Raw genomic sequence first — 69,018 nt, 5'->3', positions numbered from 1 at the left:
TCAACTGGGAAGCTCCCAGGCAGCCCTGGGCTGTCTTTGGCATTCTCTGGATTAGTGAGGTAATGAGAGGGATAGGAGCCAGTGCGTCAGGAATGGTCAAAAAGGATGTGGCAGGCTGGTTTCTTGTGGACCATACACCAAGTCTTTGTCAAGGTCTGCTGCCTGAAAATGAGCCTGCCTTGGCTGATGCCTGTCTTCTGGTTGTCTTCCAGTATGACTGGTAAGGAGGTGCACCTAAGTGACAACGAAGAGAGCAGCGAAGACCAAGTGAGTTGCAGACAGTTTTTACACTGTTCCGACAGATCTGCCTTGAAACACCTTGTTCTGTTGTGCTGGCATCCTTCAGCTAACCATTTGCTCCCTTCCTCCTCTTTGTTTTTGTAGCCAAAGGAGGATGTTGAAAAGCCACCAACACTGCTTGCTGCCCCAACCACAGGTTTATTCCCAAACTTCTGTTTAGACCAAATCAGGAGGAAGGTCAAAGTGTTTCCTATATGTGGGGAGGGGCAGTAAGGGCTGCTAGTGTCTCTGGAGTTGCTTTATTTTCTTTTAGTTGGATGGGGAAGCATAGAAAGTTCCAGTTAGAAAAGAATGAGGTTCAGGTGAGCTGCTGATTTGCACAGTTTGGGCTGCGAGATCTATGGAGTGCGATTGAAGTTGTCGTTTATTACCACTCTGCCTTCCTGGTGCCTGTTCCTCTGGCAGACAGGGGCTGTGATTTGAGGTGACTGTGTAAATGTCACCTGTATGAAATTGTGGTTAGAAAACCAAAACCTCATCTCCTCTGGGGGACCTGGGTGATCTAACTCTGTTATGAGTGCAATTTTTTCCTTCCCCTAACTTCAGGTGGTTTTAGCAACAAGAAGTTTAGCAGTTCCATCCCCACCAGTACAAAAGGATTCATCTCTCAAAGCATAAGGAGATAAAATGTCATGGTAGGATGCTGGTCAGTGAGCTGGACATCTGCACACACTGATCCCCAAATTTCCACCTTGTTGGTTCCACTCTGTTGTCTTTAACCAGAAGCTATCAAATACAGCTGTGCAGATCAACACTTCATGTGAGCTTTCAAAACCAGAGGAGTTTTTTCTTTTACCTTTTTATTCTTCATGCTAGAGGGAAAAGGAGGGGGAGGCTGCTAGGAAGAAACTCAAGTCAGAAAAAGAAGCCATATCGGTGGTGTGTGCAGCTACCAACCTCTCCAGTGAACGGAAGTGAGTACAGAGCAGTGGGATGGCAGAAAGGCTATTGAACTGAGTAACTGGCAGTCCATCAGTTTTCACCTGTTGATCGTTGCTGTTTCCTTAATTGAGCAGAACCTGATGAAAGGAAAAGCTCAGGAGATCATGCTGATGCTGTCTGTTCCCTCAGCTGCTGCAGCATTTAGCATTTCCTACAAGAAGGAGGAGAGAATGGTTTGGGTTGGAAGGCACCCTGGAGAGCCAGTTAGAAAAGAATGAGGCTGGGATGCTGGATTTTGCCTGTGAATCAGAGGTGTACTTCTCCAACTCTTCTTTCCTCCTCTCACTCTACAGTGGCTCTCCGTTGCCTGCAGAAGGCAATCAGCAGGAGATAGGAGAGGCCAAGAAACAGCCCAGTGCACAGAGGCAGCTCTTCAAGGGAACACCAAAAGAATCTTCTGTCAAGCCTATTGAAATGAGGAAGGTGAGAGGTGGAGCTGGGTTTGTAGCAGGACCAAGGTGTTGTTTCAAATGCCCCTTTGGAGAGCTCATTGTTGCTTCCCCGGTTGGAGGGGACTCAGGATGCTCTTCCTTTAAAGGCCTCATCAAACATTGAATGGGAATATGTGTCCAAAGCGTCCACTGATGCTTAATGTTGGTCACAGGGCACCTGCCCAGCAGATGGAAAGCCCTGTCAGCTGTCTAAAAAATGCCTTGGTGTTTTTCAGCATTTTATACTGTCTTGTCTTGAAACCATGGTGTCCCATAGAACAAAAGTCCTGGAATGTTTTGGCCACCAGCAGGTGTGCTGTCAGTAGCACGCACTGAGAAGTGCTGTTTCTTGCACAGTTTCTTTTACAGTTTCCTTTCCAGTGTCTTGGCTTGTAGCAAATGATTGGGAAGCTTTCTGATCAGGTGAGCTGGTGATTTGCACACTTTGTGCTGCCAGATCTGTGGAGTGCAATTGAAGTTGTCGTTTATTACCACTCTGCCTTCCTGGTGCCTGTTCCTCTGGCAGACAAGGGCTGTGATTTGAGGTGACTGTGTAAAATGTCACCTGTATCAAATTGTGGTTGAGAAAACCAAAACCTCTTGTCCTCTGGGGAACCTGGGTGATGTAACTCTGCTGTGAGTGCAATTTTTTCCTTCCCCTAACTTCAGGTGGTTTTAGCAAGAAGCAGTTTAGCAGTTCCATCCCCACCAGTACAAAAGAATTCATCTCTCCAAGCAAAAGGAGATAAAATGTCATGGTAGGATGGTGGTCAGTGAGCCGGACATCTGCACCCACTGTGCTCTGAGTTTCCACTTTGTTGGTTCCACTCTCTTGTCTTTAAGCAGAAGCCATCAAATACAGCTGTGCACATCAGCATTCATGTGAGCTTTCAAACCTGAGCAGTTATTTCCTTTTCCTTTTTACTCTACATTCTAGTGGGAAAAGGAGGAGGAGGCTGCTGGGAAGAAAGTGAGGTCAGAAAAAGAAGCCATATCGGTGGTGTGTGCAGCTACCAACATCTCCAGTGAACGGAAGTGAGTACAGAGCAGTGGGATGGCAGAAAGGCTATTGAACTGAGTAACTGGCAGTCCATCAATTTTCATCTGGTGATCATTGCTGTTTCCTTAATTGAGCAGAACCTGATGAAAGGAAAAGCTCAGGAGGTCATGCTGATGCTGTCTGTTCCCTCAGCTGCTGCAGCATTTAGCATTTCCCACAAGAAGGAGGAGAGAATGGTTTGGGTTGGAAGGCACGCTGGAGAGCCAGATAGAAAAGAATGAGGCTGGGATGCTGGATTTTGCCTGTGAATCAGAGGTGTACTTCTGCAAGTCTTCCCTTCTTTTCCCCTCTCACTCTACAGTGGCTCTCCGTTGCCTGCAGAAGGCAATCAGCAGGAGATAGGAGAGGCCAAGAAACAGCCCAGTGCACAGAGGCAGCTCTTCAAGGGAACACCAAAAGACTCTTCTGTCAAGCCTTTTGAAATGAGGAAGGTGAGAGGTGGAGCTGGGTTTGTAGCAGGACCAAGGTGTTGTTTCAAATGCCCCTTTGGAGAGCTCATTGTTGCTTCCCCGGTTGGAGGGGACTCAGGATGCTCTTCCTTTAAAGGCCTCATCAAACATTGAATGGGAATATGTGTCCAAAGTGTCCACTGATGCTTAATGTCGGTCACAGGGCACCTGCCCAGCAGATGGAAAGTCCTGTCAGCTGTCTAAGAAATGCTTTGGTGTTTTTCAGCGGTTTATGCTGTCTTGTCTTGAAACCATGGTTTTCCATAGAACAGAAAGTCCTGGAATGTTTTGGCCACCAGCAGGTGTGCTGTCAGTAGCACGCACTGAGAAGTGCTGTTTCTTGCACAGTCTCTTTTACAGTTTCCTTTCCATTGTCGCAAATGATTGTGAAGCTTTCTGTTCCAAATCCATCAGTCTGTCCTCACAGGAGTAGTGCTCCAGCCCTCTAATCATCCTTTTGGGCCCAATTAAATATCTTGTCTTGAAATTTTGGATATGTTGGAAAGCCAGAATTTGCAATGGTTTCAAGGCTGATCCCTCTAATCAGCTTTATTTCTGCTCTGTGATTTTTCAGGGATCCCCAGGATATGTCACAAAGCCCTACCCGGAGCCTCAATGTAGCTCCAGGCTGTCAAGACCTCACCTCAAGGCTGCAAAGTAAGTTTTTGTTTCTCACTCCTCATCTGCAGTTTATCAACATGCCAGGCAAGGCTGGCCCTGCAGCCCTTCTTCATCCCTTTTCTATTTTACTTCTCGGTCTCCAATTCAGGAAGCAGCAAGTAAAATACTACCAAGGAGAGATCAAGAGGCTGAAGGACAAAGGTGATGCCATAGTAAGTCTTGGTCCTGTGCTGGAAATGTTAACCAGCTCTTGCATTAGGACCCACTCCATGCGTGCATGTGAAGAAGAGCACCTGGGTGAGGTCACTGCCATACATGGAGTACGTTCAGCTCCCGTGTCAGAAGCCTGGCTTCATTTGCCAACTGTTCAGACATTTCCCTTTTTGACAAACACATCTAGAGAACATGGCAAGGCAAGGGCACTCAGAATGGATGCTGTCCGTGGTTAGCAGGCCTGTTGTCTTTGCAGAGCTGTCTCAAAGTCCTTGTCAGAGAGACGGGGCAGTCAGTTTTAAGACAGTTCCCTCTGAAATGTCAGGGCCCTGAGGCTAATGATGTTGCCGATGAACAAGACTTGGAAGTGGCCTTTGCAGGTGGAAATGACTTTCTCCACCCCATGCAGCTGAACAGCATGTATGAATGAACATACATTTTTGATTTGCCAAGTCAGATAATGGAGATTTGCTGCTTGCCACTTATCTGTGAATTGAAGTGAGGGAATACTGCAGTGGGAAAGCTCCATCTGCCATTCACAAGGCAGGTTTCCAGGACCAGAGAGAAACATCCTAAAGGAAAAGACTGAGCAAGAGGAAGAGATATTCTCCTCCCTTGCACCAGCTGCTAGGAGGAGAGGAAATGGCCCACCTGCTCAGGTTGCCCCAGGAGAAGTTTAGGCTGGGTATTAGAAGAAACTTCTCAACTGAAAGGATTCTCCAGCAGTGGCAGAAGTTCTCCCGGGAGGTGGTGGAATCCCCGCTAGCAGAGCTGTTTAAAAGACACAGAGATTTGGGACATGGTTGGGCACTTGGCTTGCTGGAGTTAGATAATGGTTGGACTTCTGGGCCTGACTTTCCTCAACGTTCTTCAACTCCTGCCTAGCAAGGGAGGCAAAAGATCTTCAAGCACAAGTAAGAGAAGCAGTTGTTATGGGAGTCAAAATATGCTCATTTTATTCCCAACAGCCCCACTTCATTGGCAAGGGCATTCAGTACCTGGATGCTGCCCTTTGCTTTGCTGAATACGGGATGGGCTTGGAATGGGATGCACCACCACCCAGATCAGCTTCCCACATCTTCAGAGATACTATAGAGCTCATCAGGTAAGTAGTTTTCAAAGCCTGGTGGTTAGGCAGCATGCTGAGAGGGGAAGGGTCAGTCACATTGCTAGTTTTGCAACTGGGTGGTTCCAGATTCCCACCATGGAGTAGAGTTCAGGTTGCTATACAAGCATGAGACAGACAGACTCTCAAGAGGAACCAGAAGCAGTGAGAGAATCCCAGTATGGTGGGGCTCAGAAGGGGCCTCTGGAGATCACCAAAGCAGGATCATTCAGAACAGGTTGTGCAGCATCACCATGTCCAGGAGGGCTTTGGAGTCTCTGCAGAGAAGGAGACTCTGCAGCCTCTCTGGGTAGCCTGCTCCAGGGCTCTGGCACCCTCACAGCAAAGAAGATTTTCCTTGGGTTTAGGTGGAACTTCCTGTGTTCTAGTTTGTGCCCCTTGCTCCTTGTCCTGTCACTGGGCACCACTGAAAAGAGTCTCTCATGGGGTTATTGTCAGCCTAGTGCAGGACCTGGCACTTGGCCTTGTTCAGTCTCATACAACTGTCCTCAGTCCATTGATTCATGCTGTCCAGGTCCCTCTGCAGAGCTTCCTCCCCTCAAGCAGAACAACACTCATGCTCCGATGAGATGTGGCAGTGTCGTCTGCAAACTTCTTGAGGGTGCACTCAATCTCCTCATCCAGATCCTTGATAGAGATATCAAAGAGAGCTGGACCCAGTGCTGAGCCCTGGGGCACAGCACTTGTGCCTAGCCACCAACTGCATTGAATTCCATTGCCACCACTCTCGGGGCCCAGTCATCCAGCCAGTGTTGCATCCAGCAGAGTGCATGCCCGTCCAGGCCATGAGCAGCCAGTTTGTGCAGCAGAATGCCTTGGGACTGTGTCAAAAGCTTTACTGAAGTGCAGGCAGACACATGCATGGCCTTCCCCTCATCCCCTAAGAAGGTCACCTTGTGATGGAAGGAGACCAGGTTAGTCAAGCAGGACCTGCCTGTCCTAAACCCATGCTGACTGGGCCTGAGGAGAGTGAGTCACGCAGGGGCCCCATCTGTCCCCACTGCATGGAAAAGATGGCATTGAGAGACAAAGTCCTCTGCTCAAGATGACAGAGAGCACTCGGTGCCAGGACTCAGGGCAGGTCTCCTGGCTTGTGAGATATGGACATCTCATGGACAGTGAGACTTGAGAGCACTGGTGGCTGACAAGATTCTGTTTGTTTTCTTTCTTTAGATTAATCACAACGATGAAATCCTTTGTGGACTCCTCACCAACTCCACATGAAGAAATCCTTCTGCTGTTGTGGTGCGTACCTGGGGGCTCACTCAGCCTGGGGCACCTCTAAGAGGCTGGGCACCTCTTTATGTGAAAGAGCAGGCATGGCCCTTCCTCCTTTGGTTTCGGTTTTGCTTTTTCCTCCCTTGGGATTTATTTCCCAGAGCCTTTTTCTGCGATGAGGAGCAGCAGGAGGGGAAACCTGAGCTTTCTGGGCTGTGCAGCCCAGCTGATGTGCGCCTGCCTCTGTCCCACGAGGCTGAGTAGTGCTGAGCCTGAAGGCTGAGGCTTGGCTGTGTTTCTGTCCACAGCATGCGCTGCCAGTCTCTCCTGCACATGGCCATGCTGCAGCACAAAAGGGACACAGCAATGAAGTATTGCGGGATCCTGAGTCACCACTTCGAGGTAGGGCAGGGCTGTTCCTGAGCTGCCAGCTGGATGGCTGCAGGAGGAACTGATGGTGGCAGAAGTGCCCAGAGCTAACAAGAGTTCTGTTCCTTGCTGCAGAGTTCTTCCAGAGCAACACGAGCACCTTCTGCCAGTGCTGCAAGGTAAGGTTTCAAACTACAGACCTTGTAAAGTGCCCGTGTGGGTGTGAGTGAAAAGAGGAGCTGTGGGAGTTGCAGGCCGCATCCGGGAGTGCTTCCCCGCTCGCTCTTTTCTTGCCACTGACATCACAGTGTTATGGGACATGAGGATGCTTCTGCTCTCTCTTTCCTGTATTTCCTTGTTGGAAAAGATTGTTGGGCGTTTTTTGTCACTAGGTCCAGGATGTATCTATCAAGCAGAGCAGTTCTCCACCACAAACACAGGAGGAGCGGAGTGAAGATGACACGGTGCCTGTGCTGTGTCAGGGCCCCTGCTGTTGTCATCTGTATTCTGTTAAAGATCCCCTGACGCTTCCTGGGGTACCATCCCCATCTCCAAGGCCTCTGTCCCCTTACATGGTGCAGTCCATTTCATAGTCTCCCAGGAGCCTTGGTAGAAGCCCTCTCTTGCCAGTGACTACAATGAGGCTGCCTGCAGTGGTGTGGTGGATGGGTGGCCCATTCTGATCCCCAGTCTCACCTTTTCTTTTGTCAGCTCCAGTGCCACCAGGAATGAATCAGCAGTCTCAGTTCCCACTCATGTACCCCTCATCACCTCTTGCTATGTTGAGGTCACTTCCCTTATCTTCCCAGCCTGTGATACATGGGAAGAGGCTGAAGTCCTGGCCAGGAAGAACAAGGGTAAGTAAGCCTTGGTCCTCCAGCCTTTCTCTCCTGCATGCTGTGTGTGTCTCAATGGAAAGGCTGTCCTGGCATCCTCATGTCTGCGAGCTAAGGGATGAGGGTATCAAGTGCAGGAAACAAGTCACCTGGCTTCATGGTAACACAGGAAGAAGCCTGAGGGGGGTTGGTGTTTGTTTTTCCCTTTGGGGCACTTCCCTCTTTGGAGTTGGTGCCCCTTCTGGGAAGATCAGCCTTCTGCACTGCACCCTGTGGGTTTAGTTTGTTTGTCAGACATCCAGGTGCTTTTGTCTTGCAAAGAGTGAAGCTGGCTTCTCTCTCTTTAATGGAGGAGCTGAGCAGCACTTGAACTGGGCTCCTTGCTGGCCAAGTGACAGCATGCTGCTGTTGTCCTTCCTTGTCCTCCCCTTGTCTCTCAGATGTGCCTGTTGTGTGAAACCCACCAACTCTTTTCTCTCTGCCTGCCCCTTTTGCAGAGCTTTTTGCTGAACTCAGCGCAGCGGCAGGCAGTCTGGCTCTGAACAGCAGCGTGAGGGAGCTGGTCCACTACGCTAGACAGGCTTTACAGTGGCTGAGACGGGAGACAAATACACCCTGACTGGCCCGGGTGGTGGAAGAAACATCCTCCAAAGCCGGACCTGGGGAGGCACTGGACGTGCTTTTATAAGGAGCTGTTTTTAGAAGTTTTATAAGCAAACTATTTTTAGTGCTTTTGTAAGGAACTATTTCAGTACATTTCTAGGAAAGCACTTTAAGTGCTTTTATATGTATATATTCTAAGTATTTCTATAAGTAACTGTTCTTAGTACTTTTATAGGGAAATAAAAGTAGTAGTTTTAAAAGAAACTCGTTTTAGTACTCCTATAAGGAACAATTTTTAGTACATTTGTATGGAACAATTTTTGGTACATTTATAAGAACTATTCTTAGTAATTTTGTATGAAACTCTTCTTGGTACTTTCATAGGGAACTATTGTGATTAGTTTTGGCTAGGCCTTTGCTGGAGTCAGTGCTTCCAAGAGCACCTCCTCATGTGACATCAAGTGGGCAGTGCTCCCAGAGAGGAGGCTCATGTGTCAGTCATAGGCTACTGCACTCTGTTCTTGCTTGTGGCTTGGGGGGAGTTAGTGGCTTGAAGTGGTCTGGATCATTGATGTTCCTTGAACAGACAATATGAGCAAACTGGTTTTGTGCAGAGAGCTTTGCTGTACTCTTGGCTACTCGCAGCTGAGAGGCAGGGACTGACATGGAGCTGTGTGAAGGGGTCTTTCAGGTGTGGTAATAATGGAAGAGCTTGAATTGTGGAGTTGTTTCCTCCCTCTTTGTCATTGAAGCTGAGCCCCCCCGCCTTTTTGCCCTGTTGTGGCTTTGGGAGTGGGAAGGATAAGGATGTATTAGGGAGGATTCCTTTGCTCTGAATCAGGGCAGGGTTTGTGATGTTTGCATATTAAGCATGCCTCTTGGGGCCCTCTTCCTTCTAGAGTCTTGGCCCACAATTCAAGCCAACTTTTATTCTTTAAACAGGAGCTGTTTTCAAATTAGTTGCTTTTGGCATGTTTTGGTTCAGTCAGGCAATGAGAGGGGTTAGCAGCCAGAGTGTGACAAATGGTCAAAATACTACAAACGCTGGTAAAATACTACACAGGAGAGATCAAGAATCTGATGGAGAAAGCTGATGCCATGGTAAGTCTTGGCCCTGTGCTGAAAGTGTTAACCAGCTCTTGCAGTTGGATCAGCTCCATGTGTGCATGTGAAGAAGGGCCCTGAGGCTAATGGTGTTGCTGGTGAACAAGACTTGGAAGTGGCTTTGCAGGTGGAAGTGAATTTCCCTACCATATGCAGCTGAACAGCATGTATGAAGGAAGACCCCTTTTTTTTGCCTAGTCAGATAATGGACATTTGCTGCTTGCCACTTATCTGTGAATTGAAGTGAGGGAATACTGCAGTGGGAAAGCTCCATCTGCCATTCACGAGAGACCTGACTGAGATATTAAAAAGTGCAAAGATCAGCAATTACTCAAGGCAAAGACTGAGCAAGAGGAAGGGATGTTCTCCTCCCTTGCAACAGCTACTAGGAGGTGAGGAAATGGCCCACCTCCTCCGTTTGCCTCAAGAGAAGTTCTGTTTGGATATTAGAAGAAAATTCTCCACTGGAAGGGTTCTCCAACAGCGGCAGAGGTTCCCCAGGGAGGTGGTGGAATCCCCACTACCAGAGCTATTTAAAAGACACAGAGATTTGGGACATGGTTGGGCACTTGGCTTACTAGAGTTAGATAATGGTTGGATTTTTCCAGCCAGCACCATTCTCTGACTCCATACTACCATCCAGAGAGCACAGATCTGATGTCTGGGAGCACATGAGGGATTCTGATTAGAACCTCAGAGATATCAGCCGGAGGCATGACTTTCTTCAACTCCTGCCTAACAAGGAAGGCAAAAGATCTGCAAGCACAAGTGAGAGAAGCAGTTCTTATGGGAGTCAAAAAATGCTCATTTTGTTCCCAACAGCCCCACTTCATTGGCAAGGGCATTCAGTACCTGGAAGCTGCCCTTTGCTTCGCTGAATATGGGATGGGCTTGGAATAGGATGCACCAGCACCCAGATCAGCTTCCCACATCTTCAGAGAAACTATAGAGCTCATCAGGTAAGTAGTTTTCAAAGCCTGGTGGTTAGGCAGCATGCTCAGAGGGGAAGGGTCAGTCACATTGCTTGTATTGCAGCTAGGTGGTTCCAGATTCCCACTGTGGAGTAGAGTTCTGGTTGCTGTACAAGCATGAGACAGACAGACTCTCAAGAGGTACCAGAGGAAGTGAGAGAATCCCAGTATGGTGTGGCTCAGAAGGGAGCTCTGGAAATCACCAAAGCAGGATCATTCAGAACAGGTTGTGTGGCATCACCATGTCCAGGAACTGTTCTTAGTACTTCTAGGAGGAACTGTTCTTAGTACTTTTATAGGGAATTATTATGAGTTTTAAATGAAACTGGTTTTAGTACTCTTACAAAGAACAATTTTTAATATGTTTATAATGAACAACTTTATGTGCCTTTATAAGTAACTATTCTTAGTACTTCTAGAAGTAGCTATTCTTTGCACTTTTACAGGGAACTATTTTCAGCAGTTTTATAAGGAAGTAGTTTTTAGTACATTTACAGGCAACTAACAGTAGTACATTTAAAAGGCGGTAGTTTTTGTTATGTTAGAAGAAACTATGATTAGTCCTTTCTGAAGGAACTATTTTGAGTACTTTTAGAAGGAACTACTTTTTAGTATTATCTACAGGAACGATTTTTAGTACCTTTAGAAGGAATTCTTTTTAGTACCTTTAGAAGGAACAGTTTTTATTAATTTTATAGGGAACTATTTTTGGTACTTTCAGAAGGAACCATTTTTAGTAATTTTAGAGAGAACTATTTTTACTGCCTCTGCAAGCAACTATTCATATTTCTTTTAGAAGGAACCCTTTTCTCAGCCCTTGTAGAAGGAACCATTAATAGTATCATAGTATCAGTCAGGGTTGGAAGGGACCACAAGGATCAATCATCTAGTTCCAACCCCCCTGCCATGGGCAGGGACAGGGACATTAATAGTGGTTGTATTAGGTACTGGTTGTTGTATTTTATAAGAAACTATTACAAGTACTTTTAGAAGGATCTAGTTTTACCAAAGCATTTTTAGAACTCTTCCAGGTAACTCAGTGCTTTCATAGGGAAATATTGCTAAGTAGTTTTCTAAGTATTTTTAGAATATTTGTAAGGACCTTCTCTTAGTAATCTTTTAAAGAACTGTATTTGTTACTTTTACAAGTAACTATTTTTAGTGCTGTCAAAAGTAACTACTCTTAGTACTTTAACAGGGAATTATTATTGTTATAAGGATCTGGGTTTACTACATTTATAGGGAACCATCTGTAGTGTCTTTAAAAGGAAGTCGTTTTAGTCCTTTGAGAAGAAGCTATTATGAGTCCTTTTAGAGGGAACCACTTCTACTGCTTCTAGATGGAACTATTTTTAATCCATTTAGAAGGAACTCTAGTTAGGACTCTTAGAGGGAACTACTTTCAGGAACTCTCTCTAGTACACTTCAAAGGAATTATTTTTACTACTTTCGTAGGGAACTATCACTAGTTGTTTTAAAAGGAACTGGTTTCAGTACTCTTACAAGGAACAATTTTTAGTACATTTTTAAGGAACTACTGTAAATGCATTTGTAAGTAATTATTGCTAGTACTTTTATAGGGAACTATTATTAGTAGTTTTATAAGGAAGTATCATTAGTATGTTTAAAAGGACATAGCTTTTGCACTTTGAGAAGGAATTGGTTTTAATACTTCGAGAAGGGACTATTGTTAGTGCTTTCAGGAGGAACTATTTTGAGTGGTTTCATAAGGCACTATTTTTTGCGCTGTTATATCTTTGAGTACATTGATAGGGAACTATTAGTAGTAGTTTCATGAGAAAATGTTTATAGTACTTTTAAAAGGAACTATTTTTAGTACATTCATAGGAATCTATTAGTAGTAGTTTAATAAGGAGCTATTTATACTGTATTCATAGGGAACTATTATTAGTTGTTTCACAAGAGACTTTTTAATACCTTTGTAGGCAACTCTTAGTAGTTTTGGATAAGAAAGTGGTTCTAGTCATTTAATAAGGAACTGTTTTTAGTACATTTATAGGAATCTGTTATTAGTTTCATAAGGAACTACTTCTCATCCTTCTAGAAGGAACTATTTTTAGTGCTCTGATAGTGAACTATTTCTAGTAGTGTCATAAGGAACTATTTTCAGTGCTTTTATAGGGGTAGGTGAGTCTGTGTAAGTGGCAGTTTAAACAAAACCCAAACTTTGATAGAATACATACGATAAATTTTGCTGAACACTTCTGAACATCTTTGGTTCTACTAGACGTTATGGACTTAACAAACGTTAGTTTTCAGTAGAGAAAAGCACTGAATTTGCAGGAAATAACTCCTGCAAGTATTAACTTCAAATACTCCAGGATAGACATGTTCAGCTGTTGAAAGACATCTCTGCAAACTAGCTAAAGAGTCTTTGCTGGAAGCTTTTAAAGTTTTCTGAAATGTGCATGTTTTCATCCTTCAGGCCTGGCATTCCCCCCAAAACCCAACCCAAAGCAAACAAACAAAAAACCCAACAGAACCACGACAGCCAAAAGATGTAAAAGTCCAAACCAAAATTAATTTCATTTTTATAATGCTTTCTTATGGTTTTTGGAAAGGATCTGATCATTTTTGGTTAAGAATAGAGATAGCATTGCTAGATTAGTCTCTTGTGTGGCACATTGTATTTTAAACGTGTGTGGAGATGGAAACTTTAGGAATAATGGAGTCATTTCTGAGGTTTCACAGAAAGTCTAATGTAAATGCAGTGATGTTTTAAGTCCTGTTTATCAACTCAGTAAAAGGAGATTTCATTCCACAAGTCCACTCTCCTTTTTTGAAAACCCTCCAACTTGTGAGTAGTGTAGAGGTGTCATCACTTGAAGCAGAGGCAAGAAATCCTTTCCAAACCTCATTTACGTGAGCAAATAACTGGAAGGCGTAGCCCAGTACATAATTTGAGCAAGTGCAGGTTTCTAGAAGTCTTTCACTTGGAACTTGACAAATGCTATGTCACCAAGTGTTGCCAACAAAGGGGTGCAGGTGGGGAATTAATAAAAGCTATGAATTACTTATTAATGTAGCAGTCCCGCCACCCGCGTGACTTCTGTACACAGGTAGAACAATAGAATTTTTAGGCTCCTTGCTCGGTTGCACAATACCTCCCAGAGTACAGGAGCAGGTACAAATGGTTAAAGATCACTATTTGAAAAGGGATAGAATCCAAGAGCAGTATATTGCCCCTACTAACAAGAGAAGGTATTTGCTGGAGACTTAGGCAGGTTCCAGTTGTGAGCAGTCCTCTTGGTGTCTCTGTTTCTTGAGGAATCCTTCTGGACTGCGATGTGTGAGCCACATGTGCAGGGGAGAAAATCCCAAGAAGAGCCTCTAGTGCTTTCTAGCAGCTCAGAGCTTCAATGTCCCCTGCCACAAATGCCACAGATCCTATTTCATGGGCCATAACAGAGCAGGAAACTGATCAGTCTCAGGGTCTGCATTGTCTAGGCTTGTGCTGGCCCTGGGGTCTGCCCCTGACATGTGACCTGGGGAAAGGGGCCCAGTTTTCAGCTGAGATGGCCTTGAAACAGCAGGAGGTCCCTTCCTCCTTACCTCTTTTCCCACATTTCTCATCTTCACCCCCACCCTGACTCCATGGGGGTGACGAAGGGGGGGGAAGTTTCGGATGCATTTCCACATTCCACCCTGTCGGCATTTGGACACAACATTGGCCATGGCCCCTTGGAGTGGTGGGCAATTACCTCTTGCCTCCAAAGTTAAAAGCAGTTGTGGGTTAGTAAGGCTCCTATGTGCTCCTCATGGATGATCTATTTTCCAGTACAGACCAAATGAGCACCTTTAACCTGGGTCTCTGTCTGTAATACCCACAATGAAATCGCTCTATGATGAGACATTACATACAACAAAGTAACAAGAATTCTGTATGACCAGGGCAATCCCAGACGAGCAAGGACTGCTCTGCTTTGAGTCCAGGTCAAGAGCGTCAATTGCTCTGAATCACGTCTGGTAGTAGAGCAGCACTTGCTCTGGCTCAAGCCTCCTAGTAGAGCATCCATTGCTCTGAATCAAGTTCAGTAATAGAGCATCAAATTCATGGCTTTGAGTCCTTTTTGGAAATGGAGCATCAATTGCTCTGAGTCCTTTTCTGTGAGTGGCATATTTAGGGCGCTCCTGGAGAATAGCATTCAGGCTCTTATGCCACCCCATTGCTGTGTGTTCTTCATTCTTCTGGGAGCTTCACTGGAGCCATGTCTTCAATATAGTCTCAATCCGGTAAGGAGACAAAACTGGCTGCCATGAAAAGAAACTGGGCAGGGCAGTTAATAACCAGGGACTATCCACTGCATACTGATGTGGTGTCTTCCCATTCCCATCCAAAGCCTCCCATGCATACAAGCCTTTGGGTTTGGCCAGAGTCATGGCCACAATGCCAATGGATGGCCCCTTCACCAGTAGAGGTTGGCCCACCTGTATCTGGGATAGGGATTTATCGTTTGGCCCGTTTGGTACATGATTGGTATCTATTACCGGTTGAGTAGGACAAAAGGCTTTGCTTTTGGGGCTTCCATGACTTCCCCACTGGTTATTGATGAGCACAGTCAGCTCAGTCAGTGGAGCATGAGACTCCTAATCTCAGGATTGTGGGTTCAAGCCTGCAGTGGACAGGCAGCAGTGTCCTTTTGCTGAGAGAGCTGGCAGATGAGCTGGCCAAGCTGCTCTCCACCATTTTCCTCCAGTCCTGGCTCGCCAGTGAGGTCCCAGATGACTGGAAACTGGCCAATGTGGTTCCCATCCACAAGAAGGGTTGGATAGAGGAACCTGGAAACTACAGGCCAGTCAGCCTGACCTCAGTGCCAGGGAAAATGATGGAGCAGATTATCCTGGTGGCAATAACTGTGCACCTGAAGGATGGCCAAGGGCTTGGGTCCAGCCAACATGGATTTAGGAGGGGCAGGTCCTGCCTGACCAACCTGATCTCCTTCTATGATCAGGTGACCCGGCTGGTGGATGTGGGGAGGCCTGTGGATGTGGTCTACCTGGACTTCAGCAAGGCCTTTGACACTGTCCCCCACAGCAAACTGCTGGCCAAGCTGTCAGCTTAAGGCTTGGACTGCAACACTCTGTGCTGGGTTAGGAAGTGGCTGGAGGGCCGAGCCCAGAGAGTGGTGGTGACTGATGCCACATCCAACAGGGATCAGTGCTGGACCCCATCCTCTTTAACATCTTCCTTGATGATCTGGATGAGGGGGTTGAGTCAGTCATCAGGAAATCTGCAGATGACACCAAGTTAGGAGCAGATGTTGGTCAGTTAGAGGGTGGAAGGGCTCTGCAGAGGGACCTTGACCAACTGAACAGATGGGTGGAGTCCAACGGGATGGCATTCAATAAGTCCAAGTGCTGAGTGCTGCACTTTGCCACGGCAACCTCATGCAGAGCTACAGGCTGGGGTGGGAGTGGCTGGAGAGCTCCCAAACGGAGAGGGACCTGGGGGTGCTGATTGACAGCCACCTAAACATGAGCCAGCAGTGTGCCCAGGTAGCCAGGAGGGCCAATGGCATCCTGGCCTGCATTAGGAATAGTGTGGCCAGCAGGAGCAGGGAAGTCATTGTGCGCCTGTACTCTGCATTGGTTAGGCTGCACCTCGAGTACTGTGTCCAGTTCTGGGCCCAGTTCTGGGCCCCTCAGTTTAAGAAGGACATTGAGACACTTGAACGTGTCCAGAGAAGGGCAACAAGGCTGGTGAGAGGCCTTGATCACAAGCCCTATGAGGAGAGGCTGAGGGAGCTGGGATTGTTTAGCCTAGAGAAGAGAAGGCTCAGGGGTGACCTCATTGCTCTCTACAACTACCTGAGAGGTGGTTGTAGCCAGGAAGGGGTTGGCCTCTTCTCCCAGGCAACCAGCACTAGAACAAGGGGACACAGTCTCAAGCTGCGCCAGGGGAGGTTTAGGCTCAAGGTGAGGAGAAAGTTCTTCACCAAGCGAGTCGTTCGTCATTGGAATGGGCTGCCCATGGAGGTGGTAGAATCACTGTCCCTGGAGGTATTCAAGAGGGGATTGGTGCCATGGTCTAGTCATGAGGTCTGCAGTTACAGGTTGGACTCAATGATCTTTGAGGTCTCTTCCAACCTTAGTGACACTGTGATAAAAACTGCCTGGGCCAAGGGTGTGTCCCAGATGTTTTGGGAGACATTTACATGTTTCTTGATGAGACCATTTGTCCTTTCAACACTACCATTTGCCTGTGGGTAACACCCATTCAACCCTTTTAAATGGAACACCCATTTGATCCCTTCCCCTGGAGCCCAGCCTTGTACTGTGCCCACAGTGAAGTGTGATCCCCTGTCACTCTGGATACACTCAGGCGTAGGCAAGACACTGAAGCATTGTTTTAAGGCTTCCATTGTTTGGGCCCCCGTGGCTGCACTGGTAGTTGTGGCCACGCTCAATCTCAAGACTACTTCTTTGCCTACCAGGATGTACTTCTTGCCGTGGGATGGCTTCAGGGGGCCAACACGATCAGTTTGCCAGGTACTCCAGTCTGATCTCTTGGGCTGGGGCTAGCTTTGGCTGGTTAGCCTTCAGCCTTATGGTGCATTGTGAATTGTTGCGGGGTGCTCCAAAGCCCGCTTCCCCCATCTCCATCTGCGGAGGTTTGAATGCAGGAAGACAAAGGGATGAAAATGCCTTCCCCTCCCCGCTGGGGGCTTGGGGGGAAAGACAAATAGGCACCCATTCTTGCCGCCGGGAGCTCAAGTCCCTCACTCGTGGGGAAAGCTGACGCTGGCATTTGGAATTGAGATTGGCTGGGTTCTTCGTGCCCGGTAGATATTGGCAATAGTAGTTACGAGGAAAAAAAATATAATCCGTATTTTCGAGGCGTTTTCAGTTGGAAAATATCTAGAAAGGTCGGGGGCGAATCATACAGAAGTCGCTGATTTATCTGGGCTGCAAATCAAGAGGTCTAGTGCTGTTATCAGAGTAATCGCAGAATTGAGCACTGGTTCTAATGCCAGCTCGTCCAAAAGCTCGAGCGAAGCCTCCGCCAGACCGGACAGCCCCGACGCGGTCTGGACCGCCGGAGCTCCCTCCCCAGCGCCGTCTTTTTGCGAGCATCCTGAGCCACAATCCCACGAACAGGACTTTAAAGGGACAGACCCTAAAATCGTGTCTTTTGAGGGTGGGAGACCCTAAAATCGTGTCTTTTGGGGGTGGGAGGAGACGACATCATTTTGAGCAGCTTATAGCTGAAGGCACATCAGCTTTGTCCTTAGTTAAGACAAAGCACAGCCGAGTCTTCCCGCGGTGTGCGTCTTCGAAGATAAAGCCAGCCGCCCTTTGGGTCCTGCTCCGCCTGCAACATACCCTGTGCCAAGCCCTTATCTCTCGTGGGCAGCGGATAATTTACCTGCGCCACCGGCTGCATACGTAACCTATCCTGAGACAAACCCTTTCGTCCCACGGGCGGCGAATTGCAATGCAGCCGGTCCGCATGCAGCGTCTTCAGGGCCGAGCCCGTAGGTGTCGCACGAAACGGCTCTGAACCCAGCCGCTCGTGTACTTAGCCCAGGCACCGGACGTAAGGGAAGTCCGCCCACGGCTCAGCCGAGAGAGGGATTTTTCAGTCAAGAATCGTGAACTGGACTTTGCATCGGCACCGCCGAGCGTGGCCCCGCGCGTTTCACCGCCAGCCGTGCGTCCAGACCCAGCCTCAGGGACCACTTCTCCTGTGCCACGCTCGCCAACTCTGCAGCCAGCCTACCTGCAGAGTAGCCGCCCAGCTCGACCTGACCGGAGATCGGTCGGAGGCTGCGGGCAAGCGGCAAGTTTTTGGCCAGCGGGGACTTTGTCTAGGTTTAGCGACACAGACGCCACAAGCTCTGAGGAGGAGGTCACTTTACGGCACGTTCGCCCTATAATCAGACCGGAAGTCACGGCAGCCCGTAATGGGGACCACGAGAAGCCAGATTCACCCTTTTCCTGCAACTCAGCTAAGCGAATTGCAGGAAGAATTCTCCCGTAAGCCAGATGAAACAATCACGACTTTCTGTATAGGTTTTCAGCCACGGGAGGTGATCTGGTTTTCCTAAGTGCTGAAGAGGCTGCTACAGACTGGGGCCCGAACGTATTCTTGAGACCAGGTCCTGACGGGAATTACTCCCTGCCTGCCTGAATTGCTTATTGGGCTGGGGGCGTAGATGCCTCTCAGAGAGACGAACCCACGGGCATACAGATAAAGACCTCAGCTGAACTGTCTGCAGGAACTGGACAAAAGTCGTGCGTCCCAAGTCATGCACGAACGTGGTCTCCACACTTCCCCTTTGAATGCGTGCATTAACCCTAAGAGGCTGAAACCTCTCATTCGAGGAGTGGCCGATGCCTTTAAGGGACGTTTAATTGACCGAATGGAGCAGATTAAACAGCAGGTTAAAAGGAATAAGTGCTCTGGCGAGTCCTGCCAGCTCATGCCGCCAGCTCATCCCAACCTGAAAAGAACCGTTAAGGTACTTAGCAGATTATGGGGATCTTGTTGGTTGAAAAGAGGTTGTTGAAAAGAGGGAGGTGAGAGGTGGAGCTGGGTTTGTAGCAGGACCAAGGTGTTGTTTGAAAGGTCCCTTTGGAGAGCTGATTTCTGCTTCCCAGGTTGGAGGGGAGTCAGGATGCTCCTCCTTTAAAGGCCTCACCGTACATCTAACAGGAATATGTGTCCAAAGTGTCCACAGATGCTTAATGTTGGTCACAGGGCACCTGCCCAGCAGATGGAAAGCCCTGTCAGCTGCCAAAGAAATGCTTTGGTGTTTTTAAGCGTTTCCTACTGTCTTGTCTTGAGATGATGATTGTCCACGGAACAGAAAGTCCTGGAATGTTTTGGCCACCAGCAGGTGTGCTGTCAGTAGCACTGGCTGAGAAGTGGTGTTTCTTGCACAGTTTCTTTTAAAGTTTCCTTTCCAGTGTCTTGTCTTGTAGCAAATGATTGTGAGGCTTTCTGTTCCATCAGTCTGTCCTCACAGGAGAGGTGCTCCAGCCCTCGTGGGCCCAATTAAATATCTTGTCTGGAAATTTTGGAGAGCCAGAATTTGAAATGGTTTCAAGGGTGATCCCTGTAAGCAGCTTTATCTCTGCTCTGTGGTTTTTTCATAGATTGACAGGGCATGTCACAAAACCTTCTCCCACTGCCAGAATGTAGCTCCAGGCAGTCAAGAGCTCTCCTCAAGGCTGCAAAGTAAGTTTTTGTTTCCCACTCCTCAACTGCCCTTTCTAAACATGCCAGGCAAGTCTGGCCCTGCAGCCAGCCTGGCTTCTGCTTCTTAAGGAGCACATTTTGGGGAGGAAAGAGAGCTGTCTGAGAGGTGCTGTGTACTCTCTGGGCATTGGCAGAGGCAGACCACAAAGATGATAGGAGGGCTGAAGCACCTCTCCTGTGAAGTGAGGCTGAGAGTGTTGGTCTTGTTAAGCCTGGAGAAGAGAAGGCTCTGGGGAGACCTTGTGAGCAGCCTTCCAGGATCTGAAGGGGGCTACTACAGGAGACCTGATGATGGAGTTTTACACAAGGCATGTAGTGACAGGACAAGGGATTAATGGCTTCAAACTGGGAGAAGCTGAATTTAGATTCGATGCATTTCTTGCCCATCAGGGCGGTGGGGCACTGGAACAAGGTTGAGCAGAGATGTTGCAGAGGCTCCAAGCCTGGGAAGAGGCTGAAACCCTGTCCAGGAAGAATAAAGGTAAGCCTTAGTCCTCCAGCCTGTCTCTCCTGCATGCTGTGCATGCTGTGTCCGTCTCAATGGAAAGGCTGTCCTGGCATCCTCATGTCTGCGAGCTAAGTGGTGAGGGTGTGAAGTGCAGGAAACAAGTCACCTGGCTTCATGGTAACACAGGAAGAAGCCTGAGGGGGGTTGGTGTTTGTTTTTCCCTTTGGGGCACTTCCCTCTTTGGAGTTGGTGCCCCTTCTGGGAAGATCAGCCTTCTGCACTGCACCCTGTGGGTTTAGTTTGTTTGTCAGACATCCAGGTGCTTTTGTCTTGCAAAGAGTGAAGCTGGCTTCTCTCTCTTTAATGGAGGAGCTGAGCAGCACTTGAACTGGGCTCCTTGCTGGCCAAGTGACAGCATGCTGCTGTTGTCCTTCCTTGTCCTCCCCTTGTCTCTCAGATGTGCCTGTTGTGTGAAACCCACCATCTCTTTTCTCTCTGCCTGTCCCTTTTGCAGAGCTTTTTGCTGAACTCAGCGCAGCGGCAGGCAGTCTGGCTCTGAACAGCAGCGTGAGGGAGCTGGTCCACTACGCTAGACAGGCTTTACAGTGGCTGAGATGGGAGACAAATACACCCTGACTGGCCCAGGTGATGGAAGAAACATCCTCCAGAGCCGGACCTGGGGAGGCACTGGACGTGCTTTTATAAGGAGCTGTTTTTAGAAGTTTTATAAGCAAACTATTTTTAGTGCTTTTGTAAGGAACTATTTCAGTACATTTCTAGGAAAGCACTTTAAGTGCTTTTATATGTATATATTCTTTCTATAAGTAACTGTTCTTAGTATTTTTATAGGGAAATAAAAGTAGTAGTTTTAAAAGAAACTCGTTTTAGTACTCCTATAAGGAACAATTTTTAGTACATTTGTATGGAACAATTTTTGGTACATTTATAAGAACTATTCTTAGTAATTTTGTATGAAACTCTTCTTGGTACTTTCATAGGGAACTATTGTGATTAGTTTTGGCTAGGCCTTTGCTGGAGTCAGTGCTTCCAAGAGCACCTCCTCATGTGACATCAAGTGGGCAGTGCTCCCAGAGAGGAGGCTCATGTGTCAGTCATAGGCTACTGCATTCAGTTCTTGCTTGTGGCTTGGGGGGGAGTTAGTGGCTTGAAGTGGTCTGGATCATTGATGTTCCTTGAACAGACAATATGAGCAAACTGGTTTTGTGCAGAGAGCTTTGCTGTACTCTTGGCTACTTGCAGCTGAGAGGCAGGGACTGACATGGAGCTGTGTGAAGGGGCATTTCAGGTGTGGTAATAATGGAAGAGCTTGAATTGTGGAGATGTTTCCTCCCTCTTTCTCATTGAAGCTGAGCCCCCCCCCTTTTTGCCCTGTTGTGGCTTTGGGAGTGGGAAGGATAAGGATGTATTAGGGAGGATTCCTTTGCTCTGAATCAGGGCAGGGTTTGTGATGTTTGCATATTAAGCAGGCCTCTTGGGGCCCTCTTCCTTCTAGAGTCTTGGCCCACAATTCAAGCCGATTTTTGTTCTTTAAACAGGAGCTGTTTTCAAATTGGTTGTTTTTGGCATGTTTTGGTTCAGTCAGGCAATGAGAGGGGTTAGCAGCTTGAGTGTGACAAATGGTCAAAATACTGCAAATACTGGTAAAATACTACACAGGAGAGATCAAGAGGCTGAAGGACAAAGCTGATGCTATAGTAAGTCTTGGCCCTGTGCTGAAAATGTTAACCAGCTCTTGCATTTGGACCTGCTCCATGCACACATGTGAAGTAGAGCCCTGAGGCTAATGGTGTTGCTGGTGAGCAAGATTTGGAAGTGGCCTTTGCAGATGGAAGTGACTTTCTCCACCCCATGCAGTTGAACAGTGTGTGTGAATAAACATACATTTTTTTTTTGCCAAGTCAGATAATGGACATTTGCTGCTTGCCACTTATCTGTGAATTGAAGTGAGGGAATACTGCAGTGGGAAAGCTCCATCTGCCATTCATGAGGCAGGCTTCCAAGACCAGACAGAGACATCCTAAAGGAAAAGACTGAACAAGAGCAAGAGCTATTCTTCTCCCTTGCACCAGATGCTAGGAGGAGAGGAAGTGGCCCACCTCCTCAGGTTGTCCCAGGAGCAGTTTAGGTTGGATATTAGAAGAAACTTCTCCACTGAAAGGGTTCTCCAACAGTGGCAGAGGTTCCCCAGGGAGGTGGTGGAATCCCCATTACCAGAGCTGTTTAAATAACACCAAGAGCTGGGACACGGTTTGGCACTTGCCTTGCTAGAGTTAGATAATGGTTGGACTTTTCCAGCCAGCACCATTCTTTGATTCCATACAACCATGAAGCGTTGTTTTAAGGCTTCCATTGTTTGGGCCCCCATGGTTGCACTGGTAGCTGTGGCCACGCTCAATCTCAAGACTACTTCTATGCCTGCCAGGATGTACTTCTTGCCGTGGGATGGCTTCAGGGGGCCAACACGATCAATTGCCAGGTACTCCAAAGAGTCTTATCCAGTCTGATCTGTTGGGCTGGGGCTAGCTTTGGCTGGTTAGCCTTCAGCCTTATGGTGCATTGTGAACTGTTGCGGGGTGCTCCAAAGCCCGCTTCCCCCACCTCCATCTGCGGAGGAAGACAAAGGGATGAAATTGCCTTCCCCTCCCCGCTGGGGGCTTGGGGGGAAAGGCAAATAGGCACCCATTCTTGCCGCCGGGAGCTCAAGTCCCTCACTCGTGTGGAAAGCTGACGCTGGCATTTGGAATTGAGATTGGCTGGGTTCTTTGTGCCCGGTAGATATTGGCACTGGACACATTGTCTCGGAATATCTTAAACAGAGTGAGCAGAAAGCGGTCAGGGGGTCCTTGTGGGGCTCATTTTTGGAACCCGCTGTGCTCACTCTGGACTCGGTTTCCTGGGATTCGTGCTGCATCGCGGTGAAACTGGAGAGATCAGCACCCGGACCTGGCTTTGTGCCCGACCTGCCTGCCCTAGGGTCCTGCTCCCTGCCTGCTGCTGGAGTGACCCTGCCTGCCGTAAAACTGCGGCTGGTGGTGATAACACGCCGGCAGTGCGGCTTTGCTTGCACTGCTCAGACTGTGGTGTTCCGCGAGTTTGCCTGGTGGCAGTTGTGCCTAAGGACACTTTAACTTTGGCGGGTCCCTTTTCCTTTGGATTTGTGCCTTGTGACCCATTGATTGGATTATAAACTTGCAGTTCTGGAGCCTGCCACCTAGGACAGACCTAGGGATCATTTCTAAATTCCTACTCCGCCCTTGTGAATAAAATCCACCTCTCAGCTTTCCCTAGGGTCCTGGCTTGCCTCTGATTTCTAAGTGGGGTAAAGCAACTTTGTGGCTTAGCCTTTTCCATTTCCTGAATTCTCTGAATGGTACCAAAGTTGCCCATAAGCATCCTTGTAGAACCCAACAGAACCTGTAAATAAGAAAGATGTAACCAGTTGTGTACATGATTCTGGGGCAGGGCTTTCAGGAAATAAAAATAACTATATTTTTATAATTCCTGCCTCATTAATGTACTCCCAATCAAAACATGGACAAGCTGAAATAACAGTTTCACATGCTGACATGGAACCCAGCCATCCAGTGACCTGCACTCCTAGTAGAGATCAGCTTTGCCTGAGTGGCCTCTTTGGATGTGGAGCTGCTCAGCCGACCTCTCCCAGTCTTTCCCCTCATTACTCACCACATGGATTTGTGCCAAGGAGTCAGCTTGCAGTTTCCAATTTGCATCAGGGCTTTCTTTCTTGGAATGTCATTTGACTCATCCCACTTGGGTGGGTCTTGATCAGCCTGTTTCTGAGAGTCTTTGCCAGTCTTCAGCCCTCCACACCTTGGTGTGGTTGATCTCCCACTGACTCACCTCCCACTGACAAATCCACTCAGAGACCCCTTTAAATGTGGCATCTGAATCTGTGGAGATGGCTTCAGCACCATTCTTTACAGCCAACAGAAGTGCAGGCAGTTCTCCCACTTGTGCGCTACCTGCACCCTCTTTGGTTACAGTCTTGCCTGTGGCAATCTCCAGAGCTGTGGCCTTGTAGTGCCACTGTTTTGCCACCCTTTGGGAGGATGCATCTGTGAACCACACACTCCCTCTGTGTGTCGGGGTCTGCGGTCACCTCTGGAGCTGCGTCAGTTGGAGATGGCTTGCATGGCTGACCCAATCAGGTTGTGTCTGGATTTACGGGCTGCTGGAGTTTGGACACTTTAGTAGGGCCCTCTCTTAGAGGCAGGGGCGGTGCAATTCCCTCCAAACAGGCATACCATTTCCTCACAGTGGCTTTCTGGGCCACCCCCTCCAGTGGAGGACTTCCCTTGAGCAACGGGAAAGGGCCTTGCACTACAATTGCCTGAGCAGGATGCACTTTCTCTGCCTCTTTCACAGCTCTGGAAAGGGGGAGGAGACCCTTTTGCCATTGAGAATACCTTCTCGCTATCCTTAAAAGAGGTAGAAGAAAACAATAGAGCTCTGTTGGGGCCTCTGGGGTTTTGGAGGCATTGCCACACAAGGTGAATGATGTCAGTGCCTGTAGAGTGATTTCTCCATTGTACAGGATCGTGTGTGTGTGTGTTTTGAGTGTGCAATAAAAGAGGCATAGGTGAACAGTTTTACTTTTGTGATAGGATCTCTATGGCAACTGCAATTGGTTGCTGAAATTTCAGTCAGTCTTTCTCTCACAAAGAGTTGTATTTGCTGTACCTGTTTGCAGTTCTTGTCTCTGCTGGTGGCTCACAGGTTCGATGGTATTACACTGAGAGCAGCATAAGGCGATTGGCTGTGGGAGGCAGTAGGGCAAAAAGGAAAGAAGGCAGCTGACCAGCGAGGGGAAGGGGCGGTGTTTTGCTTAGCATAGGGAAGAAAGTGCTTGTTTGCTACAGTGTCCTATTGATTTGAGTTTTCTATTTTTCAGGTGCAGCTGAAACCAAACCTTTCGAGTCATGATGTAATTGATACCCAGCCAACAAACAACTGTCTGTCTACACTTGAATGTGCATCTGCTGCTCTTTCTATCATGGAGAAAAATAAGAGTATACAAGAGTTAGGTAAACACTTGAGCTATTCATTTTGTGCTCTCCCATAATGGAGCTGTATTGGCACTTTTTTTCCCAGAGTTGTCTGAAGGTAAACCTAGGCAAGGCTTAGGGTTAACAATCTTGCCTTGATGTGGTTTCAAATTGCAGTTAGGGTCAGATCATGTCCTGTAGGAGATTGGGTTTGGTTGTACCTTGGTAGCTCATTTGTGTGTGGAATAATAGCTGGGTTACTGAAAACAAGGGCTACCTTCCCAACCCATTCCTCAGTCCCTTGCTTCTCCTTGTTTGTTGCTTTTATTTTTCTTTATTCCTTTCCTTTAGTTGTCTAATGCTTTCCTCAGGCACTTCTGCTTGTCCAAGTTTTCACTGTGCAGCCTTCAGATTCATTTGTCTCGGGGCTGGAGACTTTTTCTCCTGTACTTCCTCCTCAGTCTCCTTCTCTTCTTCCTTTTTCCTCTCTTTCTCTTTTCTGTTTGCTTTTACCCTCTTGTACTTCTTAAACATTTTTAACTCAGCAGTGCTGGTGTCTTCCAGTTCTTCTTTACCTTCTGCCTCATTCTTCTTTCCTACCATATTCTCTCATCCAGTACTACTGCTTTGCACACTGCTTGCCATACCTCTACATTCTACATTCATTTCTACATGCACTTGCCATTTCTTATGACAAAACTGCAAAACATGGACTGTGTACCAGGCCTGTTGTGCTGGGTTACACTATCCTGGGGCTGGGCTGCGAGAGCCCTGCCTCCCCTAGGAGGCAACAAAAGAAACTTGATCCAGGTGGACGTGGCTTCTCCCTCCTGGGAGGAGGGGTCCGCAGGGTCTAAATTGCTCTGTTCTGCTCCCCCTTCCCATCCAGCAAGACTATAAAGGGGAGGCTGTGGCAGCCATCTTTGCTCTTTGCCCCTGCTTTGCCTGTTGGAAGGGACACTGCTGCTGCTGGCCTCCTGGTTCTGTCACGTGGTCAGGCCTGAACTTCTCCCTGCTGCATCCATGCTTCTCTAAAGGACTGAAATCCACATACATCGGGGGAGATAAAAGGCCATCTACATTTGGTTTGGCATATTCTCCTATTCATCCTTATTCCTTAACCTGTTAAATCCCCCTTGCTATTGCTCTATATAGATATTGTTTAAAACTTTACTTCTCCTACTTCCAAACTGACTCCAGATTATTTGTTGGTAGATTCAACTCCAGTTAAGGCTTAAACCACCACATCTGTGTCCTAGATTCAGTTGATTAGCAATTGATTGGTGCTGAAGGCAGATGTGGCTCAGATGGTAGTGCATAAGACCCTTAATGAGAAGGGCGTGAGTTCAAGCCTGCAGTGGGCAGTAGTGTCCTCCCTACTCTAGTCATGAGGTCTGTGGTGACAGGTTGGACTTGCTGATCTTTGAGGTCTCTTCCAACCTTAGTGATACTGATACTGAATAATGTGGCAAGCAGCATTTGGACTGACTTATTTGTGCTGGCTCTGGAAGGCTTGGGGCTGTTGTCTTTCTTGTCCTTTTTCCTACTTTTCTTACAGGTAAAACCTGAATCCACAGGATCAGGAGAGTTTGTTATCCTTTAATAGATGTTTGGAGGCAGCGTGTACAGACACACACACACACACACACCCCTTAAAATGTGTATTTACCTCAGCTGAGAACCCAGCTGCTGTGGAACCAGTCAACCATTTTTGCCAATCTCTTCATGTTCTGGTGGTGTGGAATAGTATTGCTGCAGGGGAAGCTGTGGGGAATTTGTAAAATACCTTTTGGTACAACTTTTTAAGAAAGAAAAGCATGTCCAATGTGTGAGAAAGCTAAGAAAGAGGTCAAGATTAGCTTTAGGGAAGTCTGTCTCACTGTCTCTTAGATAGGATACTAAAGTGTTTAAGTACCTTGAACTTGATGGTTAACTTTTTCAGTTCAGATCTGAATTTAAACTCACTGGGCTGACAAATGTCGTTGAGAAGAGCTGGTACTGGACTCAAAAAGAGTTTTATGGTGAATTTAGCTATCAGTCAGGTGGAATCAATTTTGGTTTTAGCATGTATTGGCCTGGGAATATTTCCTGCAGTCCAATAACAATTATAGTGTTTCATAGGTCAGTGTTTTTAAATGGTCTTGTGAAATCAAAGCACAGCAAGGTGATCTTTGAGTCTGAAAAACCTAGAAACATGGCCCAGTGTCAGACAGACAACTGAATGTATTCCTACATGGGGAGTAGAAGGTTGTTTTCTGCAGAAACTGCAAGTCGGAGATGATCTGAAGCCATCCTACCAGCTATCTTGAAGATAAAAGTAAGCCTGTCCCACTGACCTGCTGTGCTCCTGCAGCCAGGGAATGCAGCCCACTGGGTTATGTCTTCTTGCCAGCCAGCTCACAGCTCTTGTGTGTCACTGAAGGAATTTGGGCCCTGAGAGTTCTGGACTTGAAGTTTATCCCAGGTCAAAGAACACCAATTGGACTTTATGCTTGACCTGAGAAGCTGTGATAGCACTAGTGTGTGATGGAGGAGATTCTTAATCTTTTGTTGCTGACATTACTAATATCCATTTAAGAAGTCTTGATAAAGGCCCACAAGTAGTTTTGTGCCACAGAGCCAGGTTTGCAGATTGGTTAGGGGTCCCAAATGTAGTAGAGAGACCGAATGCTCACCCGTGGATTCACTGCATTCTAGTGTCCAACCTGGGGTGCTCATATCCCTCTCCATCACGTAATGAATATTTTAGGGCTTGACTTGTGCCTACTGAAAGAGATCCCCAGGTGAAAAATTGCACCTGCAGTTGGCATAGCATAGAGTAGCCACCTTGGTGTCTGCCTCTGTGAGACTAGGGAGTCCCTTCAAGATCAAATCAATTGTGTTTAGAAGCAGACAAAATGTGTGGAGTCAGAAATTGGAATCCTGTGTGAAGAAACTTTTCTAGAAACTTGTGTCTCTTTAGGAGAGTGCAGCTATCCTAGTTTTTTGCTTTCATGTTCAAAGAAGTTGCTCATTTATTGTACAAGTTCAACCTCTGAACCATGAGAAGTGCTTCAATTGAAGTGGGTTTAATGGATTGTCTTTTTCCTCTGGCGTGCTCGGACAACTTTGGCACAAGGAACCTTTGGTGAGGAAATGCCAAATGCCAAACCCTTGGAGTGTGCTCCTGAACTCAGGAGACATTCCTTTGCTGTGTGGCAGCAAAACAGCCCCAGCCAAAGGAGATGTTGGGAAGCTTTGATGGGGAAAGATTTCCATCAGCTAAGGAGAACCAGTGCATGAAAGTTCCTTAAAGGAAAGAGGAAAGAAGCACACAGGCAAAAAAGCTGCTTTATCATCTCTGGTGCAGAACACGAGCGTTGACTGTTAAAGAACCGTTTGCGCTTGCCTCCCCAAGTTTCTATTTTCATAGAATCGTAGAATCAATAAGGTTGGAAAAGACCTCAAAGATCATCAAGTCCAACCTGTCACCCAACACCTCATGACTACTAAAGCATGGCCCCAAGTGCCATGTCCAGTCCCTTCTTGAACACCTCTAGGGACGGTGACTCCACCACCGCCCCTCGGCAGCCCATTCCAATGGCCAACAACTCTCTCTGTGAAGACCCTTCTCCTCACCTCGAGCCTAAACTTCCCCTGGCACAGCTTAAGACTGTGTCCTCTTGTTCTGGTGCTGCTTGTCTGGGAGAAGAGACCAACCCCCTCCTGGCAACAACCACCTTTCAGGTAGTTGTTGACAGCAATAAGGTCTCCCCTGCATCTCCTCTTCTCCAGGCTAAACAATCCCAGCTCCCTCAGCCTCTCCACGTAGGGCTTGTGCTCGAGGCCTCTCCCCAGCCTCGTTGCCTTTCTCTGGACATATTTGAGAGTCTCAATGTCCTTCTTAAATTGAGGGGCCCAGAACTGGACACAGGACTCAAGGTGTGGCCTAACCAGTGCTAAGTACAGGGGCAGAATGACTTCCCTGCTCCTGCTGGCCACACTATTCTTGATACAGGCCAGGATGCCGTTGTCCTTCTTGGCCACCTGGGCACATTGCTGGCTCGTGTTCAGTCAGCTGTCAATCAGTACCCCCAGGTCCCTCTCTGTTTGGCAGCTCTGCAGGCACTCTGACCCCAGCCTGTAGAGCTGCATGGGGTTGTTGTGGCCAAAGTACGGCACCCCCACTTGGACTTGTTGAATGCCGTCATGTTGGACTCCACCCATCTGGCCAGCCAGTCAAGGTCTCTCTGGAGAGGCCTCCTACCCTCTAACTGATCAACGTCTGCTCCTCTGCTCCAAACTTGGTGTCATCTGCAAATTTACTGATGACCAACTGATGATCGCCTCCTCCAGATCATCAAAGAAGACATTAAACAGGATGGGGCCCAGCACTGATCTCTGGGGGACACCACTAGTGACTGGCTGCCAGCTGGATGTGGCACCATTCACCACCACTCTCTGGGCTCAGCCCTCTAGCCAGTTCCTCACCCAATGCAGAGTGCTGCTGTCCAAGCCACGGGCTGACAGCTTGGCCAGGAGTTTGCTGTGGGGGACGGTGTCAAAGGCCTTGCTGAAATCCAGATAGACTACATCCACAGCCTTCCCCTCATCCACCAGGCGCCTCACCTGATCATAGAAGGAGATCAGGTTGGCCAGGCAGGACCTGTCCTTCCTAAATCCATGCTAGCTGGGCCTGATCCCTTGGCCATCCTGCAAGTGCTGTGTGATTGCACTCAAGACGACCTGTTCCATAATCTTGCCTGGCACTGAGGTCAGGCTGACAGGCCTGTAATTCCCTGGCTCATCCAGCCGGCCCTTCTTGTGGATGGGCATCACGTTGGGCAGCTTCCAGTCATCTGGGAGCTCTCCAGTGTGCCAGGACTGTTGAAAAATGATGGAGAGCAGCTTGGCCAGCTCATCGGCCAGCTCTCTCAGCACCCTAGGATGGATAGATCCCATCCAGTCCTGTGGACTTGTGGGGATCCAAGTGGCTCAGCAGGTCTCTTAACTACTTCCTCCTGGGTCACAGGTGAACTATACTGCTCCCTGCCTCCATCTCCCAGCTCAGGAGGCCAGTTGTCTGGAAGACAACCTGTCCTGTTAATAAAATTTGAGGCAAAGAAGCTGTTAAGCACCTCTGCCTTTTCTTCATCCTTTTTTAGCATGTTTCCATCTCTGTCCACCAAGGAGTGGAGGTTGTTCTTGCCCCTCCTCTTGCTATTGCTATATTATAGAAGGATTTTGTGTTGTCCTTCACAGCAGAGGCTTGTCTAAGCTCTAAATGCGCTTTTGCCTCTCTAGTTTTTATCCTACATGACCTAGCAACATCCTTAAACATTCTGTGGGTTACTTCTGCCCCTGAACTCCTGTTCCACACTTGTATTTGTGACGTTTGCAGGCTGCACCTCTCTCCAAGGCCCAGTGGTGTGGGAGTGTGCAGGAGCACTACCCCCATCAGGAGCACAGCTCTCAGTTAGGGCAGGGCTTCCTATGCTCTCAGCATCTCGTGAACAGCTACTTTCCAAGGACTGAAAACCTGATTTGATTCACTCCCAGACTATTTGCCTTTTGCAAACAGCCAGTGTGAGCATTCTAATTTGCACATTCAGTTGTGAAATGAGTCTGTGAGACGTGGCAACTTGCATTTGCTGGGAGCATCAGCCAGTTTGCAAGTTCCTATTCATCCCAGCCTGATTCCTACCCAGAGCCAAACTTTCCTTTCCCCTGCCTCAACTCTTAGTGATTCTCTGAGTTCAGGTGGTTTCCGCTGGTTTGTGCCATTCCCCTCACACTCTTGCATCTTGGCTGCAGGACTGTCAGAGCAGACTGTGCTTTATCCTGTTCTTCCTTGTAAAGCACTAAGCTGTTTGAGTGGACTGTGCAAAGGGAGGGCAAGGAGTGACTGTAGGACATTTCTGTATTTGCAGTGCTTTCCCTGCCCTGTAACAGACGCCCTCAAGATCTGTTTTGTGCTATCTTGGCATAAAGTGCAGCTTGAGGCCTTCCTGTGAACACTTCATTTTGTAACAGCTCCTTGATTGCTGTCAAAAGGTCTCTCTTTCTGAGATGCTGCTGTTTGATTCCAAGCCAGCTGTAGCATGGGAGCCTGCATGGTCACCACCTTGTCATTTATGGTCTTGGGAGAGGCCTAGTTCCCACGATACTGTAGCCTGAGCCAGTGTGAGAGGGCTGCGTGTGTGTGTGAGGCTTTCCCTGAATGAATTCTCTCCTCTCTCCCACAAGGGTCTTGAAAAGTGTGTGAATGCATTTGTTAACAGTTTGCCTAATGATCTCCAGGCAGTGAGATATATGAAGGGGGACACTTTCTCTTGGGGCTGCTGGTCCTGGCGCTAGGGTGGTAGCTGGTGAGATGTTCAGCTCGCCTGCCGGACCAAGGTATCCTTGTATGGATTAGACCTAGTCGAAGTGCTGACACATAGGACACGCGGGCTCTTTTCCCAAGGAGTTACTTTCAGTGTCTCAGTGTAACACTCAACTTGTGCTACATTTCTCTCAGCTAGGTCCAGAGGCATGCATTCTTCCATGTACTGGGGTAGAGGAGACCTCCAATTCTGTCCAGGCCTTAACCTCTACTCCTTTCCTTTTTCAGCTCTACGCTGCCACTGTCAGTAACCTGCAAACAAAGCATCTCCAAGCATTCCTAAGCTGATTGTGACTTTACATAAATTATGTAAACCCAGTTTATTTCAATGGTACAATTTGAGCTTTGCTTTTCAGCAGTTACCAATGCCAGGAGGAGCAGATTGAGGACCTCTCTCTTAAACCTGCTGCCTTATTGACGCCATGCCTTCAATAGTGACTCTGAATTGTAGCTGTTCTTCATGAAAACAGAAGGAGAGGACACAGTCTCAAGCTGCATCGGGGAGGTTTAGGCTGGATTTTAGGAAGAAATCCTTCACAGAGTGGTTGGCCGTTGGAATGGGCTGCCCAGTGAGGGGGTGGAGTCACTGTCCCTAGAGCCAGGGTTTAGTTGCTTAGATGGTGTTGGGTGATAGGTTGGACTTGATGATCTCAAAGGTCTTTTCCAGCCTAGTTAATTCTGTGATTGTGTGAAAAGGTGCCCACCCTGGAGGCTGTCACCCCAGTTTCTACAGTGATTGCTCATCAGTTCTACCTGTAGGGCAGATCTCAGAGCAGTTGCTGTGGTTTTAGAGTGCAGTTTCTAGGACTCCTTGATACAGTTTTGCAAGATGCACTGCATGCTGGGACCAGCACAGCTCCGTCAGAAGACAATGTTAGATCTCCTGTTAAGTCGTAGAGCACCCAGAGGGCTTCCTGACAGCAGCAAGCAACAGAAGATCCTTCGCTTGCACATGCTGGTCTCTGCACAAGAAGTCTCTGCTGTCTTTCATTTCCAATTACCTAGCAGGGAGGGTTGTGGGGCACAGTGCTCAATGAATTTAGATGTAATCCTCAGCAGCTCTGGCATGTTTGATGTTCTTCAGAGAACACATTGCTGATGGAGGGGAAAATGGAGAGCAGGGATGTGGAGTCCAAACAGTGCCAGAGGCAGTGAAAATGTTGCATGTTTTATTCTCAAAAGGGAACCACTGAAAATAGGTGAAGAAGCAGATGAGGGCTCTGGAAAATCTTTGAAGTGGTGAAGTGAAAAAGTGGGAGACACAACAGTGATGGAAACACTTCTTATATTATGCAGTCTGTAAACTTTATTAGAATAAACTTTATTAGAATAAACCAAACCAGGTTGGAAGAGACCTTCAAGATCATCGTGTCCAACCCATCAACCAATCCAACCCACCCAAACAGCTAACCCATGGCACCAAGCACCCCATCAAGTCTCCTTCTGAACACCCTCAACGACGGCGACTCCACCACCTCCCCGGGCAACCCATTCCAATGGGCAATCACTCTTTCTGTATAGAACTTCTTCCTCACATCCAACCTGAACCTCCCCTGGCGCAGCCTGAGACTGTGTCCTCTTGTTCTGGTACTGGGTGCCTGGGAGAAGAGACCATCATCAGCCTGTCTACAACCTCCCTTCAGGTAGTTGTAGAGAGTGATAAGGTCACCCCTGAGTCTCCTCTTCTCCAGGCTAAGCAGCCCCAGCTCCCTCAGCCTCTCCTCATAGGGCTTGTGTTCCAAACCCCTCACCAACTTTGTTGCTCTTCTCTGGACTCGTTCCAGCAAGTCAACATCCTTCCTAAACTGAGGGGCCCAGAACTGGACACAGTACTCGAGGTGTGGCCTAACCAGTGCAGTGTACAGGGGCAGAATGACCTCCCTGCTCCTGCTGGCCACACTGTTCTTGATGCAGGCCAGGATGCCATTGGCCTTCTTGGCTGCCTGGGCACACTGCAGGCTCATGTTCATCCTACCATCAACCAGCACCCCCAGGTCCCGCTCTGCCTGGCTGCTCTCCAGCCACTCTGACCCCAGCCTGTAGCACTGCATGGGGTTGTTGTGGCCAATGTGCAGAACCCGGCATTTGGATGTGTTAAATCTCATGCCGTTGGATTCTGCCCATCTGTCCAGCCTGTCCAGGTCTCTCTGCAGAGCCTCTCTACCCTCCAGCAGATCAACTCTTGCCCCCAGCTTGGTGTCGTCAGCAAATTTACTGATGATGGACTCAATGCCCTCATCCAGATCATCAATAAAGATGTTAAAGAGCACAGGGCCCAGCACTGATCCTTGGGGCACACCACTAGTGACTGGCTGCCAGCTGGATGTGGCACCATTCACCACCACTCTCTGGGCTCGGCCCTCCAGCCAGTTCCTAACCCATCGCAGTGTGCTCCCGTCCAAGCCATGGGCTGACAGCTTGGCCAGCAGTTTGCTATGTACTTAAGCTGTGAAGTGGCAGATGCTTGAGGAGTAAGGCATGTGCTAGGCAATTCCTCTTAATGAAATATACTGGAAGAGCTATTCAAGGAGACATTTTAGGACTTCAATCAGAGGTCAGTGACAGAGCAGCTTAAGGTCCTGCAAGTAGGCAGCGTGAACATACACATCCTTTTCCCTATAATAATGAAAATTCTTCCGCTGCCACCACCACTGCCTGACCCACCTGCAGAGAGCTCGGTGTGGCTGGACCAGGGCTGGGATGAAGGAGTATTAAATGCAAGAGTATTAGATGCAGGTAAGAATCTCCCACTTGTGCCCTCTTAGGTCTGTAAATTAAGAAATTGCAAACGCTGGTCCAAAGGGATGCTGTGAGTTCCTAGGGTTTCCAATATGATGGTGGAGTTAAGGATGTACATTGTTCCTTCATTGAGCTTTAACTCTAGAAGTATTCCTTAGAGGAGATATTTTAATTTGCTATGCTGGCTTGTGAAAAATCTAGCCTTTTAAGGCCAAAAGGATCTCTTTTTGCAGTTTGTCTTATCCAGACAATTATTCAGTTTCATTTATTCAGGTACTCATCTTTTGGATTACAATATGAACGTGTGTGGCCTTAGATCTGAAATGCCTTTTCTCCTCATGCTTTAGATAAGAGAAGTGTTTATTAACGAACAGGAAGAACTGTTTTCAGAATGTTTTGGTTTACTTTCTCTGGTATCTCTTCCTAGATATGTCAAGAAGGAAATATAGAAGGAAACATAGACGTCTTCAAGTATTGCAGCAATTCAGTTAAATGAACTAAATGAAGTTCCAGAAGACCAAAGTGAAGTAGAAAGTGAGGAAGCCTGAGCCGAAAGATGTTTCTAACATGGATTGTTGAAGCGGAGTCCATGCAGAAGTATTCTGCAGAAGAAAATGAAAAAGTCCATGAAGAACAAGAGGAAAATGGGGATGAAAGGAAGTCTGGGACAGAAAATGAAGGAGAGAGAGTTCTTGTGGCCAAATCTGCTTCTGAAAAGAGGAACGTTCCTGCTTCCTGGACATTCACACCTAAGACAGGAGAGTGAAACTGCCAAATAATAGAAAGTTCTGAAGACAGAGATTCAAATGGTAAAGGAAAGATCAAAGAGGTCATGCAGATCCTTTTTTTTTCCTCAAGGGGAATACATTTTTGTACTAGGTTTTGTATTAGGCTGCTTTAATTCCCCTTTGTTGTATGTTTTAACTCTCAAATAAGCCCCCAGTGTCTCTTGTTATGCCAAATGCATATTTTTTTTTCTGCAGCTGATGGGTTTTTGATTCTAAAGTTTGTGTTTCCAGTGGTGCTCAACTGGAAAGCAATCACTGACTTTCTTTTACTGTATGAGCATCTTTGCAAGTAATGAGCAGAGTTAAGTGTACAAGCTGTACCTCAGGCACTGTGGAGCCAGTCACGTGTGGAATAGAAGACTAATGTCCTCATGTTTGTATGCGATGGAAGATGTGCTTCGTAACCTGAATTACCTTGCTGTTGTACTGTGCAGTGCTGCAATGGCAACATCCCTCTATTTTTCCCTGCCTTTGCCATGTCTCTTGTGATTTTGTGTGCGTGCCTGAGTTGTAAGCATCACGGAGCAGTGACTTTTTGCCAGAAAGGAAGTAAAAGTCAAGCAGTGCTTAGTAAAACACTGATAAGAGTTCTGTCTCTGTCCTTGCACAGAGAGAGACTGTATGGCAGCTAAGGGATGCCTCCCTGATAGTGTATTCAAGTCCAACCCCTTCTCCAAAGCAGGATCATTTAGGGCAGGTCACACAGGAACATATCTCTAAGGGTGCTGAAAGCCTCTGGAGAAGGAGGCTCCACAACCTCTCAGCAGCCTGGTGCAGGGCTCTGGCAAGCTCACAGGAAAGAACTTTCTTCCAGACGTTGGAGTGGAACTTGCTGTGTTCCAGGTCCCTCATGCTATCACAGGGTACCACTGAAAGGAGAGTGTCCCCTTCTTGACAGCCACCCTGCAGATAGTTGGAAACATTATCAAGATCCCCTCTCAGCCTTCGCCTCTCTGGACTGAAGAGGCACAGGTGTCTCAGCCTTTCCTCCTAAGACAGACATTCCACTCCCTTAATCATACTCAGAGCCCTTCACTGGACTCTGTGCTGGGTTGAGGCAGCCCCCTTCCCCACCCCTGGCAACAATAAACACTCAGACAAACGGATTGCAAAAGTGATGGAAAGTTTAAATAGAAAGCAGTGAACTTTTACAGAAAAGCAAAAGCACAGTGACAAAGAAAAATCCCCAAAGCAGACCCAGAGAGATCCCATCCCTACCTGAGGGTATACCCGAGACCCCCAGGGCTCCTTCTTCCCCCTCCCATTGCTAGGCTAGTCTCAGCTGGCCAGATCTGAGACTGCCCATCCCCCCGTGGCCTTGGGCCTAGCCAGGCCCAAAGCCAGGAGACATCTCCCACAGTTACCGGCTGACGGAGGAGGAAGAAAAGAGACTCCGCACTGGATCTTACAGTGGTGCAAAGGATTGTGGTATGAAATACTACATAATTTCCTGTGTCCACCCCTCTGGGCTGGACTTCTGGACACAGGAAGTAAACATTGCAGGGGGGCACCCAGCTCAAACTGCAACAGACTCCCTCTAGTATACCTCTGTCCCTCTTCAACTGGGCAGCTTAAGAACTGGACACTCTACTCCAGATGTGGTCACACTAGGGCAGAGCAGAGAAGGAAGAGAACCTCCCTTTACCTACTGGCACCAATCTTCCTAGTGCACCCCAGGAGCCCATTGGCTTTCTTGGCCCCCTAAGCATGTTGCTGCCCCACGGATAACTTCTTGACCCCCAGGTCCTTCTCCATGGAGCTGCTTTCTGGCAGGTCAACCCCTAAGACATGCTGTTATTCCTCCACAGGTGCAGGGCTCTAAACTTACTCTTCTTGAACCTCATGAGGTTCTTCTTTTCCCAGCTCTCCACTCTGTTCAGGACTCATTGAATAGTCCCTGCCTAGCACCTTGTCAGCCAGTCCTCCAAGCTGCATATCACCAGCAAACTTGTGGAGAGTACAAACTGTCCCCTCACCCAGGTAATTGATGATGATCTTGAAGAAGACTGGACCCAGTACTGACCCCTGGAGTTGGAAGGGACCCTGAAGATCATCTAGTTGTAAAGATGCTGCCATAGGACCCCTCGTGCTAGGCCAACTTTCTCAAGGCCTCATCCAAGCTGTCTTCCAAGACTTGCAGGATTGGCAAAAGTGTTTCTGGCAGATGTGCCGAAACTTAGGATCCCATCACCTCACAGCAGTGCATTGCCAGCATTTTGGCTAGGCCTTTGCTGGAGCCAGTGCTTCCTAGAGCACATCTTCATGAGTCCTCAAGAGGCCAGTGCTGCAAGAGAGGAGGCTCGTGTGTCAGTCATGGGCTACTGCATTCAGTTCTTGCTTGTGGCTTGGTGGGAGTTAGTGGCTTGGAGTGGTCTGGAGCACTGAGGTTCCTTGAGGAGACAGTATGAGCAAACTGGTTTTGTGCAGAGAGCTTTGCTGTGCTCTTGGCTACTCGCAGCTGAGAGGCAGGGACTGACATGGAGCTGTGTGAAGGGGTCTTTCAGGTGTGGTAATAATGGAAGAGCTTGAATTGTGGAGATGTTTCCTCCCTCTTTGTCATTGAAGCTGAGCCCCCCTTTTAGGCCTGTTGTGGCTTTGGGAGTGGGAAGGATCAGGATGAATTAGGGGGGATTCCTTGGCTCTGAATCAGGTCAGGGTCTGTGATGTTTGCATATTAACCAGGCCGCCTGGGGCCCTCTTCCTTCTAGAGTCTTGGCCCACGATTCAAGCTGATTGTTTTTCCTTAAACAGGAGCTACCTCCCAATTAGTTGAAAACTGGTTTGGGGCAATCTGTCTTTGTCTGCCCTTGCATAAGTATGATTTCTTTAAAATGTTACTGTTGTTCTTTGCTCCTCAAGTCAAGCTCAGGAGTTGTAATAGTTTTCACACATTGGCCAGCAGCTGAGGTGAAAGAGGCCATTTCTGAATTACCCAGAGTGATGTCAGATTGAAAAGAAGATGTGGGAGATGTTTTGATCAGCTGTTCTCTTACTTGTAAGGGAAATAAATCTCCAGTCCACAATTCTTAGAGCTCCCACCCCACCATACATCCCTAACCTGTTGGTAACCTTGCTTGGCTGTGTTGGTGTGCTAGGTTAACATTGATGGGCTGTGTTGGTGTGCCAGGTTAACGTTGATTGGCTGTGTTGGTGTGCCAGGTTAACGTTGATTGGCTGCGTTGGTCTTCAAGGTTAACTGTTGATGGGCGTGGTTGGTATGCTAGCTTAAATTTGATTGGCTGTCTTGGTGCTTGTCTCACTTGGTGAGCCTAAACTTGATTGGCTGTGTTTGTTTACACGTAGCCCTGGTTGGATACCTTGGTGTCCTAGGTGACCCTGGCAGAGCAGCACTGCTCTTGCACTCTTGGGTGGTTATAGGTGGTGGTGCTGAGCTCATTGGAAAGTGTGTTGAGACAAGTGGGAAGCGCCCAGGCAGCCCTGGGTTGTCTTTGGCATTTTGTGATTCAATCAGGTAATGAGAGGGGTTAGCAGTCAGAGCGTGAGGACTGGTCAAAAAGGATGTGGGAGTGTGGTTTGTTGTGGGGACAGCATCCACCAATTCTTTGTCAAGGTCTGCTGCCTGAAAATGAGCCTGCCTTGGCTGATGCCTGTCTTCTGGTTGTCTTTCAGTATGATTGTTAAGGAGGTGCACCTAAGTGACAGCGAAGAGAGCAGCGAAGACCAAGTGAGTTGCAGACAGTTTTTACACTGTTCCGACAGATCTGCCTTGAAACACCTTGTTCTGTTGTGCTGGGATCCTTCAGCTAACCATTTGCTCCCTTTCTCCTCTTTGTTTTTGTAGCCAGATGAGGTTGTTGAAAAGCCACCAACATTGCTTGCTGCTCCAAGCCACAGGTTTGTTCTCAAACTTCTGTTTAGACCAAATCAGGAGGAAACCCAAACTCTTTTCTGTATGTGGGGTGGGTGAGTTGGGGTTGCTAGTTTCTCTTGCAGCAGCAGCCTTTGGTTTCTAGGTGCCGGTAGCTGCTGTGGAAAACCTCCTTGAGTTCTCTGCAGTGGCTATTGAACCAAGTAACTGGATGTCCATCAATGTTCACCTGGTGATCATTGGTGTTTTCTTAATGGATCAAGACGTGATGAAAGGGAAGGTCAGGAGTTAATGCTGATGCTGTCTGCTCTCCCAAGTGCCTCAGCATTTAGCAGTTCCTAGAAAAAAGGCTGAGAGAATGGTTTGGCTTCGAAGGGACCCTGAAGGTCATCAAGCTGTCAAGATGCTGCCATAGGCAGGGGAGCCATTGTGCTAGGCCAACTTTCCCAAGGCCTCATCCAAGCTGTCTTCCAGGACTTGCAGGATTGGCAAGAGTGCTTCTGGCAGATGTGCCGAAACTTAGGACCCCATCACCTCACAGCAGTGCATTGCCAGCATTTTGGCTAGGCCTTTGCTGGAGCCAGTGCTTCCTAGAGCACATCTTCATGTCTCCTCAAGAGGCCAGTGCTGCAAGAGAGGAGGCTCGTGTGTCAGTCATGGGTTACTGCATTCAGTTCTTGCTCGTGGCTTGGTGGGAGTTAGTGGCATGGAGTGGTCTGGAGCACTGAGGTTCCTTGAGGAGACAGTAGGAGGAAACTGGTTTTGTGCAGAGAGCTTTGCTGTGCTCTTGGCTACTCACAGCTGGGAGGCAGGGACTGACATGGAGCTGTGTGAAGGGGTCTTTCAGGTGTGGTAATAATGGAAGAGCTTGCATTGTGGAGATGTTTCCTCCCTCTTTGTCATTGAAGCTGAGCCCCCCTTTTAGGCCTGTTGTGGCTTTGGGAGTGGGAAGGATCAGGATGCATTAGGGGGGATTCATTGGCTCTGAGTCAGGTCAGATTGTCAGCTGTTTGTTTAATCAGCTGTTCTCGTACATGTAAGGGAAACACAACTCCAGTCCATCATTCTTGCAGCTTTCATTCCACCGTACTTCCCTAACCTGTTGTTAACCTTGATTGGCTGTGCTGGTGTGCTAGGTTAACATTGATTGGCTGTGTTGGTGTGCTGGGTTAACATTAATGGGCTGTGTTGGTGTGCCAGGTTAACCTTGATTGGCTGTGCTGTTGTGCTAGGTTAACATTGATGGGCTGTGCTGGTGTGCTCGGTTAACATCGATGGGCTGTGTTGGTGTGCTAGGTTCACATTGATGGGCTGTGTTGGTGTTCCAGGTTAACATTGATTGGCTGTGTTGATGTGCTAGGTTAATGTTGATTGGCTACGTTGGTCTTCAAGGCTAACTGTTGATAGGTGTGCTTGGTATGCTAGCTTAAACTTGATTGGCTGTCTTGGTGCTTGTCTCACTTGGTGAGCCTAAACTTGATTGGCTGTGTTTGTTTACATGTAGCCCTGGTTGGATACCTTGGTGTCCTAGGTGACCCTGGCAGAGCAGCACTGCTCTTGCGCTCTTGGGTGGTTATAGGTGGTGGTACTGAGCTCATTGGAAAGTGTGTTGAGACAAGTGGGAAGCGCCCTGGCAGCCCTGGGTTGTCTTTGGCATTTTGTGATTCAATCAGGTGATGAGAGGGGTTAGCAGTCAGAGCGTGAGGACTGGTCAAAAAGGATGTGGGAGTGTGGTTTGTTGTGGGGACAGCATCCACCAATTCTTTGTCAAGGTCTGCTGCCTGAAAATGAGCCTGCCTTGGCTGATGCCTGTCTTCTGGTTGTCTTTCAGTATGATTGGCAAGGAGGTGCACCTAAGTGACAGCGAAGAGAGCAGCGAAGACCAAGTGAGTTGCAGACAGTTTTTACACTGTTCCGACAGATCTGCCTTGAAACACCTTGTTCTGTTGTGCTGGCATCCTTCAGCTAACCATTTGCTCCCTTTCTCCTCATTATTTTTGTAGCCAGATGAGGTTGTTGAAAAGCCACCAACACTGCTTGCTGCTCCAAGCCACAGGTTTGTTCTCAAACTTCTGTTTAGACCAAATCAGGAGGAAACCCAAACTCTTTTCTGTATGTGGGGTGGGTGAGTCAGGGCTGCTAGTGTCTCCTTGCTTTGATTTCTTTATTTGTCTGGCTTGGCATGGAAAGCTACAGTTAGAAAAGAATGAGTCTGGGATGCTGGAGTTTGCCTGTGAATCAGAGGTGTACTTCTCCAACTCTTCCTTCTTTTTTCCTCTCACTATCTAGTGTCCCTCAGCTGCCTGGAGAAGGCAGTCAGCAAGACATAGGAGAGGTCAAGAGAAACCCTAGTGCACAGAATGAGCTCTGCAATATGCCATCTAGAAACACATCTGCCAAACCTCTTGAATTGCTGAAGGTGAGTTGTGGGGCTCAGTTTGTAGCAGGACCAAGCTGTTGTTTGAAATGCCCCTTTGGAGAGCTTATTACTGCTTCCCAAGTTGGAGTGGGCTCAGGATGTTCCACCTTCAAAGGCCTCATCAAATATCGAAAGGGAATATGTGTCCAAAGTGTCCACAGATGCTTAATGTTGGTCACAGGGCACCAGTCAGAAAGCCCTGTCAGCTGTCTAAGAAATGCCTTGGTGTTTTAAAGTGTCTTTTACTGTCTTGTCTTGAAACCATGGTGTTCCATAGAACAAAAGTCCTGGAATGTTTTGGCCACCAGCAGGTGTGCTGTCAGTAGCACACACTGAGAATTACATAGAATTACATAGAATTACATAGAATAAACCAGGTTGGAAGAGACCTTCAAGATCATCACGTCCAACCCATCAACCAATCCAACCCACCTAAACAACTAACCCATGGCACCAAGCACCCCATCAAGTCTCCTGAACACTTCCAATGATGGTGACTCCACCACCTCCCTGGGCAGCCCATTCCAATGGGCAATCACTCTTTCCATATAGAACTTCTTCCTAACAACCAACCTAAACCTCCCCTGGGGCAGCCTGAGACTGTGTCCTCTTGTTCTGGTGCTGGCTGCCTGGGAGGTTTCTTGCACAGTTTCTTTTACAGCTTCCTTTCCAGTGTCTTGGCTTGTAGCAAATGATTATAAAGCTTTCTGATCAGGTGAGCTGGTGATTTGCACACTTTGTGCTGCCAGATCTGTGGAGTGCAATTGAAGTTGTCGTTTATTACCACTCTGCCTTCCTGGTGCCTGTTCCTCTGGCAGACAAGGGCTGTGATTTGAGGTGTCTGTGTAAAATGTCACCTGTCTCAAACTCTGGTTAATAAAACCAAAGCCCCTGCTCCTCTGGGGAACCTGGGTGATCTAAATCTGCTCTGAGAGCTATAGAGCAATTTTTTCCTTCCACTGTCTACAGGTGGTTTTAGCAACAAGAGGTTTAGCAGTTCAATCCCACCAGTACAAAATACTCACCTCTCCAAGCAAAAGGCGATAAAATGTCATGGTAGGATGCTGGTCAGTGAGCCAGACATCTGCGCCCACTGTGCTCCGAGTATCTACTTTGTTGGTTCCACTCTCTTGTCTTTAAGCAGAAGCCATCAAAGATAGCTGTGCAGATCATCACTTCATGTGAGCTTCCAAAGCCTGAGCAGTTTTTCCCTTTTCCTTTTTATTCTTCATGCTAGAGGATAATTGAGGCTGCTAGGAAGAGAAAGAAGTCAGAAAAAGAGAAAAAATCATCGGTGGGAGCAGCTCCCAGCATCTCCCAAGAACAGAAGTGAGTACAGAGCAGTGGGATGGCAGAAAGGGTATTGAACTGAGTAACTGGGTGTCCATCAATTTTCAGCTGGTGATCATTGGCTTTTCTGAATTGAGCATGGCCTGATGAAAGGGAAAGGTCAGGAGTTAATTGTTGATGCTCTCTGCTCCCTCAGCTGCTTTAGCGTATATCATTTCCTACATGAAAGGATGAGAGAATGGTTTGGGTCGGAAGGGACCCTGAAGATCATGCAGTTGTAAAGATACTACTTGCAGCTGATAGGTGGGGATTGACATGTAGCTGTGTGAAGGGGTATTTCAGCTATGGTAATTATGGAAGAGCTTGAATTGTGGAGTTGTTTCCTCCCTCTTTGTCACTGAAGCTGAGCCCCCCTTTTAGGCCTGTTGTGGCTGTGGGAGTGGGAAGGATGAGGATGCATTAGAGGGGATTCCTTGGCTCTGAATCAGGTCAGGGTCTGTGATGTTTGCATATTAACCAGGCTGCCTGGGGCCCTCTTCCTTCTACAGTCTTGGACCAAAGTTCAAGCAGAATTTTGTTCTTTAAACAGGAGCTATTTTCAAATTTGTTGGTTTTGGCATGTTGTGGTTCTGTCAGGCAGTGAGAGGGGTTAGCAGCCAGAGTGTGGGGAATGGTCAAAAAAGATGTGGGAGGTTTGTTTTTTCTTGGACAGCATTCACCAATTCTTTGTGAAGGTCTGCTGCCTGAAACTGTGCCTGCCTTGGCTGATCCTTGTCTTCTGGTTGTCTTTCAGAATGCTGGAGGAGGACCTGCAGCTCAGAGACAGTGAAGGCGGCCATGATGACCAAGTTAGTTGGAGCTATTTTGTATGCTAGGCCCACAGACCTGCCTTTAAACACCTGCTTCTGTTGTGCTGAGATCCTTCAGCTAACCTTTCCTCCCCCTCTCCCCTTTGTTTCTGTGCCCAAAGCAGGTAGTTGAAAAGCCACCATGCTCGCTTGCTGGTCCATGGCACAGGTATGTTCCCAAACTTCGGGCTAGACCAAATCAGGAGGAAGATCAAACTGTTTTCTGTATGTGGGGTGGGTGAGTAAGGGCTGCCAGTTTCTCTCGAGTTGCTTTATACTCCTTTAGTTTTCGGGGCTGGCATGGAAAGTTCCAATTAGAAGAGAATGAGGCTGGGAGGCTGGATTTTGCCTGTGAATCAGAGGTGCACTTCTCCAACTCACAGTATCACAGTGTCACAGTATCGCCAAGGTTAGAAGAGACCTCGAGGATCATCGAGACCAACCTGTCACCGCAGACCCATGACTAGACCATGGCACCAAGTGCCACGTCCAATCCCCTCTTGAACACCTCAAGGGATGGTGACTCCACCACCTCCCTGGGCAGCCCATTCCAATGACTAATGACTCTCTCGGTGAAGAACTTTCTCCTCACCTCGAGCCTAAACTGCCCCTGGTGCAGTTGAGACTGTGTCCCCTTGTTCTGGTGCTGGTTGCCTGGGGGAAGAGACCAAAACTCTTCCCTTCTTTTCTCCTCTCACTTTGTAGTGGCCCTCAGCTCCTTGAAGAAGGCAATCAGCAGGAGATGGGAGAGGTCAAGCTCCACCCCTGTGCACAGAATTCACCCTGGAAAGTGACACGAAAAATCACTTGTGGCAAGCCTCTTCAATTGTTGAAGGTGAGAGGTGGAGCTGGGTTTGTAGCAAGACCAAAGTGTTGTTTGAAATGTCCTTTAGAGAGCTCATTTCTGCTTCCCAGTTTTGAGTGGGCTCAGGATGCTCCTCCTTTAAAGGCCTCCTGAAACATCAAAAGTGAATGTGTATCCAAAGTATCCATAGTATCCATAGTATCATTCAGGGTTGGAAGGGACCACAAGGATCACCTAGTTCCAACCCCCCTGCCGTGGGCAGGGACATCCCACACTAGATCAGGCTGGACAGAGCCTCATCCAGCCTGGTCTGAAACACCTCCAGGGATGGGGCCTCGACCATCTCCCTGGACAACCCATTCCAGGGTTTCACCACTCTCATGGTGAAGAACCTCCTCCTCACATCTAGCCTGAATCTCCCCACCTCCAGCTTCATTCCATTCCCCCTAGTCCTATCACTACCTGAGATCCTGAGAAGTCCTTCCCCAGCCTTCCTGTAGGCCCCCTTCAGATACTGGAAGGCCACAAAAGTGTCCACAAATGCTTCATGCTGGACACAGGGCACCTGTGGAGCAGCTGGAAAGTCCTGTCAGCTGTCTAAGAAATGCCTTGGTGTTTTAAAGTGTCTTCTACTCTCTTGTCTTGAAACCATGGTGTCCCATAGAACAAAAGTCCTGGAATGTTTTGGCCACCAGCAGGTGTGCTGTCAGTAGCACGCACTGAGAAGTGCTGTTTCTTGCACAGTTTCTTTTACAGTTTCCTTTCCAGTGTCTTGGCTTGTAGCAAATGATTGGGAAGCTTTCTGATCAGGTGAGCTGGTGATTTGCACACTTTGTGCTGCCAGATCTGTGGAGTGCAATTGAAGTTGTCGTTTATTACCACTCTGCCTTCCTGGTGCCTGTTCCTCTGGCAGACAAGGGCTGTGATTTGAGGTGACTGTGTAAAATGTCACCTGTATCAAACTCTGCTTGAGAAAACCCAAATCCCTGCTCCTCTGGGGAACCTGGGTGATGTAACCCTGGAGTGAGTGCAAATTTTTCCATCCCCTGACTTCAGGTGGTTTTAGCAACAAGAGGTTTAGCAGTTCCATCCCCACCAGTACAAAAGAATTCATCTCTCCAAGCAAAAGGAGATAAAATGTCATGGTAGGATGGTGGTCAGTGAGCCGGACGTCTGCACCCACTGTGCTCCGAGTTTCCACTTTGTTGGTTCCACTCTCTTGTCTTTAAGCAGAAGCCATCAAATACAGCTGTGCAGATCAGCATTCATGTGAGCTTTCAAACCTGAGCAGTTTTTTCCTTTTCATTCTTCATGCTAGAGGATAATGGAGGCTGAAAGGATGGCAGAGAAGGTAGAAAAAGAGAAAATGTCCTTGGTGGGAGCAGCTCCCAGCACCTCCCAAAAACAGATGTGTTCAGAAAAAGAAGAGATATCAGTGGTGTGTGCAGCTACCAACCTCTCCAGTGAACGGAAGTGAGTACAGAGCATTGGGATGGCAGAAAGGCTATTGAACTGAGTAACTGGATGCCCATCAATTTTCACCTGGGAATCATTGGTGTTATCTTAACTGAGGAGGGCCTGATGAAAGGGAAAGGTGAGGAGTTCATGCTGATGCTGTCTGCTCCCTCAGCTGCTTCAACATTTAGCATTTCCTAGTAGGAAGAGAATGGTTTGAGTTGGAAGGGACCCTGAAGATCATGTAGTTGTCAAGATGCTGCTATAGACAGGGGTACCCCTCCATCTGGCCCAACATTCTCAAGGCCTCATCCAAGGTGGCTTCCTCATCCAAGCTGTCTTCCAAGACTTGCAGGATTGGCAAGAGTGCTTCTGGCAGATGTGCCGAAACATATGACCCCATAATCTCACAGCAGTGCATTGCCAGCATTTTGGCTAGGCCTTTGCTGGAGCCAGTGCTTCCTAGAGCACATCTTCATGTGTCCTCAAGAGGCCAGTGCTGCAAGAGAGGAGGCTCGTGTGTCAGTCATGGGCTACTGCATTCAGTTCTTGCTCGTGGCTTGGTGGGAGTTAGTGGCTTGGAGTGGTCTGGAGCACTGAGGTTCCTTGAGGAGACAGTAGGAGGAAACTGGTTTTGTGCAGAGAGCTTTGCTGTGCTCTTGGCTACTCGCAGCTGGGAGGCAGGGACTGACATGGAGCTGTGTGAATGGGTCTTTCAGGTGTGGTAATAATGGAAGAGCTTGCATTGTGGAGATGTTTCCTCCCTCTTTGTCATTGAAGCTGAGCCCCCCTTTTAGGCCTGTTGTGGCTTTGGGAGTGGGAAGGATCAGGATGCATTAGGGGGGATTCATTGGCTCTGAGTCAGGTCAGATTGTCAGCTGTTTGTTTAATCAGCTGTTCTCGTACATGTAAGGGAAACACAACTCCAGTCAATGATTCTTGCAGCTTTCATTCCACTGTACTTCCCTAACCTGTTGTTAACCTTGATGGGCTGTGTTGGTGTGCTAGGTTAACATTGATGGGCTGTGTTGGTGTGCCAGGGTAACGTTGATTGGCTGTGTTGATGTGCTAGGTAAATGTTGATGGGCGTGGTTGGTATGCTAGCTTAAACTTGATTGGCTGTCTTGGTGCTTGTCTCACTTGGTGAGCCTAAACTTGACTGGCTGTGTTTGTTTATAGGTAGCCCTGGTTGGATTCCTTGGTGTCCTAGGTGACCCTGGCAGAGCAGCACTGCTCTTGCGGTCTTGGGTGGTTATAGGTGGTGGTACTGAGCTCATTGGAAAGTGTGTTGAGACAAGTGGGAAGCGCCCAGGCAGCCCTGGGTTGTCTTTGGCATTTTGTGTTTCAATCAGGTAATGAGAGGGGTTAGCAGTCAGAGCGTGAGGACTGGTCAAAAAGGATGTAGGAGTGTGGTTTGTTGTGGGGACAGCATCCACCAATTCTTTGTCAAGGTCTGCTGCCTGAAAATGAGCCTGCCTTGGCTGATGCCTGTCTTCTGGTTGTCTTTCAGTATGATTGGCAAGGAGGTGCACCTAAGTGACAGCGAAGAGGGCAGCGAAGACCAAGTGAGTTGCAGACAGTTTTTACACTGTTCCGACAGATCTGCCTTGAAACACCTTGTTCTGTTGTGCTGGCATCCTTCAGCTAACCATTTGCTCCCTTTCTCCTCTTTGTTTTTGTAGCCAGATGAGGTTGTTGAAAAGCCACCAACATTGCTTGCTGCTCCAAGCCACAGGTTTGTTCTCAAACTTCTGTTTAGACCAAATCAGGAGGAAACCCAAACTCTTTTCTGTATGTGGGGTGGGTGAGTCGGGGCTGCTAGTTTCTCTTGCAGCAGCAGCCTTTGGTTTCTAGGTGCCGGTAGCTGCTGTGGAAAATCTCCTTGAGTTCTCTGCAGTGGCTATTGAACCAAGTAACTGGATGTCCATCAATGTTCACCTGGTGATCATTGGTGTTTTCTTAATGGATCAAGATATGATGAAAGGGAAGGTCAGGAGTTAATGCTATTGCTGTCTGCTCTCCCAAGTGCCTCAGCATTAAGCTGGGAGTGGGAAGGATGAGGATGCATTAGGGGGGATTCCTTGGCTCTGAATCAGGTCAGGGTCTGTGATGTTTGCATATTAACCAGGCTGCCTGGGGCCCTCTTCCTTCTACAGTCTTGGACCAAAGTTCAAGCAGAATTTTGTTCTTTAAACAGGAGCTATTTTCAAATTTGTTGGTTTTGGCATGTTGTGGTTCTGTCAGGCAGTGAGAGGGGTTAGCAGCCAGAGTGTGGGGAATGGTCAAAAAAGATGTGGGAGGTTTGTTTTTTCTTGGACAGCATTCACCAATTCTTTGTGAAGGTCTGCTGCCTGAAACTGTGCCTGCCTTGGCTGATCCTTGTCTTCTGGTTGTCTTTCAGAATGCTGGAGGAGGACCTGCAGCTCAGAGACAGTGAGGATGGCCATGATGACCAAGTTAGTTGGAGCTATTTTGTATGCTAGGCCCACAGACCTGCCTTTAAACACCTGCTTCTGTTGTGCTGAGATCCTTCAGCTAACCTTTCCTCCCCCTCTCCCCTTTGTTTCTGTGCCCAAAGCAGGTAGTTGAAAAGCCACCATGCTCGCTTGCTGGTCCATGGCACAGGTATGTTCCCAAACTTCGGGCTAGACCAAATCAGGAGGAAGATCAAACTGTTTTCTGTATGTGGGGTGGGTGAGTAAGGGCTGCCAGTTTCTCTCGAGTTGCTTTATACTCCTTTAGTTTTTGGGGCTGGCATGGAAAGTTCCAATTAGAAGAGAATGAGGCTGGGAGGCTGGATTTTGCCTGTGAATCAGAGGTGCACTTCTCCAACTCACAGTATCACAGTGTCACAGTATCGCCAAGGTTAGAAGAGACCTCGAGGATCATCGAGACCAACCTGTCACCGCAGACCCATGACTAGACCATGGCACCAAGTGCCACGTCCAATCCCCTCTTGAACACCTCAAGGGATGGTGACTCCACCACCTCCCTGGGCAGCCCATTCCAATGACTAATGACTCTCTCGGTGAAGAACTTTCTCCTCACCTCGAGCCTAAACTGCCCCTGGTGCAGTTGAGACTGTGTCCCCTTGTTCTGGTGCTGGTTGCCTGGGGGAAGAGACCAAAACTCTTCCCTTCTTTTCTCCTCTCACTTTGTAGTGGCCCTCAGCTCCTTGAAGAAGGCAATCAGCAGGAGATGGGAGAGGTCAAGCTCCACCCCTGTGCACAGAATTCACCCTGGAAAGTGACACGAAAAATCACTTGTGGCAAGCCTCTTCAATTGTTGAAGGTGAGAGGTGGAGCTGGGTTTGTAGCAAGACCAAAGTGTTGTTTGAAATGTCCTTTAGAGAGCTCATTTCTGCTTCCCAGTTTTGAGTGGGCTCAGGATGCTCCTCCTTTAAAGGCCTCCTGAAACATCAAAAGTGAATGTGTATCCAAAGTATCCATAGTATCCATAGTATCATTCAGGGTTGGAAGGGACCACAAGGATCACCTAGTTCCAACCCCCCTGCCGTGGGCAGGGACATCCCACACTAGATCAGGCTGGACAGAGCCTCATCCAGCCTGGTCTGAAACACCTCCAGGGATGGGGCCTCGACCACCTCCCTGGACAACCCATTCCAGGGTTTCACCACTCTCATGGTGAAGAACCTCCTCCTCACATCTAGCCTGAATCTCCCCACCTCCAGCTTCATTCCATTCCCCCTAGTCCTATCACTACCTGAGATCCTGAGAAGTCCTTCCCCAGCCTTCCTGTAGGCCCCCTTCAGATACTGGAAGGCCACAAAAGTGTCCACAAATGCTTCATGCTGGACACAGGGCACCTGTGGAGCAGCTGGAAAGTCCTGTCAGCTGTCTAAGAAATGCCTTGGTGTTTTAAAGTGTCTTCTACTCTCTTGTCTTGAAACCATGGTGTCCCATAGAACAAAAGTCCTGGAATGTTTTGGCCACCAGCAGGTGTGCTGTCAGTAGCACGCACTGAGAAGTGCTGTTTCTTGCACAGTTTCTTTTACAGTTTCCTTTCCAGTGTCTTGGCTTGTAGCAAATGATTGGGAAGCTTTCTGATCAGGTGAGCTGCTGATTTGCACACTTTGTGCTGCCAGATCTGTGGAGTGCAATTGAAGTTGTCGTTTATTACCACTCTGCCTTCCTGGTGCCTGTTCCTCTGGCAGACAAGGGCTGTGATTTGAGGTGACTGTGTAAAATGTCACCTGTATCAAACTCTGCTTGAGAAAACCCAAATCCCTGCTCCTCTGGGGAACCTGGGTGATGTAACCCTGGAGTGAGTGCAAATTTTTCCATCCCCTGACTTCAGGTGGTTTTAGCAACAAGAGGTTTAGCAGTTCCATCCCCACCAGTACAAAAGAATTCATCTCTCCAAGCAAAAGGAGATAAAATGTCATGGTAGGATGGTGGTCAGTGAGCCAGACATCTGCACCCACTGTGCTCCGAGTTTCCACTTTGTTGGTTCCACTCTCTTGTCTTTAAGCAGAAGCCATCAAATACAGCTGTGCAGATCAGCATTCATGTGAGCTTTCAAACCTGAGCAGTTTTTTCCTTTTTATTCTTCATGCTAGAGGATAATGGAGGCTGAAAGGATGGAAGAGAAGTTAGAAAAAGTGAAAATATCATTGGTGGGAGCAGCTCCCAGCACCTCCCAAAAACGGGAGTGTTCAGAAAAAGAAGAGATATCAGTGGTGTGTGCAGCTACCAACCTCTCCAGTGAACGGAAGTGAGTACAGAGCATTGGGATGGCAGAAAGGCTATTGAACTGAGTAACTGGATGCCCATCAATTTTCACCTGGGAATCATTGGTGTTATCTTAACTGAGGAGGGCCTGATGAAAGGGAAAGGTGAGGAGTTCATGCTGATGCTGTCTGCTCCCTCAGCTGCTTCAACATTTAGCATTTCCTAGTAGGAAGAGAATGGTTTGAGTTGGAAGGGACCCTGAAGATCATGTAGTTGTCAAGATGCTGCTATAGACAGGGGTACCCCTCCATCTGGCCCAACATTCTCAAGGCCTCATCCAAGGTGGCTTCCTCATCCAAGCTGTCTTCCAAGACTTGCAGGATTGGCAAGAGTGCTTCTGGCAGATGTGCCGAAACATATGACCCCATAATCTCACAGCAGTGCATTGCCAGCATTTTGGCTAGGCCTTTGCTGGAGCCAGTGCTTCCTAGAGCACATCTTCATGTGTCCTCAAGAGGCCAGTGCTGCAAGAGAGGAGGCTCGTGTGTCAGTCATGGGCTACTGCATTCAGTTCTTGCTCGTGGCTTGGTGGGAGTTAGTGGCTTGGAGTGGTCTGGAGCACTGAGGTTCCTTGAGGAGACAGTAGGAGGAAACTGGTTTTGTGCAGAGAGCTTTGCTGTGCTCTTGGCTACTCGCAGCTGGGAGGCAGGGACTGACATGGAGCTGTGTGAATGGGTCTTTCAGGTGTGGTAATAATGGAAGAGCTTGCATTGTGGAGATGTTTCCTCCCTCTTTGTCATTGAAGCTGAGCCCCCCTTTTAGGCCTGTTGTGGCTTTGGGAGTGGGAAGGATCAGGATGCATTAGGGGGGATTCATTGGCTCTGAGTCAGGTCAGATTGTCAGCTGTTTGTTTAATCAGCTGTTCTCGTACATGTAAGGGAAACACAACTCCAGTCAATGATTCTTGCAGCTTTCATTCCACTGTACTTCCCTAACCTGTTGTTAACCTTGATGGGCTGTGTTGGTGTGCTAGGTTAACATTGATGGGCTGTGTTGGTGTGCCAGGGTAACGTTGATTGGCTGTGTTGATGTGCTAGGTAAATGTTGATGGGCGTGGTTGGTATGCTAGCTTAAACTTGATTGGCTGTCTTGGTGCTTGTCTCACTTGGTGAGCCTAAACTTGACTGGCTGTGTTTGTTTATAGGTAGCCCTGGTTGGATTCCTTGGTGTCCTAGGTGACCCTGGCAGAGCAGCACTGCTCTTGCGGTCTTGGGTGGTTATAGGTGGTGGTACTGAGCTCATTGGAAAGTGTGTTGAGACAAGTGGGAAGCGCCCAGGCAGCCCTGGGTTGTCTTTGGCATTTTGTGTTTCAATCAGGTAATGAGAGGGGTTAGCAGTCAGAGCGTGAGGACTGGTCAAAAAGGATGTAGGAGTGTGGTTTGTTGTGGGGACAGCATCCACCAATTCTTTGTCAAGGTCTGCTGCCTGAAAATGAGCCTGCCTTGGCTGATGCCTGTCTTCTGGTTGTCTTTCAGTATGATTGGCAAGGAGGTGCACCTAAGTGACAGCGAAGAGGGCAGCGAAGACCAAGTGAGTTGCAGACAGTTTTTACACTGTTCCGACAGATCTGCCTTGAAACACCTTGTTCTGTTGTGCTGGCATCCTTCAGCTAACCATTTGCTCCCTTTCTCCTCTTTGTTTTTGTAGCCAGATGAGGTTGTTGAAAAGCCACCAACATTGCTTGCTGCTCCAAGCCACAGGTTTGTTCTCAAACTTCTGTTTAGACCAAATCAGGAGGAAACCCAAACTCTTTTCTGTATGTGGGGTGGGTGAGTCGGGGCTGCTAGTTTCTCTTGCAGCAGCAGCCTTTGGTTTCTAGGTGCCGGTAGCTGCTGTGGAAAATCTCCTTGAGTTCTCTGCAGTGGCTATTGAACCAAGTAACTGGATGTCCATCAATGTTCACCTGGTGATCATTGGTGTTTTCTTAATGGATCAAGATGTGATGAAAGGGAAGGTCAGGAGTTAATGCTGATGCTGTCTGCTCTCCCAAGTGCCTCAGCATTAAGCTGGGAGTGGGAAGGATGAGGATGCATTAGAGGGGATTCCTTGGCTCTGAATCAGGTCAGGGTCTGTGATGTTTGCATATTAACCAGGCTGCCTGGGGCCCTCTTCCTTCTACAGTCTTGGACCAAAGTTCAAGCAGAATTTTGTTCTTTAAACAGGAGCTATTTTCAAATTTGTTGGTTTTGGCATGTTGTGGTTCTGTCAGGCAGTGAGAGGGGTTAGCAGCCAGAGTGTGGGGAATGGTCAAAAAAGATGTGGGAGGTTTGTTTTTTCTTGGACAGCATTCACCAATTCTTTGTGAAGGTCTGCTGCCTGAAACTGTGCCTGCCTTGGCTGATCCTTGTCTTCTGGTTGTCTTTCAGAATGCTGGAGGAGGACCTGCAGCTCAGAGACAGTGAGGATGGCCATGATGACCAAGTTAGTTGGAGCTATTTTGTATGCTAGGCCCACAGACCTGCCTTTAAACACCTGCTTCTGTTGTGCTGAGATCCTTCAGCTAACCTTTCCTCCCCCTCTCCCCTTTGTTTCTGTGCCCAAAGCAGGTAGTTGAAAAGCCACCATGCTCGCTTGCTGGTCCATGGCACAGGTATGTTCCCAAACTTCGGGCTAGACCAAATCAGGAGGAAGATCAAACTGTTTTCTGTATGTGGGGTGGGTGAGTAAGGGCTGCCAGTTTCTCTCGAGTTGCTTTATACTCCTTTAGTTTTCGGGGCTGGCATGGAAAGTTCCAATTAGAAGAGAATGAGGCTGGGAGGCTGGATTTTGCCTGTGAATCAGAGGTGCACTTCTCCAACTCACAGTATCACAGTGTCACAGTATCGCCAAGGTTAGAAGAGACCTCGAGGATCATCGAGACCAACCTGTCACCGCAGACCCATGACTAGACCATGGCACCAAGTGCCACGTCCAATCCCCTCTTGAACACCTCAAGGGATGGTGACTCCACCACCTCCCTGGGCAGCCCATTCCAATGACTAATGACTCTCTCGGTGAAGAACTTTCTCCTCACCTCGAGCCTAAACTGCCCCTGGTGCAGTTGAGACTGTGTCCCCTTGTTCTGGTGCTGGTTGCCTGGGGGAAGAGACCAAAACTCTTCCCTTCTTTTCTCCTCTCACTTTGTAGTGGCCCTCAGCTCCTTGAAGAAGGCAATCAGCAGGAGATGGGAGAGGTCAAGCTCCACCCCTGTGCACAGAATTCACCCTGGAAAGTGACACGAAAAATCACTTGTGGCAAGCCTCTTCAATTGTTGAAGGTGAGAGGTGGAGCTGGGTTTGTAGCAAGACCAAAGTGTTGTTTGAAATGTCCTTTAGAGAGCTCATTTCTGCTTCCCAGTTTTGAGTGGGCTCAGGATGCTCCTCCTTTAAAGGCCTCCTGAAACATCAAAAGTGAATGTGTATCCAAAGTATCCATAGTATCCATAGTATCATTCAGGGTTGGAAGGGACCACAAGGATCACCTAGTTCCAACCCCCCTGCCGTGGGCAGGGACATCCCACACTAGATCAGGCTGGACAGAGCCTCATCCAGCCTGGTCTGAAACACCTCCAGGGATGGGGCCTCGACCACCTCCCTGGACAACCCATTCCAGGGTTTCACCACTCTCATGGTGAAGAACCTCCTCCTCACATCTAGCCTGAATCTCCCCACCTCCAGCTTCATTCCATTCCCCCTAGTCCTATCACTACCTGAGATCCTGAGAAGTCCTTCCCCAGCCTTCCTGTAGGCCCCCTTCAGATACTGGAAGGCCACAAAAGTGTCCACAAATGCTTCATGCTGGACACAGGGCACCTGTGGAGCAGCTGGAAAGTCCTGTCAGCTGTCTAAGAAATGCCTTGGTGTTTTAAAGTGTCTTCTACTCTCTTGTCTTGAAACCATGGTGTCCCATAGAACAAAAGTCCTGGAATGTTTTGGCCACCAGCAGGTGTGCTGTCAGTAGCACGCACTGAGAAGTGCTGTTTCTTGCACAGTTTCTTTTACAGTTTCCTTTCCAGTGTCTTGGCTTGTAGCAAATGATTGGGAAGCTTTCTGATCAGGTGAGCTGCTGATTTGCACACTTTGTGCTGCCAGATCTGTGGAGTGCAATTGAAGTTGTCGTTTATTACCACTCTGCCTTCCTGGTGCCTGTTCCTCTGGCAGACAAGGGCTGTGATTTGAGGTGACTGTGTAAAATGTCACCTGTATCAAACTCTGCTTGAGAAAACCCAAATCCCTGCTCCTCTGGGGAACCTGGGTGATGTAACCCTGGAGTGAGTGCAAATTTTTCCATCCCCTGACTTCAGGTGGTTTTAGCAACAAGAGGTTTAGCAGTTCCATCCCCACCAGTACAAAAGAATTCATCTCTCCAAGCAAAAGGAGATAAAATGTCATGGTAGGATGGTGGTCAGTGAGCCGGACGTCTGCACCCACTGTGCTCCGAGTTTCCACTTTGTTGGTTCCACTCTCTTGTCTTTAAGCAGAAGCCATCAAATACAGCTGTGCAGATCAGCATTCATGTGAGCTTTCAAACCTGAGCAGTTTTTTCCTTTTCATTCTTCATGCTAGAGGATAATGGAGGCTGAAAGGATGGCAGAGAAGGTAGAAAAAGAGAAAATGTCCTTGGTGGGAGCAGCTCCCAGCTCCTCCCAAAAACAGATGTGTTCAGAAAAAGAAGAGATATCAGTGGGGTGTGCAGCTACCAACCTCTCCAGTGAACGGAAGTGAGTACAGAGCATTGGGATGGCAGAAAGGCTATTGAACTGAGTAACTGGATGCCCATCAATTTTCACCTGGGAATCATTGGTGTTATCTTAACTGAGGAGGGCCTGATGAAAGGGAAAGGTGAGGAGTTCATGCTGATGCTGTCTGCTCCCTCAGCTGCTTCAACATTTAGCATTTCCTAGTAGGAAGGATGAGAGAATGGTTTGAGTTGGAAGGGACCCTGAAGATCATGTAGTTGTCAAGATGCTGCTATAGACAGGGGTACCCCTCCATCTGGCCCAACATTCTCAAGGCCTCATCCAAGGTGGCTTCCTCATCCAAGCTGTCTTCCAAGACTTGCAGGACTGGCAAGAGTGCTTCTGGCAGATGTGCCGAAACATATGACCCCATAATCTCACAGCAGTGCATTGCCAGCATTTTGGCTAGGCCTTTGCTGGAGCTAGTGCTTCCTAGAGCACATCTTCATGTGTCCTCAAGAGGCCAGTGCTGCAAGAGAGGAGGCTCGTGTGTCAGTCATGGGCTACTGCATTCAGTTCTTGCTCGTGGCTTGGTGGGAGTTAGTGGCTTGGAGTGGTCTGGAGCACTGAGGTTCCTTGAGGAGACAGTAGGAGGAAACTGGTTTTGTGCAGAGAGCTTTGCTGTGCTCTTGGCTACTCGCAGCTGGGAGGCAGGGACTGACATGGAGCTGTGTGAATGGGTCTTTCAGGTGTGGTAATAATGGAAGAGCTTGCATTGTGGAGATGTTTCCTCCCTCTTTGTCATTGAAGCTGAGCCCCCCTTTTAGGCCTGTTGTGGCTTTGGGAGTGGGAAGGATCAGGATGCATTAGGGGGGATTCATTGGCTCTGAGTCAGGTCAGATTGTCAGCTGTTTGTTTAATCAGCTGTTCTCGTACATGTAAGGGAAACACAACTCCAGTCAATGATTCTTGCAGCTTTCATTCCACTGTACTTCCCTAACCTGTTGTTAACCTTGATTGGCTGTGTTGGTGTGCTAGGTTAACATTGATGGGCTGTGTTGGTGTGCCAGGGTAACGTTGATTGGCTGTGTTGATGTGCTAGGTAAATGTTGATGGGCGTGGTTGGTATGCTAGCTTAAACTTGATTGGCTGTCTTGGTGCTTGTCTCACTTGGTGAGCCTAAACTTGACTGGCTGTGTTTGTTTATAGGTAGCCCTGGTTGGATTCCTTGGTGTCCTAGGTGACCCTGGCAGAGCAGCACTGCTCTTGCGGTCTTGGGTGGTTATAGGTGGTGGTACTGAGCTCATTGGAAAGTGTGTTGAGACAAGTGGGAAGCGCCCAGGCAGCCCTGGGTTGTCTTTGGCATTTTGTGTTTCAATCAGGTAATGAGAGGGGTTAGCAGTCAGAGCGTGAGGACTGGTCAAAAAGGATGTAGGAGTGTGGTTTGTTGTGGGGACAGCATCCACCAATTCTTTGTCAAGGTCTGCTGCCTGAAAATGAGCCTGCCTTGGCTGATGCCTGTCTTCTGGTTGTCTTTCAGTATGATTGGCAAGGAGGTGCACCTAAGTGACAGCGAAGAGGGCAGCGAAGACCAAGTGAGTTGCAGACAGTTTTTACACTGTTCCGACAGATCTGCCTTGAAACACCTTGTTCTGTTGTGCTGGCATCCTTCAGCTAACCATTTGCTCCCTTTCTCCTCTTTGTTTTTGTAGCCAGATGAGGTTGTTGAAAAGCCACCAACATTGCTTGCTGCTCCAAGCCACAGGTTTGTTCTCAAACTTCTGTTTAGACCAAATCAGGAGGAAACCCAAACTCTTTTCTGTATGTGGGGTGGGTGAGTCGGGGCTGCTAGTTTCTCTTGCAGCAGCAGCCTTTGGTTTCTAGGTGCCGGTAGCTGCTGTGGAAAATCTCCTTGAGTTCTCTGCAGTGGCTATTGAACCAAGTAACTGGGTGTCCATCAATGTTCACCTGGTGATCATTGGTGTTTTCTTAATGGATCAAGATGTGATGAAAGGGAAGGTCAGGAGTTAATGCTGATGCTGTCTGCTCTCCCAAGTGCCTCAGCATTAAGCTGGGAGTGGGAAGGATGAGGATGCATTAGGGGGGATTCCTTGGCTCTGAATCAGGTCAGGGTCTGTGATGTTTGCATATTAACCAGGCTGCCTGGGGCCCTCTTCCTTCTACAGTCTTGGACCAAAGTTCAAGCAGAATTTTGTTCTTTAAACAGGAGCTATTTTCAAATTTGTTGGTTTTGGCATGTTGTGGTTCTGTCAGGCAGTGAGAGGGGTTAGCAGCCAGAGTGTGGGGAATGGTCAAAAAAGATGTGGGAGGTTTGTTTTTTCTTGGACAGCATTCACCAATTCTTTGTGAAGGTCTGCTGCCTGAAACTGTGCCTGCCTTGGCTGATCCTTGTCTTCTGGTTGTCTTTCAGAATGCTGGAGGAGGACCTGCAGCTCAGAGACAGTGAGGATGGCCATGATGACCAAGTTAGTTGGAGCTATTTTGTATGCTAGGCCCACAGACCTGCCTTTAAACACCTGCTTCTGTTGTGCTGAGATCCTTCAGCTAACCTTTCCTCCCCCTCTCCCCTTTGTTTCTGTGCCCAAAGCAGGTAGTTGAAAAGCCACCATGCTCGCTTGCTGGTCCATGGCACAGGTATGTTCCCAAACTTCGGGCTAGACCAAATCAGGAGGAAGATCAAACTGTTTTCTGTATGTGGGGTGGGTGAGTAAGGGCTGCCAGTTTCTCTCGAGTTGCTTTATACTCCTTTAGTTTTCGGGGCTGGCATGGAAAGTTCCAATTAGAAGAGAATGAGGCTGGGAGGCTGGATTTTGCCTGTGAATCAGAGGTGCACTTCTCCAACTCACAGTATCACAGTGTCACAGTATCGCCAAGGTTAGAAGAGACCTCGAGGATCATCGAGACCAACCTGTCACCGCAGACCCATGACTAGACCATGGCACCAAGTGCCACGTCCAATCCCCTCTTGAACACCTCAAGGGATGGTGACTCCACCACCTCCCTGGGCAGCCCATTCCAATGACTAATGACTCTCTCGGTGAAGAACTTTCTCCTCACCTCGAGCCTAAACTGCCCCTGGTGCAGTTGAGACTGTGTCCCCTTGTTCTGGTGCTGGTTGCCTGGGGGAAGAGACCAAAACTCTTCCCTTCTTTTCTCCTCTCACTTTGTAGTGGCCCTCAGCTCCTTGAAGAAGGCAATCAGCAGGAGATGGGAGAGGTCAAGCTCCACCCCTGTGCACAGAATTCACCCTGGAAAGTGACACGAAAAATCACTTGTGGCAAGCCTCTTCAATTGTTGAAGGTGAGAGGTGGAGCTGGGTTTGTAGCAAGACCAAAGTGTTGTTTGAAATGTCCTTTAGAGAGCTCATTTCTGCTTCCCAGTTTTGAGTGGGCTCAGGATGCTCCTCCTTTAAAGGCCTCCTGAAACATCAAAAGTGAATGTGTATCCAAAGTATCCATAGTATCCATAGTATCATTCAGGGTTGGAAGGGACCACAAGGATCACCTAGTTCCAACCCCCCTGCCGTGGGCAGGGACATCCCACACTAGATCAGGCTGGACAGAGCCTCATCCAGCCTGGTCTGAAACACCTCCAGGGATGGGGCCTCGACCACCTCCCTGGACAACCCATTCCAGGGTTTCACCACTCTCATGGTGAAGAACCTCCTCCTCACATCTAGCCTGAATCTCCCCACCTCCAGCTTCATTCCATTCCCCCTAGTCCTATCACTACCTGAGATCCTGAGAAGTCCTTCCCCAGCCTTCCTGTAGGCCCCCTTCAGATACTGGAAGGCCACAAAAGTGTCCACAAATGCTTCATGCTGGACACAGGGCACCTGTGGAGCAGCTGGAAAGTCCTGTCAGCTGTCTAAGAAATGCCTTGGTGTTTTAAAGTGTCTTCTACTCTCTTGTCTTGAAACCATGGTGTTCCATAGAACAAAAGTCCTGGAATGTTTTGGCCACCAGCAGGTGTGCTGTCAGTAGCACGCACTGAGAAGTGCTGTTTCTTGCACAGTTTCTTTTACAGTTTCCTTTCCAGTGTCTTGGCTTGTAGCAAATGATTGGGAAGCTTTCTGATCAGGTGAGCTGCTGATTTGCACACTTTGTGCTGCCAGATCTGTGGAGTGCAATTGAAGTTGTCGTTTATTACCACTCTGCCTTCCTGGTGCCTGTTCCTCTGGCAGACAAGGGCTGTGATTTGAGGTGACTGTGTAAAATGTCACCTGTATCAAACTCTGCTTGAGAAAACCCAAATCCCTGCTCCTCTGGGGAACCTGGGTGATGTAACCCTGGAGTGAGTGCAAATTTTTCCATCCCCTGACTTCAGGTGGTTTTAGCAACAAGAGGTTTAGCAGTTCCATCCCCACCAGTACAAAAGAATTCATCTCTCCAAGCAAAAGGAGATAAAATGTCATGGTAGGATGGTGGTCAGTGAGCCAGACATCTGCACCCACTGTGCTCTGAGTTTCCACTTTGTTGGTTCCACTCTCTTGTCTTTAAGCAGAAGCCATCAAATACAGCTGTGCAGATCAGCATTCATGTGAGCTTTCAAACCTGAGCAGTTTTTTCCTTTTTATTCTTCATGCTAGAGGATAATGGAGGCTGAAAGGATGGCAGAGAAGGTAGAAAAAGAGAAAATGTCCTTGGTGGGAGCAGCTCCCAGCACCTCCCAAAAACGGGAGTGGTCAGAGAAAGAAGAGATATCAGTGGGGTGTGCAGCTACCAACCTCTCCAGTGAACGGAAGTGAGTACAGAGCAGTGGGATGGCAGAAAGGCTATTGAACTGAGTAACTGGATGCCCATCAATTTTCACCTGGGAATCATTGGTGTTATCTTAACTGAGGAGGGCCTGATGAAGGGAAAGGTGAGGAGTTCATGCTGGTGCTGTTTGCTCCCTCAGCTGCTTCAACATTTAGCATTTCCTCGAAGAAGGATGAGAGAATGGTTTGGGTTGGAAGGGACCCTAAGGATCCAGTTACAAATGAATGCAGCTGGGATGCTGGAGTTTGCCTGTGAATCAGAGGTGTACTTCTCCAACACTTCCCTTCTTTTCTCTTCTCACTCTCTAGTGGCTGTCAGGTTCCTGCAAAAAGGAATCAGAAGGAGATGGGAGAGGCCAAGCAACACCCCAGTGCACAGAGGCAGCCCTTGAAGGTGACACCAAAAAACCCTTCTGGCAAGCCTCTTGAAAAGAGGAAGGTGAGAGGTGGAGCTGGGTTTTTAGCTGGACCGAAGTGTTGTTTCAAATGCCCCTTTGGAGAGCTCGTTTTTGCTTCCCAGGTTGGAGTGGACTCAGAATGCTCCTCCTTTAAAGGCCTCATGAAACATGAAAAGGGAGTATGTGTCCAAAGTGTCCACAGGTGCTTAATGTCGGCGTCAGGGCACCTACCATGCAGATGGAAAGCCCTGTCAGCTGTTCCTCTGGCAGACAAGGGCTGTGATTTGAGGTGACTGTGTAAAATATTACCTGTATCAAATTCTGCTTAAGAAAACCAAAACCTCATCTCCTGTGGGCAGCCTGAGTGATCCAGCCCTGCTATGAGTGCAAATCTTTCCATCCCATGACTTCAGGTAGTTTTAGCAACAAGAGGTTTAGCAGTTCCATCCCCACCAGTACAAAAGGATTCATCTCTCCAAGCAAAAGGAGATAAAATGTGATGCTAGGATGCTGGTCAGTGACCCAGACATCTGCACCCACTGATCCCCGAATTTTCTCCGTGTTGGTTCCACATTCTTGTCTTTGCCCAGATGCCATAAAATACAGCTCTGCAGATCAATACTTCATGTGAGCTTTCAAAACATGAGCAGTCTTTTCTTTTTCCTTTTTATTCTTCATGCTAGAGGGAAAAGGAGGGGGAGGCTGCTAGGAAGAAACTGAAGTCAGAAAAAGAAGCCATATCGGTGGTGTGTGCAGCTACCAACATCTCCAGTGAACGGAAGTGAGTACAGAGCAGTGGGATGGCAGAAAGGCTATTGAACTGAGTAACTGGAAGTCCATCGATTTTCATCTGGTGATCGTTGCTGTTTCCTTAATTGAGCAGGGCCTGATTAAAGGGAAAGGTCAGGAGATCATGGAGATGCTGTTTGCTCCCTCAGCTGCTTCAACATTTAGCATTTCCTCGAAGAAGGATGAAAGAATGGTTTGGGTTGGAAGGGACACTGAGGATCCAGTTAGAAAAGAATGTGGCTGGGATGCTGATGTTTGCCTGTGAATCAGAGGTGTACTTCTCCAACACTTCCCTTCTTTTCTCCTCTCACTCTCTAGTGGCCCTCAGGTCCCTGTAAAAAGCAATCAGAAGGAGATGGGAGAGGCCAAGCAACACCCCAGTGCACAGAGGCAGCCCTTGAAGGTGACACCAAAACACCCTTCTGGCAAGCCTCTTGAAAAGAGGAAGGTGAGAGGTGGAGCTGAGTTTGTAGCTGGACCGAAGTGTTGTTTCAAATGCCCCTTTGGAGAGCTCGTTTTTGCTTCCCAGGTTGGAGTGGACTCAGAATGCTCCTCCTTTAAAGGCCTCATGAAACATGAAAAGGGAGTATGTGTCCAAAGTGTCCACAGGTGCTTAATGTCGGCGTCAGGGCACCTACCATGCAGATGGAAAGCCCTGTCAGCTGTTCCTCTGGCAGACAAGGGCTGTGATTTGAGGTGACTGTGTAAAATATTACCTGTATCAAATTCTGCTTAAGAAAACCAAAACCTCATCTCCTGTGGGCAGCCTGAGTGATTTAACCCTGCTATGAGTGCAAATCTTTCCATCCCATGACTTCAGGTAATTTTAGCAACAAGAGGTTTAGCAGTTCCATCCCCACCAGTACAAAAGGATTCATCTCTCCAAGCAAAAGGAGATAAAATGTGATGCTAGGATGCTGGTCAGTGACCCAGACATCTGCACCCACTAATCCCCGAATTTCCTCCGTGTTGGTTCCACATTCTTGTCATTGCCCAGAAGCCATAAAATACAGCTCTGCAGATCAACACTTCATGTGAGCTTTCAAAACCTGAGCATTTTTTCCTTTTTCTTTTTTATTCTTCATGCTAGAGGGAAAAGGAGGGGGAGGCTGCTGGGAAGAAAGTGAGGTCAGAAAAAGAAGCCATATCGGTGGTGTGTGCAGCTACCAACATCTCCAGTGAACGGAAGTGAGTACAGAGCAGTGGGATGGCAGAAAGGGTATTGAACTGAGTAACTGGAAGTCCATCAATTTTCATCTGGTGATCGTTGCTGTTTCCTTAATTGAGCAGGGCCTGATTAAAGGGAAAGGTCAGGAGGTCATGCTGATGCTGTTTGCTCCCTCAGCTGCTGCAGCATTTAGCATTTCCTCGAAGAAGGATGAAAGAATGGTTTGGGTTGGAAGGGACACTGAGGATCCAGTTAGAAAAGAATGTGGCTGGGATGCTGATGTTTGCCTGTGAATCAGAGTTGTACTTCTCCAACACTTCCCTTCTTTTCTCCTTTCACTCTCTAGTGGCCCTCAGGTCCCTGCAAAAAGCAGTCAGCAGGAGATGGGAGAGGCCAAGCAACACCCCAGTGCACAGATGCAGCCCTCGATGGTAACACCAAAAATCCCTTCTGACAAGCCTCTTGAAAAGAGGAAGGTGAGAGGTGGAGCTGGGTTTGTAGCAGGACCAAGGTGTTGTTTGAAAGGTCCCTTTGGAGAGCTCATTTCTGCTTCCCCGATTGGAATGGACTCAGGATGCTCCTCCTTTAAAGGCCTCACCATACATGTAATGGGAATATGTGTCCAAAGTGTCCACAGATGCTTCATGTTGGTTACATGGCACCTGCCCAGCAGAAAGCCCTGTCAGCTGTCTATGAAATGCTCTGGTGTTTTTAAGCATTTTCTAGGGTCGTGTCTTGAAACCATGGTTTTCCATAGAGCAAAAGTCCTGAAATGTTTTGGCCACCAGCAGGTGTGCTGTCAGTAGCACTGAGTCAGAAGTGCTGTTTCTTGCAGTTTCTTTTACAGTTTCCTTTCCAGTGTCTTGGCTTGTAGCAAATGATTGTGAAGCTTTCTGTTCCAAATCCATCAGTCTGTCCTCACAGGAGTAGTGCTCCAGCCCTCTAATCATCCTTGTGGGCCCAATTAAATATCTTGTCTTGAAATTTTGGATATTTTGGAAAGCCAGGATTTGAAATTATTTCAGGGGTGATGCCTCTAAGCAGCTTTATCTCTGCTCTGTGATTTTTCAGGGTTCCACAGGGTATGTCACAAAGCGTTTCCCAGTGCCAGAATGTAGCTCCAGGCTGTCAAGGCCTCACCTCAAGGCTGCAAAGTAAGTTTTCGTTTCCCACTCCTTATCTGCACTTTCTGAGCATGCCAGGCAAGGCTGGCCCTGCAGCCAGCCTGGCTTCTGCTTCTTAAGGACTACCTTCTGGGGAGGAAAGAGAGCTGTCTGAGAGGTGCTGTATGCTCTCTGGGCATTGGCAGAGGCGGACCACAAAGATGATGTGAGAGCTGAAGCACCTCTCCTGAGAAGTCAGGCTGAGAGTGGTGGTCTTGTTAAGCCTGGAGAAGAGAAGGCTCTGCAGAGACCTTGTGTGCAGCCTTCCAGGGTCTGAAAGGGGCTACTACAGGAGACCTGGGGAGGGAGTTTTTCTGATCATTATTGCACTCTCTTTATCCCTTTCCTATTTTACTTCTCTGTGTCTCCAATTCAGGAAGCAGCAAGTAAAATACTACCAAGAAGAGGTCAAGAGGCTGAAGGGCAAAGCTGATGCCATGGTAAGTCTTGGCCCTGTGCTGGAAATGGCAACCAGCTCTTGCATTTGGACCCGCTCCGTGTGTGCATGTGAAGAAGAGCATCTGGGTGAGGTCACTGCCATACTTCAGCTCCCGTGTCAGGAGCCTGGCTTCATTTGCCAACTGTTCAGACATTTCCCTTTTTGACAAACACATCTAGAGAACATGGCAAGGCAAGGGCACTCAGAATGGATGCTGTCCGTGGTTAGCAGGCCTGTTGTCTTTGCAGAGCTGTCTCAAAGTCCTTGTCAGAGAGACGGGGCAGTCAGTTTTAAGACAGTTCCCTCTGAAATGTCAGGGCCCTGAGGCTAATGGTGTTGCTGGTGGACAAGACTTGGAAGTGGCCTTTGCAGATGGAAATTACTTTCTCCACCCCATGCAGTTAAACAGCATGTATGAATGAACATACATTTTTTTATTTGCCAAGTCAGATAATGGAGATTTGCTGCTTGCCACTTATCTGTGAATTGAAGTGAGGGAATACTGCAGTGGGAAAGCTCCATCTGCCATTCACAAGGCAGGTTTCCAGGACCAGACAGAAACATCCTGAAGGAAAAGACTGAGCAAGAGGAAGAGATATTCTCCTCCCTTGCACCAGCTGCTAGGAGGAGAGGAAATGGCCCACCTGCTCAGGTTGCCCCAGGAGAAGTTTAGGCTGGGTATTAGAAGAAACTTCTCCACTGAAAGGATTCTCCAGCAGTGGCAGAAGTTCTCCCGGGAGGTGGTGGAATCCCCGCTACCAGAGCTGTTTAAAAGACACAGAGATTTGGGACATGGTTGGGCACTTGGCTTGCTGGAGTTAGATAATGGTTGGACTTCTGGGCCTGACTTTCCTCAACGTTCTTCAACTCCTGCCTAGCAAGGGAGGCAAAAGATCTTCAAGCACAAGTAAGAGAAGCAGTTCTTATGGGAGTCAAAATATGCTCATTTTGTTCCCAACAGCCCCACTTCATTGGCAAGGGCATTCAGTACCTGGATGCTGCCCTTTGCTTTGCTGAATACGGGATGGGCTTGGAATGGGATGCACCACCACCCAGATCAGCTTCCCACATCTTCAGAGATACTATAGAGCTCATCAGGTAAGTAGTTTTCAAAGCCTGGTGGTTAGGCAGCATGCTGAGAGGGGAAGGGTCAGTCACATTGCTAGTTTTGCAACTGGGTGGTTCCAGATTCCCACCATGGAGTAGAGTTCAGGTTGCTATACAAGCATGAGACAGACAGACTCTCAAGAGGAACCAGAAGCAGTGAGAGAATCCCAGTATGGTGGGGCTCAGAAGGGGCCTCTGGAGATCACCAAAGCAGGATCATTCAGAACAGGTTGTGCAGCATCACCATGTCCAGGAGGGCTTTGGAGTCTCTGCAGAGAAGGAGACTCTGCAGCCTCTCTGGGTAGCCTGCTCCAGGGCTCTGGCACCCTCACAGCAAAGAAGATTTTCCTTGGGTTTAGGTGGAACTTCCTGTGTTCTAGTTTGTGCCCCTTGCTCCTTGTCCTGTCACTGGGCACCACTGAAAAGAGTCTCTCATGGGGTTATTGTCAGCCTAGTGCAGGACCTGGCACTTGGCCTTGTTCAGTCTCATACAACTGTCCTCAGTCCATTGATTCATGCTGTCCAGGTCCCTCTGCAGCGCTTCCTCCCCTCAAGCAGAACAACACTCATGCTCCGATGAGATGTGGCAGTGTCGTCTGCAAACTTCTTGAGGGTGCACTCAATCTCCTCATCCAGATCCTTGATAGAGATATCAAAGAGAGCTGGACCCAGTGCTGAGCCCTGGGGCACAGCACTTGTGCCTAGCCACCAACTGCATTGAATTCCATTGCCACCACTCTCGGGGCCCAGTCATCCAGCCAGTGTTGCATCCAGCAGAGTGCATGCCCGTCCAGGCCATGAGCAGCCAGTTTGTGCAGCAGAATGCCTTGGGACTGTGTCAAAAGCTTTACTGAAGTGCAGGCAGACACATGCATGGCCTTCCCCTCATCCCCTAAGAAGGTCACCTTGTGATGGAAGGAGACCAGGTTAGTCAAGCAGGACCTGCCTGTCCTAAACCCATGCTGACTGGGCCTGAGGAGAGTGAGTCACGCAGGGGCCCCATCTGTCCCCACTGCATGGAAAAGATGGCATTGAGAGACACAGTCCTCTGCTCAAGATGACAGAGAGCACTCGGTGCCAGGACTCAGGGCAGGTCTCCTGGCTTGTGAGATATGGACATCTCATAGACAGTGAGACTTGAGAGCACTGGTGGCTGACAAGATTCTGTTTGTTTCCTTTCCTTAGATTAATCACAACGATGAAATCCTTTGTGGACTCCTCACCAACTCCACATGAAGAAATCCTTCTGCTGTTGTGGTGCGTACCTGGGGGCTCACTCAGCCTGGGGCACCTCTAAGAGGCTGGGCACCTCCTTATGTGAAAGAGCAGGCATGGCCCTTCCTCCTTTGGTTTCGGTTTTGCTTTTTCCTCCCTTGGGATTTATTTCCCAGAGCCTTTTTCTGCGATGAGGAGCAGCAGGAGGGGAAACCTGAGCTTTCTGGGCTGTGCAGCACAGCTGATGTGCGCCTGCCTCTGTCCCACGAGGCTGAGTAGTGCTGAGCCTGAAGGCTGAGGCTTGGCTGTGTTTCTGTCCACAGCATGCGCTGCCAGTCTCTCCTGCACATGGCCATGCTGCAGCACAAAAGGGACACAGCAATGAAGTATTGCGGGATCCTGAGTCACCACTTCGAGGTAGGGCAGGGCTGTTCCTGAGCTGCCAGCTGGATGGCTGCAGGAGGAACTGATGGTGGCAGAAGTGCCCAGAGCTAACAAGAGTTCTGTTCCTTGCTGCAGAGTTCTTCCAGAGCAACACGAGCACCTTCTGCCAGTGCTGCAAGGTAAGGTTTCAAACTACAGACCTTGTAAAGTGCCCGTGTGGGTGTGAGTGAAAAGAGGAGCTGTGTGAGTTGCAGGCCGCATCCAGGAGTGCTTCCCCGCTCGCTCTTTTCTTGCCACTGACATCACAGTGTTATGGGACATGAGGATGCTTCTGCTCTCTCTTTCCTGTATTTCCTTGTTGGAAAAGATTGTTGGGCGTTTTTTGTCACTAGGTCCAGGATGTATCTATCAAGCAGAGCAGTTCTCCACCACAAACACAGGAGGAGCGGAGTGAAGATGACACGGTGCCTGTGCTGTGTCAGGGCCCCTGCTGTTGTCATCTGTATTCTGTTAAAGATCCCCTGATGCTTCCTGGGGTACCATCCCCATCTCCAAGGCCTCTGTCCCCTGACATGGTGCAGTCCATTTCATAGTCTCCCAGGAGCCTTGGTAGAAGCCCTCTCTTGCCAGTGACTACAATGAGGCTGCCTGCAGTGGTGTGGTGGATGGGTGGCCCATTCTGATCCCCAGTCTCACCTTTTCTTTTGTCAGCTCCAGTGCCACCAGGAATGAATCAGCAGTCTCAGTTCCCACTCATGTACCCCTCATCACCTCTTCCTATGTTGAGGTCACTTCCAGTATCTTCTCTGCCTGTGATATCTGGGAAGAGGCTGAAGTCCTGGCCAGGAAGAACAAGGGTAAGTAAGCCTTGGTCCTCCAGCCTTTCTCTCCTGCATGCTGTGTGTGTCTCAATGGAAAGGCTGTCCTGGCATCCTCATATCTGCGAGCTAAGGGATGAGGGTATCAAGTGCAGGAAACAAGTCACCTGGCTTCATGGTAACACAGGAAGAAGCCTGAGGGGGGTTGGTGTTTGTTTTTCCCTTTGGGGCACTTCCCTCTTTGGAGTTGGTGCCCCTTCTGGGAAGATCAGCCTTCTGCACTGCACCCTGTGGGTTTAGTTTGTTTGTCAGACATCCAGGTGCTTTTGTCTTGCAAAGAGTGAAGCTGGCTTCTCTCTCTTTAATGGAGCAGCTGAGCAGCACTTGAACTGGGCTCCTTGCTGGCCAAGTGACAGCATGCTGCTGTTGTCCTTCCTTGTCCTCCCCTTGTCTCTCAGATGTGCCTGTTGTGTGAAACCCACCAACTCTTTTCTCTCTGCCTGTCCCTTTTGCAGAGCTTTTTGCTGAACTCAGCGCAGCGGCAGGCAGTCTGGCTCTGAACAGCAGCGTGAGGGAGCTGGTCCACTACGCTAGACAGGCTTTACAGTGGCTGAGACGGGAGACAAATACACCCTGACTGGCCTGGGTGATGGAAGAAACATCCTCCAGAGCCGGACCTGGGGAGGCACTGGATGTGCTTTTATAAGGAGCTGTTTTTAGTAGTTTTATATAGCAAACTATTTGTAGTGTTTTAGTAAAGAATTCTTTTTAGTATGTTTATAGGAAGCTGTAACTTGTTTGAATTTGATGAGCGTGTAATACGACACGTGCACTGCGTATTGCATTTTAGGAAGCAAAACTAAAAGTAAGTGGAAAAATTACCAAGCTGTGCCAGGGGAGGTTTAGACTCGAGGTGAGGAGAAAGTTCTTCACCAAGAGAGTCATTAGTCATTGGAATGGGCTGCCCAGGGAGGTGGTGGAGTCACCATCCCTCGAGGTGTTCAAGAGGGGATTGGATGTGGCACCTGGTGCCATGGTCTAGTCATGAGGTCTCTCATAACAGGTTGGACTCGATGATCCTTGAGGTCTCTTCTAACCTTGGCGATACTGTGATACTGTGAAAGTATTACCTTGGACACAAATTGCCCTGAATGGGCTTGTGCAGCTCATCCATGTGATTCCAGTGAATGACCCCTTGCATCAGTACTGACAGTGAGGAAAACAGAAAGGCAAATTCCTTTCACTCTGATTGCGTGATTGTGTGGTTGCAGGGAAGGTCATAGTAGTGCTCAGGAACTGGTGATATCTACAGGCCTGAGAAAACAGAAACCATCCATGCTTTGCACCTTAGCAAATCCTTTCTCATGGACCTGTTACATTTCCAAAGTCTGTTTGAAATCAATACTTCAAGAACAGTTTTGATTGGATTTGCTGTGTTCAGCTACTTTGGAGTAGCGAGCTGATCTTACCTTTTATGTACAGCTAAAGAGTTATTTCTGTCCAAAGGAGGAAGAGCAGCTCTTGCCTGCAGCTTGGGATACAGGATACAGTGAATCCGGGCTGGACAGTCATAGGGACATGGCACTTCTGCCCCTGAACTCCTGTTCCACACTTGTATTTGTGATGCTTGCAGGCTGCACCTCTCTCCAAGGCCCAGTGGTGTGGGAGTGTGCAGGAGCACTACCCCCATCAGGAGCACAGCTCTCAGTTAGGGCAGAGCTTCCTCTGCTCTTAGTATCTTGAGAACAGCTGCTTTCCAAGCACTGAAAACCTGATTGGATTCGCTCCCTTCTGCAAACGTCCACTTTGAGCATTCCAATTTGCACGTTTTGTTGTGAAATGAGTCTGTGAGATGTGGCAAGTTGCACTTT

The 69,018-nt window shown here is 48.3% G+C and overlaps 2 protein-coding genes across 2 annotated transcripts in view; both read left to right on the top strand.

Annotated features, from left to right (window-relative positions):
- Window positions 1-8,310, top strand: part of LOC137458970 (AF4/FMR2 family member 1-like) — a 20,428-nt gene extending 12,118 nt beyond the window's left edge. Inside the window, exons 3-15 of the mRNA XM_068170263.1 lie at window positions 213-267; window positions 1,117-1,214; window positions 1,536-1,665; window positions 2,611-2,708; window positions 3,035-3,164; window positions 3,757-3,839; window positions 3,952-4,015; window positions 4,985-5,121; window positions 6,316-6,387; window positions 6,669-6,762; window positions 6,865-6,908; window positions 7,441-7,586; window positions 8,063-8,310. Of these exons, the coding sequence (XP_068026364.1) occupies window positions 213-267; window positions 1,117-1,214; window positions 1,536-1,665; window positions 2,611-2,708; window positions 3,035-3,164; window positions 3,757-3,839; window positions 3,952-4,015; window positions 4,985-5,121; window positions 6,316-6,387; window positions 6,669-6,762; window positions 6,865-6,908; window positions 7,441-7,586; window positions 8,063-8,184 (1,273 nt within the window). The 3' untranslated portion in view covers window positions 8,185-8,310. The remainder of the gene's footprint in view (window positions 1-212; window positions 268-1,116; window positions 1,215-1,535; window positions 1,666-2,610; window positions 2,709-3,034; window positions 3,165-3,756; window positions 3,840-3,951; window positions 4,016-4,984; window positions 5,122-6,315; window positions 6,388-6,668; window positions 6,763-6,864; window positions 6,909-7,440; window positions 7,587-8,062) is intronic.
- A 15,575-nt stretch (window positions 8,311-23,885) lies between these two features.
- LOC137458969 (AF4/FMR2 family member 1-like) lies at window positions 23,886-68,493 on the top strand. The gene is made up of 44 exons (XM_068170262.1): window positions 23,886-24,980; window positions 34,472-34,853; window positions 38,463-38,517; window positions 38,635-38,687; window positions 40,493-40,547; window positions 40,665-40,717; window positions 40,951-41,080; window positions 42,318-42,409; window positions 43,164-43,218; window positions 43,341-43,387; window positions 43,924-44,053; window positions 45,342-45,496; window positions 46,989-47,043; window positions 47,161-47,213; window positions 47,880-47,934; window positions 48,060-48,103; window positions 48,640-48,769; window positions 50,058-50,212; window positions 51,705-51,759; window positions 51,877-51,929; window positions 52,596-52,650; window positions 52,773-52,819; window positions 53,356-53,485; window positions 54,774-54,928; window positions 56,427-56,481; window positions 56,599-56,651; window positions 57,318-57,372; window positions 57,495-57,541; window positions 58,078-58,207; window positions 59,496-59,650; window positions 59,976-60,105; window positions 60,748-60,845; window positions 61,172-61,301; window positions 61,383-61,439; window positions 61,944-62,041; window positions 62,368-62,497; window positions 63,093-63,175; window positions 63,561-63,624; window positions 64,585-64,721; window positions 65,916-65,987; window positions 66,269-66,362; window positions 66,465-66,508; window positions 67,041-67,186; window positions 67,663-68,493. Exons 3-44 carry the CDS (start codon window positions 38,464-38,466, stop codon window positions 67,782-67,784), a joined length of 3,711 nt encoding a protein of 1,236 aa, XP_068026363.1. The 5' UTR covers window positions 23,886-24,980; window positions 34,472-34,853; window position 38,463; the 3' UTR covers window positions 67,785-68,493.
- The last annotated feature ends 525 nt before the right edge of the window (window positions 68,494-69,018 follow it).

This window comes from Melanerpes formicivorus, unplaced genomic scaffold (genome assembly GCF_026170545.1).
Source record: "Melanerpes formicivorus ecotype bairdi unplaced genomic scaffold, bMelFor1.0.p_v2 SCAF_302, whole genome shotgun sequence".
Lineage (NCBI taxonomy): Eukaryota > Metazoa > Chordata > Aves > Piciformes > Picidae > Melanerpes > Melanerpes formicivorus.
The sequence above is the reverse complement of the archived record's forward strand: the minus strand, read 5'-3'. Positions and strand labels throughout refer to the sequence as shown.

What these genes read in the sequence shown, in the direction of transcription:
- LOC137458969 (XM_068170262.1), top strand. Translation starts at nt 38,464, where the DNA reads ATGATTGTTAAGGAGGTGCACCTAAGTGACAGCGAAGAGAGCAGCGAA. An exon ending in AAGAGGGCAGCGAAGACCAA is followed by an intron (nt 56,482 to 56,598) that starts GTGAGTTGCAGA and finishes TTGTTTTTGTAG; the next exon opens with CCAGATGAGGTTGTTGAAAA. An exon ending in CCTTCTGCCAGTGCTGCAAG is followed by an intron (nt 66,509 to 67,040) that starts GTAAGGTTTCAA and finishes TTCTTTTGTCAG; the next exon opens with CTCCAGTGCCACCAGGAATG.